The sequence below is a fragment of the Pleurodeles waltl genome, chromosome 10, assembly GCF_031143425.1.
Source record: "Pleurodeles waltl isolate 20211129_DDA chromosome 10, aPleWal1.hap1.20221129, whole genome shotgun sequence".
Taxonomy (NCBI): Eukaryota; Metazoa; Chordata; class Amphibia; order Caudata; family Salamandridae; genus Pleurodeles; species Pleurodeles waltl.
This window is the reverse complement of record NC_090449.1, coordinates 581,223,020-581,295,108: the sequence shown is the minus strand read 5'-3', so window position 1 is coordinate 581,295,108 and position 72,089 is coordinate 581,223,020.

Here is a 72,089-nt window from a genome sequence, read left to right as displayed (position 1 = left end):
GGTGGGGGTTGGGGGGGCAAATTTATTTTAGGGCATTTCTGCCCCCCCCCCCCTGGGGCCGGCTGAGCTACAGGCCAAACACCACAGGTAGGCACCTTGCAAAAAACACCTCTGTTTTCTGTGAAAAAATATGTTGTGTCCACGTTGTGTTTTGGGCCATTTCCTTTTGTGGGCGCTAGGCCTACCCACAGAAGTGATGTACCATTTTTATCGAGAGACTTAGGGGAACGCTGGGTGGAAGGAAATTTGTGGCTCCTCTCAGATTCCAGAACTTTCTGTCACCAAAATGAGAGGAAAAAGTGTTTTTTGGGCCAAATTTTGATGTTTGCAAAGGATTCTGGGTAACATAACCTGGTCAGAGCCCCGCAAGTCACCCCATCTTGGATTCCCCTGGGTTTCTAGTTTTCAAAAATGCACAGGTTTGCTAGGTTTCCTCAGGTGTCGGCTGAGCTACAGGCCAAAATCCACAGGTAGGCACTGCTTTTTATAAAAAAATGTGATGTGTCCACGTTGTGTTTTGGGCCCTTTCCTTTCGTGGGCGCTAGTCCTACCCACACAAGTGAGGTATCATTTTTATCGGGAGACTTGGGGGAACGCTGGGTAGAAGGAAATTTGTGGCTCCTCTCAGATTCCAGAACTTTCTGCCACAGAAATGTGAGTAACATGTGTATTTTTAGCCAAATTTTGAGGTTTGCAAAGGATTCTGGGTAACAGAACCTGGTCCGAGCCCCGCAAGTCACCCCTCCTTGGATTCCCCTAGGTCTCTAGTTTTCAGAAATGCACAGGTTTGGTAGGTTTCCCTAGGTGCCGGCTGAGCTAGAGGCCAAAATCTACAGGTAGGCACTTCGCAAAAAACACCTCTGTTTTTTTCCAAAATTTAGGATGTGTCCACGTTGCGCTTTGGGGTGTTTCCTGTCGCCGGCGCTAGGCCTACCCACGCAAGTGAGGTATCATTTTTATCGGGAGACTTGGGGAACGCTGGGTAGAAGGAAATTTGTGGCTCCTCTCAGATTCCAGAACTTTCTGCCACAGAAATGTGAGTAACATGTGTATTTTTAGCCAAATTTTGAGGTTTGCAAAGGATTCTGGGTAACAGAACCTGGTCCGAGCCCCGCAAGTCACCCCTCCTTGGATTCCCCTAGGTCTCTAGTTTTCAGAAATGCACAGGTTTGGTAGGTTTCCCTAGGTGCCGGCTGAGCTAGAGGCCAAAATCTACAGGTAGGCACTTCGCAAAAAAACACCTCTGTTTTTTTCCAAAATTTAGGATGTGTCCACGTTGCGCTTTGGGGTGTTTCCTGTCGCCGGCGCTAGGCCTACCCACGCAAGTGAGGTATCATTTTTATCGGGAGACTTGGGGGAACGCTGGGTGGAAGGAAATTTGTAGCTCCTCTCAGATTCCAGAACTTTCTGCCACAGAAATGTGAGGGACATGTGTTTTTTTAGCCAAATTTTGAGGTTTGCAAAGGATTCTGGGTAACAGAACCTGGTCCGAGCCACACAAGTCACCCCTCCTTGGATTCCCCTAGGTCTCTAGTTTTCAGAAATGTACAGGTTTGGTAGGTTTCCCTAGGAGGCGGCTGAGCTAGAGGCCAAAATCTCCAGGTAGTCACTTTGCTAAAAACAGCTCTGTTTTCTGTGATGTGTCCACGTTGTGTTTTGGGCATATCCTGTCGCGGGCGCTAGGCCTACCCACACAAGTGAGGTATCATTTTTATCGGGAGACGTGGGGGAACGCTGGGTGGAAGGAAATTTGTGGCTCCTCTCAGATTCCAGAACTTTCTGCCACAGAAATGTGAGGAACATGTGTTTTTTTAGCCAAATTTTGAGGTTTGCAAAGGATTCTGGGTAACAGAACCTGGTCCGAGCCACACAAGTCACCCCTCCTTGGATTCCCCTAGGTCTCTAGTTTTCAGAAATGCACAGGTTTGGTAGGTTTCCCTAGGTGCCGGCTGAGCTAGAGGCCAAAATCTACAGGTAGTCACTTTGCTAAAAACAGCTCTGTTTTCTGTGATATGTCCATGTTGTGTTTTGGGGCATATCCTGTCGCGGGGCGCTAGGCCTACCCACACAAGTGAGGTATCATTTTTATCGGGAGACGTGGGGGAACGCTGGGTGGAAGGAAATTTGTGGCTCCTCTCAGATTCCAGAACTTTCTGCCACAGAAATGTGAGGAACATCTGTTTTTTTAGCCAAATTTTGAGATTTGCAAAGGATTCTGGGTAACAGAACCTGGTCCGAGCCCCGCAAGTCAGCCCTCCTTGGATTCCCCTAGGTCTCTAGTTTTCAGAAATGCACAGGTTTGGTAGGTTTCCCTAGGTGGCGGCTGAGCTAGAGGCCAAAATCTACAGGTAGTCACTTTGCTAAAAACAGCTCTGTTTTCTGTGATATGTCCACGTTGTGTTTTGGGGCATATCCTGTCGCGGGCGCTAGGCCTACCCACACAAGTGAGGTATCATTTTTATTGGGAGACATGGGGGAACGCTGGGTGGAAGGAAATTTGTGGCTCCTCTCAGATTCCAGAACTTTCTGCCACAGAAATGTGAGGAACATGTGTTTTTTTAGCCAAATTTTGAGATTTGCAAAGGATTCTGGGTAACAGAACCTGGTCCGAGCCCCGCAAGTCACCCCTCCTTGGATTCCCCTAGGTCTCTAGTTTTCAGAAATGCACAGGTTTGGTAGGTTTCCCTAGGTGGCGGCTGAGCTAGAGGCCAAAATCTACAGGTAGTCACTTTGCTAAAAACAGCTCTGTTTTCTGTGATATGTCCACGTTGTGTTTTGGGGCATATCCTGTTGCGGGCGCTAGGCCTACCCACACAAGTGAGGTATCATTTTTATCGGGAGACGTGGGGGAACGCTGGGTGGAAGGAAATTTGTGGCTCCTCTCAGATTCCAGAACTTTCTGCCACAGAAATGTGAGGAACATGTGTTTTTTTTAGCCAAATTTTGAGGTTTGCAAAGGATTCTGGGTAACAGAACCTGGTCCGAGCCCCGCAAGTCACCCCTCCTTGGATTCCCCTAGGTCTCTAGTTTTCAGAAATGCACAGGTTTGGTAGGTTTCCCTAGGTGGCGGCTGAGCTAGAGGCCAAAATCTACAGGTAGTCACTTTGCTAAAAACAGCTCTGTTTTCTGTGATATGTCCACGTTGTGTTTTGGGGCATATCCTGTCGCGGGCGCTAGGCCTACCCACACAAGTGAGGTATCATTTTTATCGGGAGACGTGGGGGAACGCTGGGTGGAAGGAAGTTTGTGGCTCCTCTCAGATTCCAGAACTTTCTGCCACAGAAATGTGAGGAACATGTGTTTTTTTAGCCAAATTTTGAGATTTGCAAAGGATTCTGGGTAACAGAACCTGGTCCGAGCCCCGCAAGTCACCCCTCCTTGGATTCCCCTAGGTCTCTAGTTTTCAGAAATGCACAGGTTTGGTAGGTTTCCCTAGGTGGCGGCTGAGCTAGAGGCCAAAATCTACAGGTAGTCACTTTGCTAAAAACAGCTCTGTTTTCTGTGATATGTCCACGTTGTGTTTTGGGGCATATCCTGTCGCGGGCGCTAGGCCTACCCACACAAGTGAGGTATCATTTTTATCGGGAGACGTGGGGGAACGCTGGGTGGAAGGAAATTTGTGGCTCCTCTCAGATTCCAGAACTTTCTGCCACAGAAATGTGAGGAACATGTGTTTTTTTAGCCAAATTTTGAGGTTTGCAAAGGATTCTGGGTAACAGAACCTGGTCCGAGCCCCGCAAGTCACCCCTCCTTGGATTCCCCTAGGTCTCTAGTTTTCAGAAATGCACAGGTTTGGTAGGTTTCCCTAGGTGGCGGCTGAGCTAGAGGCCAAAATCTACAGGTAGTCACTTTGCTAAAAACAGCTCTGTTTTCTGTGATATGTCCACGTTGTGTTTTGGGGCATATCCTGTCGCGGGCGCTAGGCCTACCCACACAAGTGAGGTATCATTTTTATCGGGAGACGTGGGGGAACGCTGGGTGGAAGGAAATTTGTGGCTCCTCTCAGATTCCAGAACTTTCTGCCACAGAAATGTGAGGAACATGTGTTTTTTTAGCCAAATTTTGAGGTTTGCAAAGGATTCTGGGTAACAGAACCTGGTCCGAGCCACACAAGTCACCCCTCCTTGGATTCCCCTAGGTCTCTAGTTTTCAGAAATGCACAGGTTTGGTAGGTTTCCCTAGGTGGTGGCTGAGCTAGAGGCCAAAATCTACAGGTAGTCACTTTGCTAAAAACAGCTCTGTTTTCTGTGATGTGTCCACGTTGTGTTTTGGGGCATATCCTGTCGCGGGTGCTAGGCCTACCCACACAAGTGAGGTATCATTTTTATCGGGAGACGTGGGGGAACGCTGGGTGGAAGGAAATTTGTGGCTCCTCTCAGATTCCAGAACTTTCTGCCACAGAAATGTGAGGAACATGTGTTTTTTTAGCCAAATTTTGAGGTTTGCAAAGGATTCTGGGTAACAGAACCTGGTCCGAGCCACACAAGTCACCCCTCCTTGGATTCCCCTAGGTCTCTAGTTTTCAGAAATGCACAGGTTTGGTAGGTTTCCCTAGGTGGCGGCTGAGCTAGAGGCCAAAATCTACAGGTAATCACTTTGCTAAAAACAGCTCTGTTTTCTGTGATGTGTCCACGTTGTGTTTTGGGGCATATCCTGTCGCGGGTGCTAGGCCTACCCACACAAGTGAGGTACCATTTTTATCGGGAGACTTGGGGGAACATAGATTAGCAAAACAAGTACTATTGCCCCTTGTCTTTCTCTACATTTTTTCCTTCCAAATATAGGAGTGTGTGTAAAAAAGACATCTATTTGAGAAATTCCCTGTAATTCACGTGCTACTATGGTCACCCCGGAATTCAGAGATGTGCAAATAACCACTGCTCCTCAACACCTTATCTTGTGCCCTTTTTGGAAATGCAAAGGTTTTCTTGATAGCAATTTTTTACTCCTTATATTTCAGCAAATGAATTGCTGTATACCCGGTATAGAATGAAAACGCACTGCAGGGTGCAGCTCATTTATTGGCTCTGGGTTCCTCGGGTTCTTGATGAACCTACAAACCCTATATATCCCCGCAACCAGAGGAGTCCAGCAGACGTAACGGTATATTGCTTTTGATAATCTGACATTGCAGGGAAAAGTTACAGAGTAAAACGTAGAGAAAAATTTATGGTTTTTTCACCTCAATTTCAATATTTTTCTTTTTCAGCTGTTATTTTCTGTAGGAAACCCTTGTAGGATCTACACAAATGACCCCTTTCTGAATTCAGAATTTTGTCTACTTTTCAGAAATGTTTAGGTGTCTGGGATCCAGCATTGGTTTCATGACCATTCCTGTCACTGACTGGAAGGAGGCTGAAAGCACAAAAAATTGCACAAATGGGGTATGCCCCAGTAAAATGCCAAAATTGTGTTGAAAAATTGGGTTTTCTGATTCAAGTCTGCCTGTTCCTGAAAGCTGGGAAGCTGCTGAGTTTAGCAACGCAAACCCTTTGTTGATGCCATTTTCAGGGGAAAAACCACAAGCCTTCTTCTGCAGCCACTTTTTCCAATTTTTTTGAAAAAAACGAAATTTTCATTGTATTTTGGCCAATTTCTTGGCCTCCTTCAGGGGAACCCACAAAGTCTGGGTACCTCTAGAATCCCTAGGATGTTGGAAAAAAAGGACGCAAATTTGGCTTGGTTAGCTTATGTGGACAAAAAGTTATGAGGGCCTAAGCGCGAACTGCCCCAAATAGGCAAAAAAAGGCCCGGCACAGGAGGGGGAAAAGGCCTGGCAGCGAAGGGGTTAAATGAATTTAAAATTAAGTGCTAAATGTATGTTTTTTTCTATATTTTTAAGATCCATATTAAATATAAAATATTTTTTGGACATTGTAAAACTGTTAAAAATGAACAAAAGAAAAATATAATTTCCAGTTTTATTTAAGAAAAATATTTTTAAAGCAATTAGTTATTATATGAAGCAATGATCTGCAAAACAATTTATAAAATAGGAAGTCAAATTTACTACATTAATTAAAGAAAATAAGTCTCAATTAAATTTCCCAACATCATGTAAATTTATTGGACTAGCGAAAATAAACTTTTTGCCTATTTTTTTAACCAACTTTAGGTTAGAAATAAATCAACCACAAACATTTTTAATTCATTTATCATTTATTTTAAATTCCTTAGATGAAAAACATTTGAATTGCTTAAATTATATATTAAGTACTCATTTCTTACAAAATCATGAATCATCAAAATAAAAAAGTATTTACCCAATACCCAAGAAGCACAACATGTAAGACATTGAATAATCCATCATCAATGAATAATTGATCATATTTACAAATATTAAATGATTAGGTAATTAAACACAAAAGACATGTAAAACATATATATTTTTAATAAAACACTACTCCTGAATCCTCCAATAGAGGATGATTAAAGGATACAATTGTAAAAAATATAAAATGAAATATCAACAATTTACTGAAAATGAACCAAAAAGCACAATATATAAAAATTATAATATATGCAAAGTATTGTGGCAGAAGTCATTTAATCATCTTTATTATTCACTAGAATAAAAAGCAAAATACTCATCTTTGATATTCTGTCCCACAAAATTCTTATCTTGCAATTTTTTTACCACAATATTTTGGTTGAACAATATTTGGAAGTAAATATTCAGGCACCAAATCAGGTTAGCTGGGTCCGTGCCAGACTTATATGTAGCAATTCAACATGGGAGTAACTTACAGAGCAGCTGCTTCTCCTGTAAATCTGACATGCATGTAATCCTCCAGAAACTATACTGAACAAACCCTGCATAATGGAAATAGATTAAGCAAGCTATGCTGAAACACATTTACATGTGTAACCTATTATATTACACAGTCAAAGGGTGGTTGTATAGAGGACCCTCTATGAAATGAGACATGACTCCCTTTCAAAACAATAAATGTTAGCCCACTATGTGGTGAGGGATGTATCCTCTGGGTGAGCTAAGTAATTTGTACCAGGAAACATTCTACATTTTGATTTTTATGCATTTTAGCATCATCTGTGTTTGAGGAGTTGGTAGTGTCCTACTATGGGCATAGATCATTGATTACATCTATTATATATACAACAGTTCCCTGTGAAAGAGTGAAAAGCAAACCAGAGACTGAAGATGAGCAAAAGTTAAATGAGTGATGTGAAGCATTGGCATTTTTGTAGAGATAGGGGTAATCCCAGAAAAAGCATTTCCTCTGGAGAGTCCTATTAAAAGGGACTGTTTTATTGATAGAAGTCTACATAATAGGATGTTGTGCTCCACTTGGGTGAGAGGTAAGAAATATTTAAAGTAGTTATTAAGAAGTGTTAGACTTGGCATTATTGTCATGGTCTCCCCTAACTTTTTGCCTCTGCTTCCCAGGTTGTTGATGTGTGCTGGACTCTGCTTTGGCTGTTTTTGTTACTCTAGGCACTTTAACACTGCTATCCAGTGGCAAAGTGCAAGTGCTCCTATGTAAAATATATGTGTAATTGGCTTTCCATGATTGGCATATTTGATTTACTAGTAAGTCCCTAGTAAAGTGCCCAGGAGGTGCCTGAGTCTGTAAGTCAAATGTTGCTACTGGGACTGCAGCACTGGTTGTGCCACCCACATGAGTAGCCCTGTAAACATGGCTCAGACCTGCCACTGCAGCGTCTGTGTGTGCAGCTTTAAATGGCCAATTCGACTTGTCAAGTGTACCCACTTGTCAGGCAGATTTTCTGTTCTAACTTCATTCTCCCAAATATTGGGGAAATCGTCAATATTTATGATTTTTTGTGGCGTATCTACAAGTATAAATCAAAACCTGCAGAAATTGGGAGAGGTACATGTACATGTGCGAGTAGGGTTTGATTTACTATTCTAACTGAAGTTAGAATCCTACCAATGAGGAAAGTTTATGTTTTTAGAGTATGAGGTGAGTTTTACTATTCTGACTCCAATCTGACTAACAGTGGGAAATGTAAATATATTGGTGGGTCGAGGTTACTATTTAGACTCCAGTGTCAACAATCACTGGGAAATTTGCATATTTTTTAAGCAAAGGATGAATATTTATTCTAACTGTTGCCCTATAAATATTGGGAAATTATATATATTTGGGTTGTGAGATTGACTTTTCAAAATAGAACACAACTGTAAATAAGGGACCACAAATATTAGAGAAAGTTCATGTACTTGTGTGATTATATAAACTATTCTAACTCCGGTCCCACAAATTTTGGGGAAAGGAGATATATGTTTGGGGGGATTAGAATTACTTTTCTAACATCAGTGCCACAAACATTGAAGAAAGTACGTATGCTTGAGTGGGTAGATTTACTATTTTTCTCCATTCCTACTGACATTGTTGAAAAGTCAATTTTTTGCATGAGTCAAATTTACTAATCTAATTCCAATCCCATAAATATTGGTGAAAGGACATATATTGAGGAGGCAGGTGGGATATTTGGTATTCTAAATCCAGCTCAACATACATTGGGGAAAAGGCATACATTTGGGAGGGGGTGGTTATATTTACTATTCTACTGTATCCCTCAAGCATTAGGTAAAGTAAATATATAGTTGGTGGGGGGCATGCTCCCTATTTGTGCTCCATTATCACAAATATTGAGAAATTGCATATTTTTGTGAGGAATGGGTCAGAGTTTGCAAACTTTAGTTCCACAGAAACTGGAAAAAGTATAGATTTGTTTTTTGGGCGGGGGGGTGAAATACTATTTACATCCTGGCTTCCCAGCACTAAGGAAATTGCAAATACTGTCGGAGGTGGGGTTTGATTCACTGTCATAGCTCAAAATAAGGAATGTTTTTACATTTTTAAATCATTAATATGTTAACTAAATACATTAAATTTTTAACATTTCAACTATTAAATGAATTTAAAATTAAGTGCTAAATGTATGAGTTTTTATATATTTGTTTAAGATCCATATTAAATATAAAATATTTTTTGGACATTGTAAAACTGTTAAAAATGAACAAAAGAAAAATATAATTTCCAGTTTTATTTAAGAAAAATATTTTTAAAGCAATTAGTTATTATATGAAGCAATGATCTGCAAAACAATTTATAAAATAGGAAGTCAAATTTACTACATTAATTAAAGAAAATAAGTCTCAATTAAATTTCCCAACATCATGTAAATTTATTGGACTAGCGAAAATAAACTTTTTGCCTATTTTTTTAACCAACTTTAGGTTAGAAATAAATCAACCACAAACATTTTTAATTCATTTATCATTTATTTTATATTCCTTAGATGAAAAACATTTGAATTGCTTAAATTATATATTAAGTACTCATTTCTTACAAAATCATGAATCATCAAAATAAAAAAGTATTTACCCAATACCCAAGAAGCACAACATGTAAGACATTGAATAATCCATCATCAATGAATAATTGATCATATTTACAAATATTAAATGATTAGGTAATTAAACACAAAAGACATGTAAAACATATATATTTTTAATAAAACACTACTCCTGAATCCTCCAATAGAGGATGATTAAAGGATACAATTGTAAAAAATATAAAATGAAATATCAACAATTTACTGAAAATGAACCAAAAAGCACAATATATAAAAATTATAATATATGCAAAGTATTGTGGCAGAAGTCATTTAATCATCTTTATTATTCACTAGAATAAAAAGCAAAATACTCATCTTTGATATTCTGTCCCACAAAATTCTTATCTTGCAATTTTTTTACCACAATATTTTGGTTGAACAATATTTGGAAGTAAATATTCAGGCACCAAATCAGGTTAGCTGGGTCCGTGCCAGACTTATATGTAGCAATTCAACATGGGAGTAACTTACAGAGCAGCTGCTTCTCCTGTAAATCTGACATGCATGTAATCCTCCAGAAACTATACTGAACAAACCCTGCATAATGGAAATAGATTAAGCAAGCTATGCTGAAACACATTTACATGTGTAACCTATTATATTACACAGTCAAAGGGTGGTTGTATAGAGGACCCTCTATGAAATGAGACATGACTCCCTTTCAAAACAATAAATGTTAGCCCACTATGTGGTGAGGGATGTATCCTCTGGGTGAGCTAAGTAATTTGTACCAGGAAACATTCTACATTTTGATTTTTATGCATTTTAGCATCATCTGTGTTTGAGGAGTTGGTAGTGTCCTACTATGGGCATAGATCATTGATTACATCTATTATATATACAACAGTTCCCTGTGAAAGAGTGAAAAGCAAACCAGAGACTGAAGATGAGCAAAAGTTAAATGAGTGATGTGAAGCATTGGCATTTTTGTAGAGATAGGGGTAATCCCAGAAAAAGCATTTCCTCTGGAGAGTCCTATTAAAAGGGACTGTTTTATTGATAGAAGTCTACATAATAGGATGTTGTGCTCCACTTGGGTGAGAGGTAAGAAATATTTAAAGTAGTTATTAAGAAGTGTTAGACTTGGCATTATTGTCATGGTCTCCCCTAACTTTTTGCCTCTGCTTCCCAGGTTGTTGATGTGTGCTGGACTCTGCTTTGGCTGTTTTTGTTACTCTAGGCACTTTAACACTGCTATCCAGTGGCAAAGTGCAAGTGCTCCTATGTAAAATATATGTGTAATTGGCTTTCCATGATTGGCATATTTGATTTACTAGTAAGTCCCTAGTAAAGTGCCCAGGAGGTGCCTGAGTCTGTAAGTCAAATGTTGCTACTGGGACTGCAGCACTGGTTGTGCCACCCACATGAGTAGCCCTGTAAACATGGCTCAGACCTGCCACTGCAGCGTCTGTGTGTGCAGCTTTAAATGGCCAATTCGACTTGTCAAGTGTACCCACTTGTCAGGCAGATTTTCTGTTCTAACTTCATTCTCCCAAATATTGGGGAAATCGTCAATATTTATGATTTTTTGTGGCGTATCTACAAGTATAAATCAAAACCTGCAGAAATTGGGAGAGGTACATGTACATGTGCGAGTAGGGTTTGATTTACTATTCTAACTGAAGTTAGAATCCTACCAATGAGGAAAGTTTATGTTTTTAGAGTATGAGGTGAGTTTTACTATTCTGACTCCAATCTGACTAACAGTGGGAAATGTAAATATATTGGTGGGTCGAGGTTACTATTTAGACTCCAGTGTCAACAATCACTGGGAAATTTGCATATTTTTTAAGCAAAGGATGAATATTTATTCTAACTGTTGCCCTATAAATATTGGGAAATTATATATATTTGGGTTGTGAGATTGACTTTTCAAAATAGAACACAACTGTAAATAAGGGACCTCAAATATTAGAGAAAGTTCATGTACTTGTGTGATTATATAAACTATTCTAACTCCGGTCCCACAAATTTTGGGGAAAGGAGATATATGTTTGGGGGGATTAGAATTACTTTTCTAACATCAGTGCCACAAACATTGAAGAAAGTACGTATGCTTGAGTGGGTAGATTTACTATTTTTCTCCATTCCTACTGACATTGTTGAAAAGTCAATTTTTTGCATGAGTCAAATTTACTAATCTAATTCCAATCCCATAAATATTGGTGAAAGGACATATATTGAGGAGGCAGGTGGGATATTTGGTATTCTAAATCCAGCTCAACATACATTGGGGAAAAGGCATACATTTGGGAGGGGGTGGTTATATTTACTATTCTACTGTATCCCTCAAGCATTAGGTAAAGTAAATATATAGTTGGTGGGGGGCATGCTCCCTATTTGTGCTCCATTATCACAAATATTGAGAAATTGCATATTTTTGTGAGGAATGGGTCAGAGTTTGCAAACTTTAGTTCCACAGAAACTGGAAAAAGTATAGATTTGTTTTTTGGGCGGGGGGGTGAAATACTATTTACATCCTGGCTTCCCAGCACTAAGGAAATTGCAAATACTGTCGGAGGTGGGGTTTGATTCACTGTCATAGCTCAAAATAAGGAATGTTTTTACATTTTTAAATCATTAATATGTTAACTAAATACATTAAATTAGTAACATTTCAACTATTAAATGAATTTAAAATTAAGTGCTAAATGTATGAGTTTTTATATATTTGTTTAAGATCCATATTAAATATAAAATATTTTTTGGACATTGTAAAACTGTTAAAAATTAACAAAACAAAACTATCATTTCCAGTTTTATTTAAGAAAAATATTTTTAAAGCAATTAGTTATTATATGAAGCAATGATCTGCAAAACAATTTATAAAATAAGAAGTCAAATTTACTACATTAATTAAAGAAAATAAGTCTCAATTAAATTTGCCAACATCATGTACATTTTTTGGACTAGCGAAAATAAACTTTTTTCCTATTGTTTGAACCAACTTTAGGTTAGAAATAAATGAACCACAAACATTTTTAATTAATTTATCATTTATTTTAAATTCCTTAGATGAAAAACATTTGAATTGCTTAAATTATTTATTAAGTATTACTTTCTTACAAAATCATGAATCATCAAAATAAAAGAGTGTTCACCCAATACCGAAGAAGCACAACATGTAAGACATTGAATAATCCATCATCAATGAATAATTGATCATATTTACAAATATTAAATGATTAGGTAATTAAACACAAAAGACATGTAAAACATATATATTTTTAATACAACACTACTCCTGAATCCTCCAATAGAGGATGAATAAAGGATACAATTGTAAAAAATATAAAATGAAATATCAACAATTTACTGAAAATGAACCAAAAAGCACAATATATAAAAATTATAATATATGCAAAGTATTGTAGCAGAAGTCATTTAATCATCTTTATTATTCACTAGAATAAAAAGCAATATACTCATCTTTGATATTCTGTCCCACAATATTCTTATTTTGCAATTTTTTGACCACAATATTTTGGTCGAACAATATTTGGAAGTAAATATTCAGGCACCAAATCAGGTTAGCTGGGTCCATGCCAGACTTATATGTAGCAATTCAACATGGGAGTAATTTACAGAGCAGCTGCTTCTCCTGTAAATCTGACATCCATGTAATCCTCCAGAAACTATACTGAACAAACCCTGCATAATGGAAATAGATTAAGCAAGCTATGCTGAAACACATTTACATGTGTAACCTATTATATTACACGGTCAAAGGGTGGTTGCATAGAGGACCCTCTATGAAATGAGACATGACTCCCTTTCAAAACAATAAGTGTTAGCCCACTATGTGGTGAGGGATGTAGCCTCTGGGTAAGCTAAGTAATTTGTACCAGGAAACATTCAACATTTTGATTTTTATGCATTTTAGCATCACCTGTGTTTGAGGAGTTGGTAGTGTCCTACTATGGGCATAGATCAGTGATTACATCTATTATATATACAACAGTTCCCTGTGAAAGAGTGAAAAGCAAACCAGAGACTGAAGATGAGCAAAAGTTAAATGAGTGATGTGAAGCATTGGCATTTTTGTAGAGATAGGCGTAATCCCAGAAAAAGCATTTCCTCTGGAGAGTCCTATTAAAAGGGCCTGTTTTATTGATAGAAGTCTACATAATAGGATGTTGTGCTCTACTTGGGTGAGAGGTAAGAAATATTTAAAGTAGTTATTAAGAAGTGTTAGACTTGGCATTATTGTCATGGTCTCCCCTAACCTTTTGCCTCTGCTTCCCAAGTTGTTGATGTGTGCTGGACTCTGCTTTTGCTGTTTTTGTTACTCTAGGCACTTTAACACTGCTATCCAGTGCCAAAGTGCAAGTGCTCCTATGTAAAATATATGTGTAATTGGCTTTCCATGATTGGCATATTTGATTTACTAGTAAGTCCCTAGTAAAGTGCACAAGAGGTGCCTGGGTCTGTAAGTCAAATGTTGCTACTGGGCTTGCAGCACTGGTTGTGCCACCCACATGAGTAGCCCTGTAAACATGGTTCAGACCTGCCACTGTAGTGTCTTTGTGTGCAGCTTTAAACTGCCAATTCGACTTGGCAACTGTACCCACTTATCAGGCCCTTTTCATACATGTAAGGCACCCCTAAGGTAGGCCCTAGGTAGCTCCATGGGCAAGGTGCAATGTATGTTAAAGGGGGGAGATGTATTTATGTGTTTTACATGTCCTGACAGTGAAATACTGCCAAATTCGGTTTTCACTGTTGCAAGGCCTATCTCTCTCATAGGTTAACATGGGGGCTGCCTTTAAATAATATTAAAGTGCAGATTCCCTTTGGGAGCAGATAGAAATAGGGAGTTTACGTTCTCTGATCTCACAATTTAAAAATACATATTTTAGTGAAGTTGTTTTTTAGATTGTGTGTTTTAAGATGCCACTTTTCTAAAGTAGGCATTTTCTAACTTAAACAATTCTGTGAATCTGCCTGGTTGTGGGTTCCCTGTCTGGGTCAGTTTGACAGTTGTGCTGTTTGCACCTCTCTTTAGACAGTGGCAATAAGGGAGCTGGGGTGTAGCCTGCATATCCTGATGATCCATCAGTGCATGGAGGGAGTGGAGGAGTTGTCACTTACACCTGTATGTGTCTCTGCCTGCCCTCACACAATGCAGTTTCCAACCCCCTGGTATGTGCCTGGGGCCTGGCCTGGGCAAGGCAGGAATTTGAAAACAACAAAGACTTCTCTTTGAAGTGAGCCTACTTCAAAGGAAGAAAGGGGTATAAGAAGAGCCCCCAAAATCCCTGAAAATTAGATCACTTCTGGAACCAAGAGGGACCTCTGCCAAGGAGAAGAGATGAAGAGCTGAATTTAAGTGTTGCCCCTGCCTGTGACTGTGCTTTGTTGGGCTATCCTGCATTTGCTGCTTCTGGCTGTGAAAGGGGACAAAGACAGGGTTTTGCTATGCATTCCTGCTTGAGAAGAATCTCCAAGGGCTTGAACTGGACTGGACTCCTGTTGTTGAAGTCTCAGGACCATCAAAGACTTTCCCGGTCAGCACCGGGACTCTCTGCTGAGACACCTGCCCTGCCAAGTGGTGCCCTATCCAGTTCCTGGGGCCCTGAAAGGTGAAGCTGGCAGACAAGGAATGAAAATCCATGCAAAGACCGCTGTGCGAGGAAACTTTCAAAGCACCGCCTGCCTCCCGGCTGATAAAGGACTCGCCGCCGACCTCGTGGCTGAAATCAACACTCCACCTGTAATGCAGCTGGAAGATCAATGTACTGCGGCTAGAGAAACGACATGCAACACCCACAGCAGCTGCTGTTAATGACGCAAGCCCCCCGCAGCGCGGTTCCTTGCCACCGTGCGACCGGATTTCAGCGCAACATCACTGGGCATGGAAATCAACGCAAAGCCTGTCCGGACACGAGGTGCTCGCCCAGATCGGCGCATTCGCTCTTTTGCAGGAGAGAAGAAATGATGCATGCCGACCTGACTGGAGGAGGAACGATGCAAATTTTTGCTTGTGGGTGAGAAACCAATGTATTGCTGGCCTTTTTCGACACACACTCGCCCATGCAGCTTTATTTTGATGCTACCTAGGTAAGTTTGGGAAATAACAGACTTCTCACTGTTTTCTAAGAAGTAAGACTCTTATTCTTTTTTATATTCATAACTTAACTTCTGTATATTGGATTTTTGTTGTTTTGTTCTTGTTTTGTTTAGATAAATATTGCCTATTTATCTAAACCTGTGTTGTGTCATTTTGTGGTGTTTTCACTGAGTTACTGTGTGTGTTGGTACAAATACTTTACACATTGCTTCTGAAGTTAAGCCTGAATGTTCGTGCCAAGCTACTGAGGGGGTGAGTGGGGTTAACTACGGCTGATTCTCCTTTACCCTGACTAGAGTGAGGGTCCTTGCTTGGACACGGGGTAACCTGACCACCAACCAAGTACCCCATTTCAAACAAGAGTTTATGTTAGACATTATAGTAGGTTTGAGGGATGTACATTTGGATATTCAAGAACAGAAGGATGGTGTAAGGAAAAGATGAAGGAAAGGTAGTATCAAGATGCATATGTACAGGAATGTAAATTAGAGCTAGAATATGACTAATACAAATGACAAAGGTCTATCATGGCCAAAATATAAGTGTGTGGAGCAAAAAGAGATTGCAAACAAAATCGCACTAGCAAGCCATGAGGTTTACATCTCTTAATGTGGGTGACAAGCATTGCAGAACATCACATCAATTTGGGAGGAGTGTTTACTTATGTGGAGTAATGAGAAAAGAGAATATCATGGTATTGGGAAAACAATATGCATTGATTGCATATTGGTAAAGTGGTTTGCACAGTTCAAGTATCTATGGAAAAAACTGCTTGAAATGGAAGCAAACAGAGGTATGCAGATGTCTCATGAGAAGAAAGGCCATGTGCAATATTGAGCAACTAATCCTTCTTGAGGTAAAATGACTATTGACATAGAAGACACAAAGGAATCCATGGCACCCACAAGAGTAGGATTTTTTTTTTTATTTGCTTCACAATAAGCAAACGTGGATTACAGTACAAATCCATAATATTTTTCCTCATCCACTTCTGCCTATAATGGATAAGAACAGAAGGAGGTAGCAAACACACTGCCCATGAAAATTGAACTACCAATTCTACAAGATTCAGTAGTTCATACAGAGAAATGCTGTTTGAGAGATATTTCATGAACCACATTTTGCTGCCCATTAGAACAGCATGAATCACACTAGAATAAAAAATATGTTTTCTCTAATTGCAGAGTGTTGGACCTGGACCTTTTTGCAGGGTCTCCCTGGATTTTGCAACTTCTTTGCTTAACCCATTTTTGTGTACATTAGGACTCTGCACTTTTACTATGCTAACCAGTGGTAAAGTGCTTGTGCTGTCTCCCTAAAACATGGAACAACTGGTATCTACCTGATTAGTGCATTTAATTGACCTGTAACTATCTAGTAAATGATCCTAGATGTATCCAGGGCCTGAAAATTAAATGCTACTGGTGGTCTTGCAGCACTCAGTGTGCCACCCACTAAAGTAGCACTTTAAAACATATCTCAAGCCTGTCACCACATTCTGTACTGCAGATTTAAGCTGACAAAATAAACCTTTGTGAGGCCTAAACCATCCTCTTTAATACCTAGTAAGTCACTCCTAAGTCAGAACCTAAGGGCAGGGTGCATTGTATTTAAAAGTTAGGATGTGTGCTTAAGTATTGAGGGGCATATTTATACTTGTTTAGCGCTGAATTTGCATCATTTTCTTGACGAAAATTCGATGCAAAACGAACTCCATATGTATACTTTGGTGCTAGACCCGTCTAGCACCACAGTTATGGAGTTGAAATCATTTTTTGGACGTGGAAACCTACCTTGCGTCAATGAGATGCAAGGTAGGTGCTCCTGTGCAAAAAATGACTCTATGGCCTTAGCGCCATATTTATTCCCCTGTACTAAAATAACGGACGGGTAGGGGGGTCTTTGCACCATTATTCAACGCCTGGGTCAGGGCAGGTATTAGGGGACCTGTGGGCCTTTTCCATGGTGGAGCACCATGGAATAAGCCCACAGGTGCCCTCCCCAGACCCCTAGGACGTCCCCACCCACACCAGAGGGACAGCGGAGGATGGAGGACCCCATCCCAGATAAGTATAGGTAAGTACAGGTAAGTATTTTCTTTTTAAGGTGGCATTGGGGGCCCTGAAATGCCCCCCCTACATGGCACTGGGTGCAATGGCCATGCCCAGGGGACTCTGGTCCCCTGTGCTGGCCATTGGGGTGGTGGGCATGACTCCTGTCTTTGCTAAGACAGGAGTCATGTGGTATGGATGGATTTGCATCAGAAAATGATGCTCGGCTGGTTAGAGTCATTGTTTTCACTCTAACCTGCATTTTTTTGGTGCAAAATCCCCTTCTCCCATACCACTCCCTCCACCCTGATAACGTAATTTTTTTTTTTTACGCTAGCCTACCCTTTGCGCCAGCTTGCACCATTCCATAAATATGGTGCCCGGCTGATGCTCAAGAATGGTGCAAGCCGGTGCGAAACTTTTTGGTGCAAAACTGCGTTAGTGCAGTTTTGCACCAAAAAGTCTAAATATGCCCCTAAATTCCCTAGCAGTGAAAAAACCCTGAAGTTGTTTTTAGTGTTGAAAGGCCTAACTCTCCTATTGACTAACACTGGGTTACCTATTACATTTAATAAGTGCTAACTTTCGTTTGGGAGCTGATAGAGACATGGGGCCTTGTTACAAGTTTGGCAGTCTGACCGCCAGACCACCATAGCGGCAGCCGACAAAAGATCGCATGTTGGTGGTCTCACGGACAGCCGTATTACAAGTTGAACAGCCAGGAACTCAGAAACACAGAAAAAATCTGACACCTCTAGGAATCTGGAGGGCGGGAAATAGGAGGTCCAGTCACTAGCACGCCCAGCCCATCAACCAAAAACCAAACCTATTACGACTCAAAAATCACAATGGCAGTTCTTCCATGGCAGTTATTCAATGATGACGTGAACCACAGCAGTTAGCAGTTGCCACAGTAATACAAAACATCACATTGGATGGATCCCAAATCCACATAGCTGACACACATCCACACAACCAACACATCTGCACTATAAAACATACTCCATCACACACCACAAAACTTTGAATCTACAATGCCACAGATGGAAGCCAAAGCCCAAAATCAGAGACACAGTGCCATAGATTAGGCCTCCTTCCAACTTTCACATGGTAACTGTCCCACACCGCACAACTCACCCACCACATGAAATAGCACCTCTAAACATCATTTACAAACCGTCACCCTCTCACCACACAGCACCTACACCTTATCATCCTTTTTTAGTGTTGTCCACCACCACCATGTCACCACAAAAACATCCCTGTTTCACAGACGACGAGTTAAGAGTCATGGTAGAATAAATTATCAGACTAGAGGCACACTTATTTGGAGCTCAAGTCCAGCAGACCACAATTGCAAGGAAAATGGAAATGTGGCAAAGAGTAGTCAACAGGGTGAATTCCATAGGCAGCTACCCGTGTACAAGGGAAAACATCTGGACAAGGTGGAGCAACCCCAGGGGAAAGGTACACTCCATGTCAGCCAGGAACCAGTTGGCAGTCCACAAGACTGGCGGTGGTCCCCCACCTGCACCCCTACAGTTCTCATCATGTGAGGAGAAGGCCTTCGCTTCTGTTCCTTGAGGGCTTGACAGGAATACCTGGGGGAGTGGAGATGGGTAAGTCACTACCCCAATAAAACCATCAAAATGTATTGTAATGCAGGCTCACTCCTCACCTTTTGCCACCTTAACAATCAACCCACTCACCACCGCTGTGTCCAACTGTCTGAATACCCATGTCTTGCATCTCACATTTAAGGTGACAGCCTGTAACTCCCAGCAGGCATTGTTCTACCATGAAGAAAACCAGAACAGTGCACCATATTGAAAAAAGCCTTGCATGTAAACTGAACAACAGCGTATACTCACCTGAATGCCACTTAGTGTACTGTACTTACCCGGGGGATAACAATAGTATAGTTTGTTGCAATAGGACAGCTATTGGCAGGAATGCCAAGGACAGGTGCCACTGACATACTCAGCACATACAGCTACAGCTGTGTCCTCTGCTACTCTGTCCCCCCTACCTCCACCACCTATATGACTCTACTCATCTGGGGGGATCTCACATATATGCAGTGTGCTGTACTTGGTGTAACCCGTTACATATGGCCAAGTAGAATGGTTACTCCAAATCTGTTGGCCTGGTCAGTGTCCACATGATATTGTGCAGCTGTCTGTTAACTCAGCAATGAAGTATTGCTAAATGGGAGGTACCATGAAACATATAATGATACACAGTTGTCAAGAAATGAGTCATTAAACAGACATCCAAGTGCCAAGATACTCTGACATCCTGTAGCAAGGTGACTTAAAACAGAATTGTCTGTTCCCCAAATTTCATGTCTTCCTAATTGAAAGCAGGTCTCACTGTCATAAAAAGTAAGCAAGCAAAGTCAATCTGTACATGGCACAAAGCATATCTCCCTGTCAAATTTGGTGCTACATGTCATATACCAACCTAAAACTGTTTGTATCACATCTTTAACAGGCCTACCTGCCACTGGAACCATGGAAAGCACTCCTGGGACAGCCACTTCCCACCTGGATCACTCCTGGTTGTGTAGACATTGAGGACAGCTCTGGCCCAACTGAGGAACCTGGTCAGACAACAACTGTAAGCCTCACCCTGCCCACTTCAACTCCTCCCAGCTCCATTGCAACTAGTCACCCCCAACCCTCTGCCACAAGGACAGTGACAACCATCATGTGCCCCCCAATCCAGGTACCGGAGGCACAACTCAAAATCCCAGACAATGATGGACCCGGCACCACTGACAGTGGCCAAACTGCCAAGAGTGCAGGCAAGTAGGGGTATGGTGCATGGGAGGGATGGTGTGGGCCAGCAGCATGAGGCTACTAGGGATACGTCTGCCCAGGACACCATCTCCCTAGTCTTTGGAGCCTACCAACAATCCCAAGGTGTGATGGGCCAGGTACTTGCCATGATGGAGGAGTTCAAGCAGCTGCATGGGAACCACAAGGAAGTCATGCAACAGTGGGAGGCTCTCAAAGCCCACATGCACTCCCTAAAAGGGGTGCTGAGAGACATCTACACCATCCTGAGCAGGGAACTTCCACAACACCAGAACCCTTCAATTGACCAAGTTATATCAGCCCCTTCCACATCTGTGGCAGCCAGTGGAATAGAGGCCCTGCCAGGGAAAGGACATGCCTCAGACACCGCTGCCTCTGTACCTGAAGAACCCCCCGCAAGTGTGAACGTCCACCAAAACAACCAGGAGGACCAGATGACAAGGTAAGAACCACTACCAGGTGGTAACCCCCAACTGACAGAATCCCTTTTTTATACCTCTCATGCACCCTGTGACTCAGCTACTCAAATGATAACACCCACCATGACTTATCTCTTCGTTGTTTGAATGTTATTTCTTTGCTAACATACATCCTATTCTCCCGTGCACAAGACAATAAAAACAACTAATACACCATCTATGTTTGATAGCCATTTTGTTATCTATTTGAGTAGTTTAATCAGAAATAAATTTCATGCTCATGTTTAACTCTAAGGAAATGTGAGGAGGGACATGTCACAGGTATTGTCATGCAACGGTTCACTACTAACATGACACAAGTAGACAATCACCCATCTCTGTATTATTACCCTGTGCAGCACGTAGGCTGACCAAATGTCAGGACTGTCATAGTCAAGTAGGTCTGAACATGTGTAGCTTCCTCCTATGTGTCACTAAGTACCATCCCACTGACCATTGAAGTAAGGGACATCTCAGACTGTGTTCTTCCAAATGGCCTAACAGATTGGTGGAAATTGTCACCAGCTTAACCCTTATCACATACCTATAACATGCCTACCAAATCAACATACCCCATAATACAGACAGAGGACAGTACAACAGTCCCTAGTCAGAGAAACTTCCACTTACAATGGCCAGGCATCTGTAAGCATGCTCATCACCTATGTCAGTGTTGACACACATGCATAGTGGCCTGCAATGAGGGAACACAATGATAAATATATACAAGTCAAACAAGATAATTGTCAATGCAATGTGAAGGTTGGGTGAATGGATTGTACAGGATGACATGTATCAAAGAGTAGAGCACACACATGACACCATTGGACCCACATGTCATGTCAACCGGTCCAATGTGTTGCACAGATCTCTGCCATCCCACTGTCCTGACAGTCAGGACATGGAACTCATATACCACAAAATTATGTAACACACTACCAGGATCAATCCATGTCCTCCTCACATGGCAGACCAGCTAAAGCCACCTGCCATTGACACAACTCAGAAATGTCCACATGAGGATGGCATTGTGAAGAGACCTGAGAGGAAAAATTGGTAAACAAGGAGTTTAGGCAGGCAAAGGCTTATGTGAGCCACAAAAGTCTGTTCCAAATATTGTTGTTTCTTAGATTGTGAATGTTGACTTCCCCAAACAAAGGAGATCCTCATGAGAGTCACAACTCCAAGTCGAAACTTGCCTGAAAACCTGTGCTGTATACTGCAAAGCATCAAATGACCTGTCTGATCGTCACACAGAGACCCTTCTCAACCAAATCCTGACCCCCCACATTACCAAATGGAGTCAGTGAAATTAAAGACCATCAAATACCTACACGCAGGTGAGTCGTTGATTGATGAGATCTGCCCGCATGTCTCCACCTTTATCCTCATCACTGTCATCCTCACCTGGCATTTCTGCATTCTCACCGGTGGAACTGCTAGCTCCCCCTCATCTGGAATGTATGGGATCTGTCCCCTCATGGCAAGGTTGTGGAGCATGCAGCAGGCCACAATGATCTAACACACTTTAGCGTGTGAGTAGAAGAGGGCTCCACCAGACTTAGCAATTCTATGGAATCTTGTCCTCAGAAACCCAAAAGCCTGCTCCACGACATGCCGTGTCCTTCTATGGGTGTAGTTGAAGTGGACTTTACCTGAGCGTGGTTGGATTCCTCACTGGTGTCAACAACCAGGGTCATTTTGTGTAGGCAGAGTCCCCTGTAAGGAATCAGGACATGTGTGCAACTTCAGATTTGGCAGCAGACATAGAATACAAACACATGGCATATGTATGTGGATTGCTCATGTCACACAAAACACTCTGCTGTAGCACCTGTTCAATGCAGGGGCTGGGCTGGTGATTGTGATGGGTACCCTTTTGGGGAGTGTTGCAGTAATGTCCCCTTATCCAATGTCTGCTATGTGCCATAGGTGGACAGGGTGGTCAAGACAGGTTGTCATTAGTTTGTTGGACTGACTTGTGGTTGACTGCCTGTTTTTGTGTGGGACTTGTGGACATGATTTTCTTTCTTGTCTTTGGCATCCATGCCGGTCAGCACCCATCAGAAGAAGGGGATTTGGCGTGCCAACGGCAAGATGGTACGAATCCTGGGGGTCCACAGGTGGCAGAGTGCTCACTATCGGAAAAGATGGGAGGACCTGAGATACTGACCCCGGAAGATCGCAGAGGCCCAGCTGGGGCAGTCCTCCCAATGAGGACAGGGTGCCCATCGGACCATGACCCCCCTAATGGCCCACATTTGGCGGTGGCAGACACTGAGTTGGATGGGCGTTTGAGGGCAGCCCAGCAGCCACTAGGGGGGTAAGTACAGACCTAACTAATGTTTGGCCCCTTACCAGGTGATTGAGTGAGGGTCAGAATGCTAGCTCAGACAATTTGGGAAGTGTCTTGTGTCACAGAACCTCTGTGCTCCCATTCCTGTACATAGGTCATGTATTGGCAACTGGTGTACATATTCATTTTGTTTTGAGACATGGTATTCAACTATGGGGACACCTCAGTCCTATAGCACAGAATTGGGCACAGATAACTGTGTTTTGTGTTCCAGGAACCTGTTTTTACTACCCTGCTGGGTGTTAGTTCCCACCAACAGATCACTCTGTCCTAATGTCAAAGTGGAAAGGTGGGTAGGTTCTTGTCCTCTGTTCTCTGCTATGTATCGGGGTATGTCTTTGTGTGATTTTATATCAGGCACGGGTAAGTCATCTCCAGTGTTTGTTGTTTTCTGATGTGTCACAGCAGTGTGCGGTGCAGTAGTGTCCATCGAACATGTCCATGACATACATAACTAACATCTTCACACCGGTTGCAAGGCAATTCTCTTTGGTAAGTGAGGCATGTACATTGACATGTGTGATGTCCCATCAGAGTTGGCAATATGCATGTTGGATACCAGTGTGCATATGCTACATTTCCACTGAGACACATATGCTGGTATCAGACGTAACAATGTGATTGCCATGCTGATGTCCTGATAGCATAAACTTGTCACATATTTTGCCCATGGTATACTTTTGTCGGTATAATACATAAGGTTATCCACTCAGACTATGGCACAGACAGTACTGTCTCAACAACATGTGTATTCATAAAACAAAATTCATGCCTCACTGTTTATCACGTGTACCTGCAGTAGCTATGAAAGATATGACTGACACATGAGGCTGTGGTGTTAGGGAACTTCATGTTTGACGTTAGACTTATTTGGTGCAGTTGTGGTAGTTCATAAACCCATGTGTGGAGGTTGGTAAGTGTGACCTGATTGTTGACTTGTATCGTGGTTGGTGTACCAGTTATGTTAGCATCAATTATGCTATGCCTCAGAGAATCCTCCACAGACAGATGCCATGCATGTCATGTCTGATGTATGGGTATGGCTTCACATTTTGTGGCAAATGAGTTTACTCATGTTAACATTTGCAATGTCTGTTTCCCTCCTTCCTGCAAAGTAAAGTAGTCTATGTGATACATACAAAATAGTAAACTTCTAAATGTGTGAGGGACATTGGTGTAGGCTTACTTGGTCCTTACATGTCTAATATTGTTTGTCCTCTGGAGATATTTATCCTATATATTTTGAACTTGAGTCCATGGTCACTCATTGCTACATCACAATTGGTGCATGTGTGTGTGACATCTGTACTACCTCCTTGACTAACATTTGGCAGGTGTGACATGTTGATATGCCATATGATAGTATGTGTCCATAGTGATATTGTTGAATCTATTTCACTTGATGAAGGTGTGGCTTGTTTGTACCAAGGTTGCCTGCCTTTACTTGGCAACATATGTTATTGCCTGGTACATGACATCATGATAAGGTATTTGTGTGATAAGGATTGGCTCTGTGTATTTGGTAAGCTACCTTACAATAGGAATTGACTACTTGTCAACTGCTTGACTATGTTGTTCTAATTATGGCACCTGTATTGGATGGAATAGTCACCTAGTCATGGTATGGTCAGTGTGATTGGTCAACGTCATTCCTGGTATTGCAGTTTTCTGTGCGCTTGCTTTCCTGGTGTATTACATTTGCAGAATTGAGGGACATGCATTGTATTGTGTTGTTACATCATGTTGGCACTTTGCTGGCACTTCCTGCAGAGCGGGTCAGTTGACATGATGGTATGAGATTTCTTTCTGAAATGTGATGAAAGTGTTATCATGTGTATGTTATGACTCTACTTCACTATCTATTTTTAGCATCAGCACCGGCAGGCGAAGGAGACGGGGCACAGCCGAGTGGGGAAGTTTCTGGCCACTGGACCTCCAGTTATGAAACCACAGACACAAGGGACCCAATGACCCAGAGGGCAAGGGGAATGCCATGGGGGGACTAGATCTGCAACATCTTTTTCTGAATCCTCCTTCAGTGGGCAGTCCCAAGTGGTGGTCGACCCACCAGGGACCACTCCAGTACCATCTCTGTCTGCCACGACATTTCTATCACTGCCTTACCTGTAGCTCCCCACCCAGTTGGCCGGGCCCACTCATCGAAGAGGGTGGGGGTCTCCTTTACCACAGGCACCTCTGCCCAAGCTCTTGTTCCCCCTGCTGCCCTGAGGAGGCTACTGACCTCATGAGAAACATCTTTGCGGGTCAGCCCACCATCAAGAATGCCATCCAGGGACTGGTAACGCAGGTCCAACAAAGCAATGTGTTTCTGGAGGGCATTCACAGTGCAATGGCTGGCCTACAGAGATCTTTTCAGGTTCTGACCTCCACACTGATGACAGACAGTCACCCCCGGTCTACTGTCCCCCTCAAACTTCCTCCTCTTAGACAAAAGCACAGAAACAGACTAGCATGCATCCACCTCAACACCCCACTGGCAAACACACAAACAACATCCAACTGCAGACACAGCAGCAGTCACAACTTGCCCTGACACCCTCATCACCCCAGCATCACAGACACAACACATGACACACCTGCAGACACCACACCAAAATTCACTGATCCAGCCAGCACACCTATCCTGCCCGCAGACACCTCCCTAGCAGACCCTCAGACATCCACTCCTTTCACCACACCCGCAGGCACCACAAACACTGACATGCCTACATACAGCACATTTACCATACCTGCAGTCACCACCCCAACAAACAGTCACCCACCCATCACGGCATCCACCAGCATCTCCAATCTCCTTGGCCCAAGACATATAAACGCCCCCACTCACCCACCCAACACACACCCACCATACACAAGAACACCTTCCACAAACATGTACCCAAGACATCTGCACCTGAATGTCAGATAGCCACTCCCTCACCCTCCACACCCAAATCCCCTTTTGATGAGCATCCCTGTGTGTCTAAAAAATGTTTTCCTTTCTAACCATGACCTTTGTTGCTACCCATCCCTCTCACACCCCCAAAAGAGCTGTTTCTCTCTCCAAGGCCATCTCTTCCGCCTCCAAGGCCTCCCCTACCACCCTGCCACCACACATGACTCTCCCCCTGCCAAGAAGAGGTCCACCCCTATCAAGAAAGTTACCTCCTCCCAAACCAAAGCCAAAACCCACCCCTCCCAAGCCCACACCCAAACACTCCACAATACTTTGTGATACCTGCCTGCCCCCTTGTTGCCCCTACTTGTAGAGGTTATATGGCAGCCAGGAGTCAATTAGGGGCTCCATGTTATGCCTTTGGTGCAAACATTGAGACTTATTGACTGGTTAATGGCTTGGGACTTTTATATATTTTGTACTATCAACGTATTAAAGCCAACCATTTGTTGATTTTTTTGGTTACATCTTTGTCCTACATTTCCTTTCCTAGATTTGAGTTTTTCCTGGCTGACATTGGTTGTGTGCCAGTATTTTGTTGTATGTGCTGCTTGATGCATCATGTATTCTTTTCGCTGTGTGAGAGAACAGGGCTGATTGCAGAGGCCCCCTAACGTTTTGCCACCATTTTTCACTTTTTGCTGGCGTTTTCCTGATTCTGATGGTTCCCTGGGTACTGCTAACTAGTCTCAGGGGCAGTGCTCTGTGTAAAGTGGATATGTAAATTAGGCTAATTATAATTGGCAAAATTAACCTACCTAGGTTTAGGGACCCCAGCATAGGCAGTGGCCCCATATGTGCACTGCCGAGGGGCCCAGTGTCATTTTAAAGGCAGGTCTGCCTTGCGGGCTGCTTTTAAATTGAAGTAACATGCAAATTCGACTTTGGAATTAAAAGTAGTTCCAAAGTCTTAAACTTCCTTATTTTGACATATAGGTCACCCCTAAAGTGTGCCCTATGTACCCCTAGGGTTGGGTGCCATGTAACTATAAGCAGGGACCTTATAAAAATAGTTTTATGAGCCCTGGTGAGGTAAAAAAGCCAAATTAGTGTTTCCCTCATTGTAGCGAATTGCTTCTATAGGCTAGAATGGGGAGACTTTATTTTAATTTTAAAAGTCCCTTTAAGTAACAGATACCACATGTTTGGTATCAAATTAATTGTTATAATAAATCCCGAAATTTCCAGTTGTTGGATTTAATATAACTTGTTCAGGTAAAGGGTTTTAAACTTTACTTGAAAAGTTGCCAACTTCAGCCCTGCAATATTTTTGTTGCTTTGTCTGATTGGCCAGCCTCTGGCAGCCTGGCCAGGCTGCCTTAATGAGGTGTGAAGTGGCCTGGCTCAACACAAAGAGATGTGCCTGGGGGAGGAGACCTCTTCTCAGCAGATGGGGAAGCAGTAAGGGGGGCTGCCAAACTGGTCTTCTAATTCAAAGGCAGGAAGGACATTTGGAGCAACCCAGCAACACCCTCACATCCTGCAAACCAAGACAATTAGGTGCCCCCTTGATTAGTTTAGGAGAGGGCAGGCGAGGGGTGTGTTTAGGATTTTTAGCCACAACAGTGGTTGGACTCAGCCAGAAGTAACCTCCAAAAATCACTTTCAGCCATGATGGATTTTTGAGGAATGTTGCTCCGTGGGACTGATTTTTGCCACACTCCCCAGGAACAGGGGGAAGGACCCTGCCCCAGATTGGAGAACCAGGACACCCCTGTTTTTCACACAGGAGCAAGGATAAAACTGGCAGACCTGCACCCACACCTGAGGTCCCTATTAGATTCCAACAAGGAAGAACTACAGAAAACGGACTGCCCTGCTGGACCCCTGGCCTGCACCTGGAAGCTGCACTCTGGAGGACTGCACCAGCTGCACACTTGGGCTTCACCACAACAAGGACTTTGCCTGGCTTCAACTGGTTCAAGGAGGGACTCCCTGTTTGCTACAGATGAAAACTTGCTAACCAGAGTCCTCTGCACAAACTCCTGAAGAAACCAACCAACTGACCACTGTCCAGTGGCCAAAAAGGAGTTTGCACCAGGTGCATTCTGGGAGTTGTAGTCTGCACCCTCAAGGAGCATCTCAGAGCTTCTGGAACCTTGGGGTGAACTGTGGACCTCAAAAGAACCTTAAAAGAACATCTGGAAGAAGATCCAGAAGTTTGGAGAAGTTTGGAGAACTTTTGGAAAAAAGCTCCATAGGGCGACCAACCCGCCGCAGCAACTCTAGCCAGCTTGCCTCAACCACGACCAAGCCTGACTTGCAGGTTTGTCCCGGTGAAGAAAATCTCCCAAAAAGTGATTACATCTGAACGTAGGAAGTTGACCCTGTACTCCCAGGCAGTGTATCCAAAGAGGGTTCCAAGGACGTCGGATCAAGATTCAGGTTTGCCCCAGTCAAAGGATTTTCACCCCGAAAAAATGATTAAGTCCAAAGGTAAAAATCTCCACCAAGGGCTCCTGCGACGCGTACCCAATGAAGAGTTCCAGGAGGTCGGATTGAACTGGCAGGTCTGTCCCGCTGAAGAAAATCTCCAGAAAAACGACTAAGTCCTAAGGTAAACTTTTGACCGAGGCCTCCCGCAGGCTGTAGCCGAGCTGTGCTCCATCGCGGTCGGCCTTAAACTTTGACTTTGCCCCGGTCGAGGTGCGACCAGGTGAATAGATTGGTGCTTTTTGTTTCTATGTGCTAAAAAGCATTCATTCTTTAAAAATTCTAATCTCCGGTTCCCCTTATCCGATTTTATTAATGTTGGTGTCATTGTAAAGTTAAAAAATATTTTCTATTTTTATCAATTGATTTTGGATTTTTAAACTGTTTCCTGTGTTTTATTTAATTACTGTTTTGTGATATTTGAATTCTTTACACTTTGTCTCCTAAGTTAAACCTTGTTGCTCATTGCCAAGCTACCAAGGGTTGAGCTAGGTTTAATTTACTGAAACCTCACTGGACCTAAGTGGAGGTTAGTGGCCTATTGCTAAGTGTAGGTACTTACCTGCCCTTACCAATAACCCATTTTCCTACAAGCAATATGTGAGGTTGTACACAGTGCTGTTGTCCCCCAAGAGCAGGGTGTGTGTTGTCTGATAGGTATGCGTATAAGGCTGAAATATTGGTGTCATGATATTGTGTTATGCTGGTAGTGATATGTGTTTGTTGTAGTGATGTGCGATGTGGTCCTGAATGGTGTATGCCTTGTCCCCTGATGTGGCTTGTGTACATGTGGTATGTGTTGTGGAGTTTTTCAGTGCACACCTGGAGTGTGTTGAGTTGTGCAAGTATGCTTTGCTTTTGTGTGTATGTGATTATTTAGGTGTGTTTCCCTAAGAGCTGGCTAGTGTCTAATGTGGGGTTTGGAGTAGTGGGTGGTTTGTAGTCTTGCCCTTCACCCATAGTTGTGACTGTGCATTACATTTGTTGTTGGGATTGCTTATCCATGCGATCCGAATGGGGCCGGTTCATGTGGGCATGTTTTTATGGGCCTTGTTCAACATGAGATGTGTCCCAGTACGGCCTCCTTCCATGCATGGTTTTGCTGCTCCCATCGAGCTGGTTTTGTGATGTGTCGCTTTGTGTGTTTTGACTGTTTGTGTCTGCATGTATTGTGCATGGCATAATAGATTTGATGTGCTGTGTGTGATGCATGTATTGATTGCTGGGTTGTATGATGGTGTTGTTGTGTGTGTTCCATTTCACATGGATGTACATGTGTGTGGTATGTGTGTCTAGTCCTTGGCCAGTGTTGGATGTGAGTGTGTGACATGCATTTGTATTTGTGCAGTTGTTGTGTTGTTGGTACAAGTTTTTGTGTAGTATGGGAATCTGTGACCGGGGGCCAATGTTGTGTTGCAGTACATAAATGTGAGGTATTGACATGTGGTGCGTGTGTGTGTGCTGGCTGAAGTGTGTATGATGTGTAGGTGTGGGTGTCCTTGATGGAGTATGTGAGTGTGTGTGTCACTATGCTGTTAAGTGTGAGTGTAGCCCTTCGCACCACCCTCCCGATGGTATGTTATACAAATGTACAAATTTGTACATTTTACATATGTAACAAATGAGTGTGTGTACTTTTGTTGTCGTCCCCAACGGTGATGATTACATTGTGTTTCGGTGAGCAGGAGCGGCAGGGTGACATCTACTTCTGACTCCATGGTGGCTCCGAACATGTATGGCGTCCAGGAGGTGAGTGTCTCCTTTTATACTGTTTGTTTCCGTCTGGTGCTCCGCGGGATCACATTGGTGGTGTGCCGCCTTATTATAGGTCTGGCGGAAACATGACCTCTACCCGACTGTTTGTGCCTTTCGATGACCACTACAGTCTGTACTGCCTTGCAGTGCCGGCAGACAGCTGGCAGTCTTCTGTGTGAACCACCGCCAGACTCATAAAGAGGCTAATGGTGTTTAGACTGATCAGTTGAGCTCCTCTTAAGAAGAAAGGTGAAATCCTGAAGGTTCAGTCTCTTCATGGCTCTGAACAAGCCTGTTTGCACCAATACTCTGCAGCCCATGACATCCGCCAAAAGGAAGGTCTGGTGAACTCAACTCTTTATGCTCCAGTGACCGCCAGAGATGATCTGAAATGTGATTGCTGCACTTTGCACTACAGCAAGGACACCCCTTTGTGACTGCTAATGCTAAACCCAAGCAGTGACCATCTGCATAGGCCCATCAGCTCTTCTCTCTAGAGGGATTACAGCTTGTACCAGCTTGCCTGCTCTTTGTACTACATTGACAACAATACGCTATGCTTTCCCTACTCTTCGCGGCCTCCTTCACTGCAAACAGAACTCTTCACTCTGTACTTCCAAAAGCTCATTTTTTTTCAACAGGACTAACCTGGTGTCAGTAAACGGCCAAAGCTTCATCAATGTTGGCCTGAACTTGTGACTTTCCTCTGGTCTACATGATCGTGAGTGGTACTTTTTGCTTTTAGGTGCTCTATCTACAGACAACTTTAAAGCTGCATAGCTCCGGTTTTACTGGTTGGATGTTTGTTATACTGATTTCATTTTCTTACTAAAGTTTACTCTATTTTTCAAAATTGTTTGATGATTTTCTTGTGTTTTGTTCTCACCTAATTACTGTTTGTGTGCTCCATAAATAGCTTATATTTTGCCTATAAGTTAAGCCTGGCTGCTTTGTGCCAAGCTGCCAGAGGATTAAGCATAGGTTAATTTCATAACTTTTGTGGTCCAGCTTGACAAGGATTTTGGTTGTTGCCTGTGTAGCATTCCACGCCCCTCTACCAATAACCAAATATCTTACACTCACATATTACATTACTTTTTATTACATTACATGTTAAATGACATAATTGATTACATCATCAAGCTACAGCACTTCCACACACTCCTACATAATTGTTTAACAAACAGTTTAGTAGTGGAGACGAGATATATGGGGCACAGTTTAACTACTAGTAAACGTTTAAGTACACACTACTTGATTTGAACTGCTAGTGTTAGTTGCAGACAAACATTACAATTAGGTTGTGGCTTAAATTAAAGCCTTCTTGTCAAAATATGTGAGAAAAACCTTACAAAACAGTATACACCTGTGGACTGCAGTGCACATGCTGACGTTAAAGAGTCATCATGTAGTGTAATCGACATTTTCTACCTAAAGTGGAGATTTAGAAGGTATAGCTATGTTTTCCAGATGTTCAGTGAAAGCACTGATACATTCAGCATTTGTGAAGAATATATAATGTATTGGTGACTCACAAACGGTTCATGTTGCAGTATAATTGTAAGAAGTCTCCTAGTGATGTATGCCAGTGGTTTTTAACTTGTGGTCCGAGGACCCCTGGGGATCTGCGACTACTTAGAAAACTAAATGAAATTAATAGATTTATAAAGTGTACACAAATAAAGAAGCAATGTGTACAGTGGAAGGTATGAAAACATTCTGTAAATGTGAAGGAACTTCAAACTGTAAGCTAAAAATAAAGTTAGTATCCTCAGTTGATTTGTGAGAGCAGTACATCAAAGAGAGTACAGTATGAATAATGAGCTGCATCAATAACATTTAGAAAAACTCCAACCTTCCTATTAAATGTAAGTTTTTTATATTTTTTTGTGAATTAAATACAATATTTTATCATTTTTGTATTGGTTTGATGAATGCATGTTACTGTATTTTGTGCATACTGTTTTCCTGTTCAAATCATCAAAAGTGCTGAGACCGGGGTCCTCGACTTCCAGTAATGACTCAGTTGGGGGTTTATGGGCTCCAGTAGTGATTAGGTGAGGGTCCAAAGCAGTCAAAAGGTTAAGAACCACTAGTGAATGCCAATCTGCTCATTTCTGGAATTTGTAAAAGGTATTTTGCACACTACAGAGGGGTGCTCTTCGGATCTGCTTGTGCATGCTTTACTAGTGGCTAATGTAAAGCACTTGACTGAAAATTATATGTCAGATGAGGAATTTGACAGTTACATCTTATTAAAACAAATAATCATCAAACACTCTTTTAAAAGTTATTCAAGGTTTTATAACTTGCTGATAACACAGACTGAGACATTGTTGGGGGCGATTTACAAAGGTACCTAACACTTTTTATTCTTCCACAAATTGTTGCTAGCATCATTTACAGAGAGACATAACATTTTTGTGCACCTGGGTGCCAGTAAAAAATAGCATAATATCTATTAAATGTGGGTAATTTCACAGATAAAATTCATGTTCTCCATGTTGTGAAATTTTACATCAATTAGCAGCAGGGAGTTGACGGAAATTTGAGTCTAGATGTACTTTGTTAAATAGTTTTCAGTATGAGAACTTTATAGCAAAGTGTCACATTCATTGGATAGTATCATCAGTGATGCCATCAATTATGTAATTTCAAATGCAATCAGTGATGCAAACAATGATATAATTTAACATGTCATGAATGATGTAACATGTGAGGTTCTAAGCAGTGCATTGAGGCGGCACATCCTATTTTTATTTCACTGAACTATAACTGGTGAATTTCATTTTTTTTGGTTTATATATATTAGTTTTAAGTCATTCAAATACCTAATTATAACACATTTTAATCTTAGTTTTGTAGTGAAATTCAGTTTTTTTGTAATGAAAGGGGAAACCAAATTACCAATCCTAAATATGACTTATCTTTAACTTTTGATTTTCAGTGAATGTCTAGGGGTTTTTGATCATACACAGTCAATCGGCCACTTCCTCATGGCCTTTGGCCATGCGTAGTGGTAGTTGGCCCAGACTCACCCCTACATGTGGCCAACTAGAACATACTGGCCTTTGTTGTTAGCTTACTGCACCTGTCTCTGCCCTCCCTCCTTCCTTTTCTCTGTTGACCATCTGCATGGCTCTGCCCCCTTATGCCCTCTATGGTCAGTTTGCTGCCCCTACCTGTGCTCATGTATCCTGAAAAGTCAGCTTGGTGTCATGCCAAAGCCCCAGCCATCTGTTACCTGTCTGTGTGCCCCTGCCCCATCTCTCCTGCTATTGCCCTTGCCCATGCTGGTCTGCCCTCTCTTGTCTGCTGCCTGTGGTTACCGTGCTGCTTCTGCCCATGCCAACAATCCTGTTGTGGTCATCTTTCTGACACTTCTTCCCTCCATCTGCCCTCTGTTCTTCATATGAGTTCCCTTGCCGCTACCTGCCCTCGGTCCATGGTCTTTTGTGCTTCTTCAGTACATGTTTGCCATCCCCGAATGGTCAACGTGCTGCCCCTACCCCTGCTGCCTCCCTTCTGCCCTGTTTGGTCAACTTGTTGCTTCTGCCTCCGTCCGGCCTGCCCTTTTTGATTAGACTGATGACATGTATCAACCCCTTTCATCAGCTCTTCACTTTCTGAATACATGCTCATGACCACTCCAATCTGTCTTGTGTGGTCAGCTTGCGGCCCTGATGGTTTGCCTCTACTTTTGTCCCATCTTCCATGCCCTCTATTTTCCAAGTGGATGCCCCTGCCCCTTCTCATTCCTCCAGGCCTCCTTGGTTATTGTGTTGACCCTGCCAATGCTGGCCTGCCCTCAATGTTCAGCTTGCTGTCACTTCAAACTGCTCTGTCAACTTTTCTCTGTGTGCATACCTCTGCTCCCTCCCTCTTGCCCTCCTGTGTTTGTCAGATTTTTCCTGCTCATGCTAGCCTGTCCTCAGTTGCCAGCTACTGCACCTTCCCACCTCTCACTTGCCCTCTCTACACTGTCTGCGTGCCACTGCCTCCTCCCACCTGCCTTTCGTGGTCAGCCAGCGACCCCTGTCTATGTCAGCCTGCTCACACTGGTCAGCTTGCTTCTCTTCATCCCCATGTTTCAGCCTTTCATTATCTGTGTGTATGACCCTGCTCCTCCCCTCAAACTTCTGTAGTCCACTGTACCACCGCTGAATGTGGAGGTCTGGGCTATATGGTCATCTTTCTGATGCAGCCACCATCTCACCTGTCCTCTGGTCTCATCTACATTCATCTGCCCCTTCCACCTGCCCTCCATGTTCTGCTTGCTGCTCCTTTCAATGCTGGATGGCCCTCCATGGTTAGCTTGATTTCCCTCCACTTTACCCCTGCCCCCAATTCTCCATCTGTCCTACTTGGTAGGCTTGCAGTCCCTGCCCTGCTCCTACCTGCCTCACATTGTCTGTGTAGGTGCCCCTGTCTTCTCCCTCCAGCCATCCACTGTGTCTTGTGCTGTCACTGCTTTGTCACCTGCCGTGTCCATTATCCGTATGTGTCCCCCTACCTCTCCTTCCTGTCCTCATTTGTCCTTTGTGCTGCTACTAGTCAACTTGTTGCCACTGCCCATGCCTAGCCTGCCCTGTGTGGTCAGAATGCTGTCCCTATCTCTATCCCCTTCATCAGCTCTCTATTCTCAGACTGCGTGCCCATGACCACTTCAGTCTGTCTTCTGTGGTCAGCTTGCTGCCCCTGATGGTTTGCCCCTACACCTGCCCCATCATCTAGCTCCCCATTCTCCATGTGTATGCCCCTACCCCTTCACCTTCCTCCAGCCATCCATGGTTCATTGTGTTGCCCTGCCTATGCTGGCCTGCCTCATTGGTCAGTTTGGTAAACCTACCACATACTCTGCCTGTTGTTCTCTATGTGGATGCCCCCGCCCCTTCCCTCTTTCCTCCTACAAGTGTCATGCTTCACCCTGCCCATTCGGGCCTGCCCTCAGTGGTCAGCATTCTGCACCTTCCTGCCTCTTGTCTGCCCTCTCTACACTGTTAGTATGCTACTGCCTCCTCCCACCTACCTTTCATGGTCAGCCAGGGGCCCCTGTCCTTGCCAGCCTGCCCACCTTGATCAGCTTGCTGCCCCACCCAACCATGTTTCTGCCTTCCAATCTCTGTGTTCATGCTCCTGCTCCCTCCCGCCAACTCTTTGTGCCCCATTGTACCTCAGCTGTGCATGTGGGTCTGTACTACATGGTCCGCTTGCTGACCCAGCCACCATCTTCCCTGTGTGCTGTTCTCCATTTGCTTTAATCTACCCCTTCTACCTGCCATCCATGTTTTGTTTGTTGCCTCTGTCAATGCTGGACTGCACTCAATGGTCAGCATGCTTTCCCTGCCCTTCACCCTGTCTCCTCCATTCTCCACCTGTCCTACTTGGTAGGGTTGCATTCCCTGTCCTACACCACTCTGCCTTGCATTGTCAGTGTAGGTGCCCCTGCCTCCTCCGTCCTGCTATCCACTGTCTGTTGTGCTGCCATTGCCCCACCACCTGCACTGTTTGTTATCTGTCTGCGTACCCCTACTTCTCCCTTCCTTACCTCAACTTATTGGTCGAATTGTGCTGCTACTGCAATGTCTCCTGCCATGTCTGGTAAGCTGGCTGTCTCTACTCCTTCCCCATGCCCTCTGTTGTAGATGTGCATGCCCCTGTTCCCTCCCTCCTGCCCTTAATGGCCTGTTATGCTGCCTCTATCCCTGTTGCTTGCCCTGCCTGATTAGCTTGGTGCCTCTGTCCCATCCCCTTACCCTCATTTGTCCTTGATCATGACACTGCCCCTTTGCTCCTACCCTCCTCAGTCCATTGTATTTCCACCTGCCCGGTCAGATTGTTAAAATGCCCTCCCCCGTGCTTATTGTCCATGTGTGTGTTCCCCCTCCCCCTCTTTCCTGCCCTGCATGGTCCATTGAGCTACCACTGACACTGCCCCTGCCCAGTCAGCTTGCTATCTCTGCCCCTGCCCACCTCCACGTGCCCTCCATTTTCCATGTACAGTCACATGGCCCTCCCTCCTTCCTTTCACAATCCATTGTGCTGCCTCTGCCCCTGCCACTCCCTGGTCAACATGCTGCCGCAACCCCTGCCCTTCATTTTCTGTATATATGCCCCTGCTCCCTCCCTCCTTTCCTTTATGGTCCAATATTTTGCCACTGCCACCAGCTTGTCCCCAGTTTAGCTTTCTAGAGCACTAATCATAATTTCTATGACAGAAAAAAAATACAAATCGTATTCATTTCTAAATGAAATCCTAAAGGTTTTAAAGCTTTCTGTTCATCAAGATTGCTTCATCTGTTCCACACTGTTAGAAATGGGGTCTTTGGTTGGCAGTCAGGTTACCCACTGTCCAAGCAACGGCCCTCACTCTAGTCAGGGTAAGTCAAGCCAAATTCTCCTGTGCCCACCCTCTGGTAGCTTGGCAATGAGCAGTCAGGCTTGACTTAGAAGGCAATGTGTAAAGTATTTGTGCAATAAATCATACAATAACACCATTTTGCACCACAAAAATACACCACACAGTGTTTAAAAAAATAATAATATTTATCTCAATAAATGCAGGTCAAAACAATCAAAGATGCAATAAGTAAATGTAGAGATATCAAGCAAACAAAGTCTCTTTCAAGCACAAAGTACCTGGTTCGTGTGAAAAATCTCAGTAAAGGGCCGCAGTGGAGGAGAAGCGTGGAAACAAAGGGGTGTGTGTTGATTTCTCAGGCCACACACAGCGATGCGTCATTTACTTTCCACGCAGGGATTACTGTGCGTCAATTTCCGGCACTCGGTCGTGGATCCCATTCGGGTTACGGGGTTTTTGGATGCCCCGGTGGCGGTGCATGGATTTCCTGTGCTGGCAGGACGAAGTCACAGGACCTGCGTCGATCCGGTGGGCGTTGCATCGAATTTTCTTCTGCACGGCAGGTGCTGCGTCGATTCCTCTCTGGAAGTTGGGCTGTGTCTTTCCGGCTCGGCTATGCGTCGATCCAGTGGGCCGTGCGGCGAATTTCTGGTCGCTACGCTGGTGCTGCATTGACCTTTTCGTTGTGAAGTCGGGCTGAGTTGTTCCGGTTCGGCGTGCAGTGAAATTTTCACTGAGGTGCAGGCTGTGTGTCGTTTCTGGCAGGCTGCACGTCGAATTTCGCCACACAAGGAGTCCTTCTTGAAGAGATTAAGGGGGTGATTCTGACCGCGGAGGTCGGCGGTCGCCGCCCGCCAAGCGGTTCCCGCCGAAAGACCGCTCCGCGGTCAAAAGACCGCAGCGGTCATTCTGGCTTTCCGACCGCCGAAAGTCCGCCCGCCAGCCCAGCGGGAAACACCCTTCCCACGAGGAAGCCGGCTCAGAATGGAGCCGGCGGAGTGGGAAGGTGCGACGGGTGCAGTTGCACCCGTCGCGAATTTCAGTGTCTGCAAAGCAGACACTGAAATTCTTTGTGGGGCCCTCTTACGGGGGCCCCTGCAGTGCCCATGCCATTGGCATGGGCACTGCAGGGGCCCCCAGGGGCCCCACGACACCCCATACCGCCATCCTGTTCCTGGCGGGCGAACCGCCAGGAACAGGATGGCGGTATGGGGTGTCAGAATCCCCATGGCGGCGCAGCAAGCTGCGCCGCCATGGCGGATTCCCATGGGCAGGGGAAAGTCGGCGGTACACCGCCGGCTTTCAGCTTCTGGCCGCGGCTGCACCGCCGCGGTCAGAATGCCCGGCGGAGCACCGCCAGCCTGTTGGCGGTGCTACCGCCAACCTCCGCCATGGCGGTAATTACCGCCAGGGTCAGAATGATCCCCTAAGTCTTTTTGGTCCTGAGACTTCAGGGAACAGGAGGCAAGCTCGATCAAAGCCCTTAGAGAGCACTTATTCACCTCAGCCAGAGAGCAGCAAAGTCAGCAGGGAAACAGCAAGGCAGCAGTCCTTCACAGAAAGCAGTTAGGTGAGTCCTTTGGGCAGCCAGGCTGTTCTTGTTGGCAGGATGCAGGTTCTGGTTACAAGTTTCTTCTCCAGGAAGTGTCTAAGTTGGTAGGGGCAGAGGCCCTGTTTATATACCCAAATGTGCCTTGGAAGAAGGGGAGACTTCAAAGAGTTGCTTAGAAATGCACCAGGTCCCCTTTCAGTTCAATCCTGTCTGCTAGGGTCCCAGTAGGGGGTGTGGCAGTCCTTTGTGTGATAGCAGGCCCTCCACCCTCCTAGCCCAGGAAGACCCATTCAAAATGCATATGTATGCAAGTGAAACTGAGTATCATGTGTTTGGGGTGTGTCTGAGTGAATACACAAGGAGCTGTCAGCTAAACCCAGCCAGATGTGGATTGTAAGGCACAGAAAGATTTAAGTGCAGAGAAATGTTCACTTTCTAAAAGTGACATTTCTAAAATAGTAATATTAAATTCAAATTCACCACTCAAACAATGAATGAGGGCAGCCCCAATGTTAGTCTATGAAGGGAGCAGGCCTCACAGCAGTGTAAAAAATAATTTAGGAGTTTTACACTACCAGGACATGTAAACTACATAGGTACATGTCCTGCCTTTTGCCTACACAGCACACTGCCCTTTGGGTTACATAGGGCATACCTTAGGGGTGACTTATATGTAGAAAAAGGGGAGTTTTAGGCTTGGCAAGTACTTTTAAATGCCAAGTCAAACTGGCAGTGAAACTGTACACACAGGCCTTGCAATGGCAGGCCTGAGACAAGGTTAATGAGCTACTTAAGTGGACAGCACAAACAGTGCTGCAGGCCCACTAGGAGCATTTAATCTACAGGCCCTGGGCACATATAGTGCACTTTACTAGGGACTTCTAAGTAAATTAAATGATCCAATTGGGTATGATCCAATGTTACCATGTTTAAAGGGAGAGAGCATATGCACCTTAGCACTGGTTAACCCCTTCTTTTGTTAATTTCTAATGGGAATTCCTTCAGTGTGATGGCTTCAACTCCATCAAGAAGAATTTAGTTGTGCAACACATTTGTCATAAATAGCATTGTAGTTGTTTATTAGATAACCCCGGGAAGTTGTAATAGCACACTGGGGTGCTCACTGATAGACTGCTGCTTGTGTTGAAAGTACAGGTTTTGCTCTGCATGTAGGAATGTTTTAGCAACACTGGTGAGAAATACATTTGAGAAGTCCACATTTTTCTTCATTTCTAAAGGAAATGCATTATGTTTTACAGATTTTATTCCATCAGAACGTCATAAATGCAAATGTTAGGGTTCTACATGTTTATTAGAGAACTATGGGAATCAGCAATGGAGAACAAATTGACAGGCTGCTGCTTCTGTTGGAAGTACATGCTTTACTCAAGATATCCAACTTTATTTTCACATGGCTAAGGACGATGGTGTGAACCTATAACGTGCTCTTATTCTGCCTTCTAGAGCACCTTCCATTATCTCAAAGAGGAAAATCATGAGAAAACAGTTTTCTTTCAACATGGTTCATCAAAGCCTAGCAGAGGATCAACAATTTTTACTGGGTAAAATCATAGTTCATAAATGTATTATGGAACCACCAAAAAATATTTATATTGTGACTAAAATCTGTCATCACCAGTTATATGTGCTCCCTTTTGTGACCAACAAAATTCATTTCAATGAGCACCATGTAATGGCAGGCAGAACATGCTGTCCATGTTGCAGCTCCGAAATGAAGGGGGTCACTTTGGGAACCCTCACTAAGACTTGGGTCAGGATATGCCAATCCTGCCCTTGTCTTTTTCAATAATTCACTTTGTCCATGATGCGGAAACCATGTCCATAAGTCCTGTAATGGCTGCCACAATATATTGTTCAGGTTGTAGCCATCCAATCAGGATTGACAAGTCCTGTTTGAAGTGGTCAATCAGAGCATATCTGTAAATCATCAGTCATGCTAAACCTATTTCTTTAACCCTGTCATGACTACCCCAAGCACCTTCTTAAACTAGAGGTGTATAACTCATGAGGGTGCGAGTTATATTTACCCTAGGCCTTGAGTTTGAGTTATAGTTACCTGAAATAACTCTAACTATAGCTGTTGAATTTCTCTAGTTTTGTGTGAGTAAATAGAGAGCCTAACTATCACATCCCTGTAACCTTTGTTTTTTAAGTGAATTTCTATTTTTTAAACGTAAAGTAATTTTCATTACTTTTACGTTAATCCTACCACCGCCACACACAGCCTTTGTCTGTGCACAGTGGAGGTTGCAGCCAGTCCCAGCAGCCAACCTCCTAACCAACCAACCCCACGCTGTGCATGGCCTTTGGTCATGCAACGTGGGAGTTGGCCACAAGGCTGGTCTCTCTGGGTGTAGGAATAGGTGTGAGAGGGTGACTCTGGGTGTGAGAGTGGCTGTGAGAGTGACTGTGTGTGTGAGAGAGTGGTTGTGAGAGTTGGTGTGAGAGTATCTGATCTGATTGTGTTCCAATAGATGAATGATGCACTCACCTCCACAAAGGATTTCAGATCATTTTTTAATATGGAAATGCTGAGTAAGCACATTTGCATTGCCTTCGCCAAGCCCAGGAGTTAGGATAATTTGTCTTTTCTGGAAGTAGAACTTCAACTGGGACATCTGCTTCCTTTATATTTTTAAGTGCTTCCTGTTGAGGTAAAATTTCTGGGAAATGAGCATCATGGCAAGAACTGAAGGTCACCTGCTCATTTATTCAAGACGACTCCATAGTTTTGTACAAAATGTCCATCCAAGTGGAGCACTTTCTACTGGTTATGTGATAAGTCCTTCCTCGTTGGGTAAATGTCTATTCTAGGGGGTGAGGGCATGCAGCCTCCCCTGGCTGATTTTGGCCCTGGGGACCCCATCCCCTTGGGCCCACTATATGTCTATGGGGGCATGACCCCTTCTCCTGGTTGATTTCAGTCCTGGGGACACCATTGCCTGGGGCTCAGCCTAACCATCTACTATTGTTTTAGGGGAAGGGGGTCCAGGCACCCCTCGGCTGATTTCAGCCCTGGGAATCCCAACCCCAGGGTATGGCCATCAGTCCTGGGTGCCCTGCAGGGCACCCAGTGTGCACTGGGGACCATGGGGGAAGCCTCAAAGCCCCCGAGGTCCCAGCCAGCTCCCCACCTCCAGCAGGAACCAGCATTGCTGTCACTGACAGGGAGCTGCTAAACATCATCCTCCCTCTCTGTGAGAGCAACTGTTTCCTGTATTTTCTTGCCCACAGGCAGGGAAACAGAGGAAGCCTCTGCTCCCAGCAAGCAAGAGATGTTTGACAGCTCTCACTGGAACCAGAGTGTTTGCTCTGGCTTGGTGGGAGCTGTCAAAGCTCACACCAAGTCAGAGAAAACAGCTATGAGCGGGGGAGGGGTGCCGCAAGACATATCAGGTACCAGAAGCCGGCGCTGTGGGTGGCGGTTTCCAGGGCCATTTTTGGCTCCTTGAGAGGTCACCGTGACTCCCATCTAAAATTAAAGTTAGGTCCAGGAGGTTGTGGTCCCCAGAGCTGGGGGTCCGCAACAGACCCCCTTCATTCTATTAGTTTAGCCCCAGAGAGGTGGTGGTCCCCAGGACTGTAGGGGCCTTGTGGCCACCACATATGTCATCATATGCCCTGCAGAGGTGGGGTACTCAGGCTGAAGAGGGCCTTGTGGCCCCGTGTAAATTTAATCTTTAGCCCCATTGAGGTGGCGGTCCCCAGGTCCTCCCCCATATCATATTATACTTCTGCTACATGAAGGTGGTGCTCCCTGGGCGTATGGGGCTACACGGCCCTGCTGGATATTACTCTCTCATTGATTGGGGAGGTGCCGGTCCATGGAGCAAATACAAGCCTATGAGTGGGTCCTTTTTAAAGACCCCCAATGCCCCCAGGACCAGTGCACTCCTCTGGCACTTCACACAAGATTAAAAACAAACATAGGAGGCAGGCCAAAATCATTAATTATAGGACCGAGGAGCCCACCCCAGAGCAATATTCAATAAGGGGAGGGGAGTGTTTGACCCCCCTTCCCAAGCTATCAAAGGCCCAGGGAAGCCCACCCTTGGGCTCAAATGTGCATATAATGGTAGAAGGGCCAAGCCCCCCTCCCGAGCTGCCAGAGGCCCCAGGTACTCCATTCTCTGAAGTCAATTTCAATAATAAAGGGGAGGGGAGGGCCTCAGCCCCCTTTTCCAAGCCATCACAGGCTCCAAGGAGTTCACCTCTGGTTCCAAAATTTCTTGAAATAGGGAGGAGGGCCATGTGGCCCCCTCCATGAGCCGCTGAATGCCCCGAGACCCCATCTCCTATTGCCGCTAAGCTAATTCAAAGGGATAGCTGCCACCCAAAAAAGGCCCTTGGGGATTGGGAATGAGGCCTGGGTTGAGGGAGGCCCTCTCCTCTTTAAAAAACATAAGGCCCTGGGGTTCCCTGGGCTTAATGAGACTTGGGTAGGGGAGTAATCTTTGTTTTTTTCAGTGAATAGATAGATAGATAGATAGATAGATAGATAGATAGATAGATAGATAGATAGATAGATAGATAGATAGATAGATAGATAGATCATAAAGTTATATGTTGTGAAATCATGAGGGTGTGTTCTAAGATCATTGCTGTAATAAGAAAAACTAATGCAACTGTTTAACTAATAGATGGATAATTGACCTACTGACTTTCGCAAGAACAGGTTAGAGAGTTCAAATTTTATTAATTCATTAGCGACATAGATGTTAGCATATGGTGACTAATTAGCCTTTATTTAGAAGTCTAATAGAGAAATTAATGTGGAAAGGTAAAATGTGCACATTGTATTCATGGTGGACATTGTGGCCTAAACATGAATGATATCACTGATGCTACTAGTAGCTCTCGAGCTACCCATAAGAAGCTCTCCTGTGTACAGTCCACCCTACAAAAATGTCAAAGTTTATATTCAAAACTAATATTCAAACTTGTCTGATGTGGTCAGTAATAAAATTCTAATAATATTTGTAGCTCTGGATGATTTTCATCAACCTAAATAGCTTTTACTACAAAAAAGGGTGGAAACCCCTGATTTAGTGCATCGTGAGTGAGGATCCTGATGTTGGAAATAACCGGAGAATGTAATATTTTGGCAGCAATGTATGAAATCATTGACATGACAATGCACTTTTGTTGTGAAAATCCAGAGTAGTTGCAGACTTGGTGATGCCATCGTCAACCACTGGGCACTGAATCTGACGCCTGAAGTGAGCCCACCTGAAGGAACAATCAAGAGGATCGTGGATATTTCTAAATTGTGAGGAACTTTGGAAATCTAGAATTAGTTAGTTTTTCCACCCAGAACTCTGCCAGTCATTCTACTTCCGTCTTACGTCTGCTGTCACCCTCTGTTCTCTTCAAATCCCATGATGAGTTTCTCATCTTAGTCTTAATTTCCCCATTTGTTTATGGTGTTTAGTACTAATATGCCCAGGTAATTCTGAAGTATTGACTACGTCCTATGTGTAGCTCGTGTTCTGCACTGTCCTGAGGCTACTGTCGATGGACGTCAGAAGAAGTTGACTATTCTTTCCGACGAAACATTGCTGTCTGCTGTGCCATGAGGAGAGGTATAATTAAGTGTGGGGGGGGGGGGGTTCCATCTGTTTTACAGTTTAGGCACTTGCACCAATTTTTTTAGTGAGTTACTTTAGTTAGATGATTTTATCAAATTATTTTTGTCCTTATTTTGCTTTTGTCCGCATGAGTTAGCCCACTCCCACACAAGTCCTAATTTGTGTTAGAGATTATGATGGCCCAGCTCTGAAATTTATTATTTAATTAGCATTTTGATGATTTACTGATGTCACCATCATATGCTTTGAAATCTGAAATTAATGTGCATGTTGTAGTTTTGCTGACCTGTGTTATTCTTTTTGAGTTTTTAACAGTACTGATGTTTAGTTGGTTAAATCTTTTTAGACGTTTTGATAAGCCAATGATTTTCATTCATGTTTATAACTTAGTTTTGCACACCATATATGTAACATTAATTTTGGGATTACAATAAAGCTTTGAAACTTACTCAGTTTGGAGTTTGATTTAGAATCAAATTGTTTATGGTGTTTGGAATTGTTTATTGTTTGTGTTATTGATTTGTGATTGAATGATTCTGACTGCTACACTCTTCGACAAGTCCAAATATTTAGTCACCCTCGTCTGAGGAGAATAGTGATGGTGTCTTACCAGAACGTTTTTAGTTTTTGAGCCTGAGTTGGAAAGAAGACTTCTGCAAGTGCACCAGCAGTTTTTGGTAGCAGAGTTGTGGTTTTGTCTTGTGAGGAGGAAAGTCAGAATCTTGCCACATTGTGAGTTGACTTGATGTAGTGTAGGGGTTGATGAAATTCCATTGTTGTGTTACAAGTGTACAGTATGCGTTTCGTGTAGGGTTTGCTCTTGCAGTGCTTTGGCTAAATTGTGGTGGTGAAGTGTGATGTACGAAGTGAGTAGGGAGTTTGTGTATTTCAGGTAATTGAATAGGGAGTTTGTGTACTCCAGGTAAGAGAATGGAGAGTTGGCGTACTCCAAGTGAATGCTGCAATTTGTGCTAAACAATTGCCCATGTGGTTGTTGTGGTTGACAGGTCTTGTGAGGCCTAAGACTCCAGAGTATTGTACAGGTATGTGGAGACACTTGGATTACAGTGAATTGTTGGCCAGTTGAGCGCTATTGACAATGCCAGTATATTCCTTGAGTGTGTGTGTTGTTGATTGGTATAAAGTGAATCCTGAGTGCATAAGGAGAATCCATGTCAACCGGAGTGAGGTTTGTGGGTCAAATCTTACTTGCACATGTGAGAAAGCCATAGCCAGAACAATAGCTGTTTGTGCCAAAGGCCACAGTTGAAAGTTCCATACAGCTTTCAAAGCTTTTGAGTGCTACCCAAATTGAGCAGGAAGGTTTTGGTTTTGTGTTTTCAATATTTGCATTTAGGTTTTGTGTGAGAGGTGCATGAAATGTCTTCGAAGTGCATCGCAGCTGCTGAGCGAAGGGAGTGTGACATCAATTGGTGTGTGCTGGGATGGGTCTGTTGGTTAGAAAGAGCTGAACACGGATTGGTGAACAAAACAATGCTACTATAGGTTGAGAACAGCTTGTGAAAATGATAGGTGGATTTAAAATGACTTCCTGGATTCATAGATTTGTGTTTGTGAATTAGATTTCTGTAAAAATTCAAATTTAAGGAGCATGTTGAGAGGAGATGTTTTAATTCCAGTTAGAGAGGGTGAACCTACTCCACCTGAAGGCACACCAGCATTCAAGGTAAGGGAGGAGAGAGAAGATTAAGCATGTCTTTGGATAAATCAATGGTGCAAATTAACTGGGAAGGAAGGTGCTTTACCTTTTGCCTGTCATGGATCTTTTAATTTATGAACTTTAGAGAATTTCAGGAGGGTGTTGTGTGAATCAAAACCCCATCCTAGACCTCCACAGTTTGAAACACTTGCCTTTCAGGAACTGTTTGCAAGGCAGAAAGAGGCTTAGGAATTTGAAAGGAAAATGAGGAAAGCAGAAAAGACGTTAACGGAAGCTAGATGGGATGAGGAGCAGAGAATGTGAAGGTTGTAGACATTAATGCAGTGAAGTTATTTCCAGCAATTACACAGGAAGGTGATGGATGTGTTAAATATAGACCTAAAAAGAAATCTGAAGAAGATGCAGAACAGAAATTCTGTGAAAATAAAAAGGTAGGAAATCCTGAAAGTGATTCAGAGGATGTATTTATAATGCAGTTGCTGCAAAATCATTCCCCAGCACATAATGCAGTTGCATCAGTGAGCCCCAATGTAGTCCTGAATATGGCCATAGCCCCAGTTTAACAGAGACAGTTACAGATAACTTTAAATGTGCTTACTGCTAATGTTGCACAGGTGTCAGTAGTTTATTCGTCAGGTCCAATTGTTATCACAGTTCAGGATGTCACAGTTCCAACAATGTCATAGTCAATTCAAAATGCAAGAATGACTCAATTTAAGTCCACACCTAGTGTACAGACACCTACAGAAACTGTGAACCAGAGATAGACAATGTCTATGTATTCGCCAGTAACAACAATGCAGAATGTTGCCCCAAATCAGTCAGATCAGGCTTTTGGGTCAGTATTAACTGACCAAGGTAAAGGATTAATGTTCACACCAAGTCAAACAAATTTGTCAGGACCAAATTCATTGACAGCTCCGGTGACAATGAGTCACATAGTCCCATTGTATGCCCAGAATAATAATGAGAGTCCCAGATTACAAATCGGGTATCAGCAATGAATTCACTTTTTGGGACTGATACAGAAATGAAGAGAATGAGCACTACAGTGCCAGCCATGACCTTATAAATTCGGGTGGATCAAACCTGACGTATAATAGAGCAGGTCCACTGATTGATGTGACATGTCCCCATGATCAATGGGATCATCTGTGATAGCTCAAGAGCAGGCTATGAGAGCCCCATGCAATATTTCACAGTTTCTGCCCTGGGATAATGGAAATAATATCAGTCTACAAGGATTGACAGCCCAACAACTGACTAAATGGCTAGATAATTTGAGTGGAACAGCAGTTTCAGAGAATATGCCAGAGGGAGAAAAGATGTTGAACATGGCCAGATTAAATTTGGAATTAAATGAAATGATTGAAGGAGCCCTTGAATGAGACAGATTAGATTCTTACAATGATAATGAATTGTGCTTCATGTACAAGGACGTTACTCTTTGAGCAGGACATGTTTATGAGAATTTATCTAATTTAGCTGAGAAATATGAAATTTAGATGAATAAATCTAAACAATCGAAAAAGAGTTATAGATTAGAATTTGATTTGAAAGATATTGCAAACATGAGATCACCTGGAATGAAAATTCACATTAAGGAATTTATTCAGAATATTTCAACTTGGGGAGCATTGGACAAACAGGAAGGCAGATGGGCAAAGAAAAGAGATCAGAAGAAGAAGCCGACTCCATTTTCAAATGATGTACAACAAGCTCAGGGACATGTCAAAATGATGCCAATGAGAGAAATTCCAGGATGGAACTTTGTTCATGTTCCTTGGAGCAGAAATAACATACTTCCATTTACAAATGATTACCCAAAATTGAGGGGGACACCAGTAGAATGGTATCAGCAACAGTAGAAGTTTGTCAAGCTTGCTAAGTGTTTGTGGGAAGATCTGAACACTTAATTTGAGATCTTGTTCCAGCAGACTTGTGGGTTGAGTGTACGAGGAGTGTTGATTGGCCAACACATGCGCCGCCAAGGGATGAGGTAACAGGTGTACCATCTAAAGAGGTGATGAAAAGCTATTAAAAGGTGATTGAGTTTTTGAAAAACAGCGTTTCCCCTAAAGATATTGATTGGTAAAGAACTGACAGGACATCTCAGGAAGTGAAGGAGTCTGTTCATGCTTATCATGAGAGCTTGTTGCAAACATTCAAGAAATACAGTGGTACAGAGATTATTGAGCCGAGAAACATGATTCATTTTGTGTTCAGATGTGTTCAGGGATTGAAGCATAATGTTAGCAATATGATTCAGAATCATTTGATTTGCTGGCAGGGAAAACTGATTGATGAAGTGCTGCAATACACAAAATAGTGTAGTGATAAAATTGAATTGAAGCAGAAAAGATTAAAAGAGAATGCAATGGTAATACAAATTAAAACTGCTGAGGAAGCAGGTATGCTGGGATCACAAGGAATGGTGAATGCAGCAGGGATGCAGGGAGCACAACAGCAGGGCAAAATGGTGCATCAGTTTAGCGGTAGAGGTCTTGGAATTCAAGTAGATCCGAAAGTGCCTGATGTTCAAAATATGAAGAGAATGCTTCCGTGTCATGCGTGCAACAATAATGGACACTGGAAATGGGAGTGTCCATATAATAGCATAAATAATTTGGTGCAAGGTGGTGGTGTTTTGCACAGATTGTTGACAACAGTCAATTTCAAAATCAAAGAGTTCAAAGGCATTGAAACCAATGTATGAATGTCCCTAATGGAGCAGTCCAAATGCAAGTTCCCCAGAAACAAGTACAATTACCCGTGCAGCAATTTCATGCCCCACATCAAATGCAGATTCAACAAGCTCCGATGTCACAGCAGCAGATCATGGTTCCTCAGCAGAACGCGAACCAAAGAACAAATGAAAATGTAAATCAGTTAATCACACAATACCCATTGATTGATTTCAGTGACGATGAAGTGAGTGAAGAATAAATGATTGAGAGTTCAGAAGAGGAAGAATGTGTGTTGGCTTTCTCACTGGAGGTAGGTTAGCGTGGTCCTTATGTGAATGCAGGTGTTATGGGTCATGAGGTTTTATTGATGGTTGACACTGGAGCAACTCGTTCCACTGTCAAATCTGAAGAAGTCCCTAATATGCCACTTTCTGGAAGGACAGTTTAGGTTGTAGGAGTAGCAAACCCGCATTTGGTAAACCCCATTACAGACCTCACTCAAGTTAAGATAGGAACCTTTGAGGTTTTGCATTGATTTGTGGTTTGTGATTTAAGTCCTGTGAGTCTGTTTGGAAAAGAGACTTTCTGTGCAAATAAAAATGTTCCATCACATGTACACTTGAAGAGATAGCAATTCAGATCAATAGTGATGTTTAGACCTCCAGTCAAACTGATAAGATGTATCCTCTCCTTCCACTGTTTCCTGCCATGGCAGTTAGAGACCTGCCAGATGAGTTGCAACATACAGTAACACTGAAAGATTGGGAACTCTCTGGAAACGATATTGGACTTATTTGAGGTGTTGAAACCGTCAAACTGACAATAAAGCCAAATGCAGTTTTTTTCCAGAATGTCACAGTATAACATGACCCCAGATGTAATTGAATGTATTACCCCAGAAATTACAGATTTGTTGAGCAGGGAGTTCTGAAAGAATTGACGGGAAGCCCATGTAATTCTCCAATTGTGGGACTGCGAAAGCCAAGTGGGAAATATTGCAAGATTTGAGAAAGGTGAATGAAACAGTGGCATCCTGTGTCCCATACTGCCACATACAGCAGTGATTTTAATCTAGACTCCCTGTGAAGTAGAATGATTTTCAGTTATTGATTTGTCACAGGTCTTTTACTCAGCGCCCTTACATAAGGATAATCAATTACTTCTTCATTCAGATGCAGCAATTGGGTGTATTTGTGGTGTTGCAGTCCACAGGGGTTTTCAGAATCACCTTCCATTTTAATCAGATCTTGAAGAAGAATTTAGAGTCTTTGAACATGTCATTTCAGTCTGCTTTAGTGCAGGACATTGATGACCAGATGGTTGCATCCAGCACACATGAAGCTTGCAGACAACATACCATAGCGTCATTGAATCATGTGGATGAATACTGACACAAGGTTTCCCCTACCAAGTTACAGAATTGTCAGAAGGAAGTGAAGTATTTGGGTCACCAAACTGAGGAAGAAACAAGGAATGTGTCTAAGAAAGAGTTGCAACAATCATGCAAATGAATCCCTTAGTTACAAAGAGAGACGTCAGAATGTTTTTGCGTATTGTGAGCTACTATTGCTAATGGATTCTGAATTTGTCTGTAATATCTAAACCTTTGCAGAAGCTGGCACACAAAGAAGTTACAGACCCAGTCCCCTTCAAGGAAGAGTGCATGAAAGTTTTCACTGATTTGAGAGAGAGTTTGTGCAGAGCTCCTGCTTTGGGAGTGCCAGATTACTTGAAAAGCTTTTTATTGTTTTGTTATTAACGTGATGGTTGTGCTCCATCTCTTTTGGCACAGTTACATGGAGGAACGAACAGACCTGTGCATATTTTTACACCACATTAGATCCTGTAGCTGATGCTTTGCCGGGCTGTTGGCAAGCCACGGCCACCACTGGAGTGAGTATAGGTCAATGCAAAGGCATTGTGATAGGACATCTTTAACCGTTTATGTCCCACATTCAGCTGAGGTTCTTTTAACCAGGAAAAAAAAACAAAATCTAGTTGCATAGCTATTTTAGCCATGTTTTAGACATGTTGTTTTAGCTTATTAGGCCTGCCGCTGTGCACTTTAATCCAGTTACATTTTGTTGAGAATTGCTTTATTATTGTAGCAATAGCCATATTTGCGGTGCTGTTTTATTTTCTTTATCTCATCATGCTTATTACGCTGTGTTTAAACATAGTGTAGGTAGGAGAAATATATATACATCACTCCTATGACCATATGGTAGGACTATTCTTGTGTTTTACTCTGTTAGTCGCCTGTTTGTTTTTATTGTGTTTTATCATCCTAGTGGTTGCAATGCATGCCTTTTTATCTAAGATGCAGTTATTTCAATAAATCCTTATTGAACTATATTCTGCTTCTGTTCTCTTTGCTTGTATGAGAACCTTTGGTAACTGAGAGAAAGGGATGGGATCTGATCGACCACGATTCCCCTGAGGAGTCTTCTTGTCACAATCTACCACAATCTTCTTGGCTAGAGATGAGGCGCTGTTGTTAGCCGGAGAACCTGGACTGGGCCGACAGGAGTCATATGATGTGAATCATACTTAGTACCCACCATCCATTTGGTCCTGTCTCCCAAATCCAGTAGCCTCATTACTATAATGAGAACCTACGCGACATGGCGCCACAGATGTTTGGTCAGGCACTAATATTCGGAGCCTCCTAAGTATCTGTCTCATCTAAGGCTAAAGACACCTCCATGCTATATACAAAGACATCTGTGGTATTGAGGATTTCTTCCTCAGCTAAATAGGTAGTACCTATCTTGAGCAGTAGGTTGTTCACGCTTGAACCTCAAAAGGACCAATCCTCACTTGGTGTCCTTATCTCTGAACATACATGTACCATTAAAAATGACAAACCCCAAATGGGTATCAATTGCAGTAAACATGCAACCACTCCTTAGTGCACATTTATTGGCTAATGGCCTAACAGCTCAGGGCGGCCCAGTCACTTTTGTATTAAGGCTCATCCAGCCTACAGAAAAGAAATTTTTTATTCTTGGGCCACCTTTCCAGCAGTAGATGGAAACACAAATACATTTCAACACTATACAACTGCAAACATACCTGTGCAATAATATACATATTTAGAAATACCTTTATCCTATCAATACCATAATAACTGGCTTAATGGCGCCCTACCACATACAATATTACATGTTAGATTAGGTCCTCTGAGAACTGATGGCCCAACCTGGCCTTTGTTGGCCACATATACAGCACACCCTGATGCCCTGATGCAGCAACCTTAGTGGTAGCTGAGGTTCGCCTATATATACATATATCTCACGACAATAAACAGACTATTGGTACAGTTTGGCATGCAAACATTAAATGCTAACCCAGCACGTGCTGCCCCAGTGCAACAACATGCAGTTATGCCAGGCATTAACCCTGCGACTGGACATTAGATCTTGGGTAAGTTAAGCACCAAGCGAGAGGAAATTCAATTTTTCCTCATACCGGACCTCAGGATAAACAGAATTCTCACTATGTGCTTGTCATTCAGGATGGTGCCCACAATTGAAAAATGCAATACATGGGGAACAGTATTCGCCACGCTCTATGCTACTGCACACAGTACAGCAACACTTGCCAATCTTCTGGACGTTTTAAAACAAATTCAAGATGAATAAGGGGCTGCCTCTGCCCTAGATTTAGGGATGTCTTTAATGGGCAATTTTGCCACTATATCCTCAATCATATTAAGTAACCTTAAAGGGGAAGCTGTTGCACTAGCAGTGCGCATGCAGCTCCATGATGTTCCTCCACAGGATCAAGAACGTGAGCTATCAAAGATTTTTGCAGAGACTTATTCTAGTATTGTTTGAGATAGTCTGAGGCCAGACTGATTAAACCACAATTTAAGGCACATCTAAAAAAGATACCACCAAGCAAACACCTGAAGGTTCCAAAAATGCTGGGATAAAAAACAACAAACACTTAAAAAACAGAGAGGGGAGAATCTCCGCACATGGAGACCTCACAAAATAGGTATAACCTTAGAAATAGGGATAATATAAAAACACCTGACAGATATCAATATATGCCAATCTCATTACTTTCAGGACTCGCCGGAAAAATGCAGTGAGAAAGGTGGACGGTTAGAGCAGCAAACTGAGTACGTGAAACCGAGAAAGGACTCACAACGCCCCAAGAGGTTTCAGTTAAAAAAGAAGAGAGACTTCCCCAACCAAAGCCCCAATTTAAAAAGAAAAAAGTGGCAGCGCTTACAATTTGACATGCCACTCGAGAAGAGGGCTTTACTGAAGAACAGGAAGTGGGCACTGGCACTGCTCGACAGTGCAGCAGAGTTCACAATAGTTTGCCAAGATCTTCAACAGCATCTGGAGGTGAAAGCAACTGATGACTTCTTACAAGTTGAGACTGCGGGAATGAGTGTCTCCACGCCTGATAGGGTGTAAAGAGTAACTATTCAGTTAGAAGGAAACATTGAACATAGGATAGACGCCATCTTTTGGGACCGCGTCGTCACTGTTTATGATATTTTTGTGGCTGAAAAAGATTGACCACCAGAATTCATCTGCAATCTCCATCGGATGTGATTTGAAAAATCCTTCTCGCCCCTTGTTCCTGAAAGCTCATTGAAATGCATGCCATTGATTGGGCAGTGAAAACTGGCACCTGTGTTTTATCGCAATCACGTAGGAAGGGACAAAAATTTCCCCTACAATTAAAAAGCAATAAAATCTCAACCCCTACTACAACCTCAATACCCTATAAAATATGATGCAAAAGCCCCTGTGAGGGAAATCCTCAATCAATTGGAGTACCAGGGTGTCATTGAACTTTCAGACTCATCCATGAATAATCAATTATTTCCAGTTGATAAACTGACCATTCATATAGAGTAGTTTTAGACTACAGACATTTAAATAGTCACATAAAAACATTTGCTATACAAAATGCACACAGTCCATTACTTATGAACAATATATTGCGCAAACAAATACAAGATTAACCTGGATATATCCAATGGGTTTTTCTGTCAAAACAAAGCGCCTGAAAGTAGGGACTTAAGAAGCTTTAGAGCCCTTGGCTCACTGAAACAATTCTGCAGGCTCCCACAGGGGTACAAGAACATCCCAGGACTGTTCCCAGCTCATGTAACAACCATACTACACAACATTGACCCTGAGGCATTGTCAGATATGGATGAGATTTATCTCACAGACAATGAGTTAAAAGAAATGCTACTTAATGTTCATGTTGTGCATACACTAAGACATCAGTGTGTTGGAATACACGTTGAAGGCAATACTCTGGCCAATGAAGCAGCCAAATCAGCAGTATCCCTGGCTTCTGTGGCTGCAGTAACTCATTCTAAACTAAAAGTGGATGCTGGAACACTAGCAGCTGTGAAAGCTTGAGCAGACGGCACGCCTTTACCTAAAACGTATCCTGCTAAATATTCCTACCGGATGGTAAGCATGTTTGGTGCACAAGTAACAATACCAGGCATGGGAGTTCAACTAATTCCCAACAACCACCTAAGACCTGAACTAATAAAAGCAGCACATGAGGGAGTTGCCTCTGCCCATGCTGGTGTGGCGGCTACAATTTCAATACTACAATCACGCTATTGGTGGCCTGGTCTCTTCAAACAGATCAAGCAGTGTGTCCTTTGTTGTGACATCCTTCAGCAAATAAAAGGGTCCACCGTGAAACGCCCACCACAGACACACCCTCCTAATTTCTAACAAACAATTACAATGTGTGTACCTGGACCACTGTGGTCCCTTGATACCAGATAACGCATACAAATACATCCTAGTCGCTGTTGACTCATGCTTCAGAGTTCTATGGGTTTGGACACAATGCTTGGCTCATGCTCGAACTCTTATTAAAGATTTGCAAGTCTTTATCAGCACATATGCAGTTGCGGCTTTCCATTCGGACCGGGGTCCTGCTTTTGCCTCAAGGGCTTACAGGGATGCCATGCCTTCATTAGGGGTCCAACTGCATTACTTGCACTATGGAAATGCTGAGTAAGCACATTTGCTTTGCCTTCGCCAAGCCCAGGAGTTAGGATAATTTGTCTTTTCTGGAAGTAGAACTTCAACTGGGACACCTGCTTCCTCTATATTTTTAAGTGCTTCCTGTTGAGGTAAAATTTCTGTAGAATGATCATCATGGCAAGAACTGAAGGTCACCTGCTCATTTATTCAAGACAACTCCATAGTTTTGTACAAAATGTCCATCCAAGTGGAGCACTTTCTACTGGTTATGTGATAAGTCCTTCCTCGTTGGGTAAATGTCTATTCTAGCGGGTGGGGGCATGCAGCCTCCCCTGGCTGATTTTGGCCCTGGGGACCCCATCCCCTTGGGCCCACTATATGTCTATGGGGGCATGACCCCCTCTCCTGGTTGATTTCAGTCCTGGGGACCCCTGTGAGAAACTGGGGCTGATTGCAGAGGCCCCCTAACTTTTTGCCCCCATTTTCCACTTTATGCTGGTGTTTTCCTGACTCTGATGGTGCCCTGGGTACTGCTAACCAGTCCCAGGGCCTGTGCTCTGTGTAAAATGGATATGCAAATTAGGCTAATTATAATTGGCTAAGTTAACCTACCTATAAGTCCCTAGTATATGGTAGGTCATGTAGGTTTAGGGACCACAGCATAGGTGGTGCACACCTAGGTGCATTGCTGAGGTGCCCAGTGTCATTTTAAAAGCAAGCCTGCCTTGCTGGCTGCTTTTAAATTAAAGTTATATGCAAATTCGACTTTGGAATTAAAGGTACTTCCAAAGTCTTAAACTACCTTATTTTTACATATAAGTCACCCCTAAGGTGTGCCCTATGTGCCCCTAGGGCTGGGTGCCATGTAACTATAAGCAGGGACTTTATAAAAATAGATTTATAAGCCCTGGTGAGGTAAAAACAGCCACATTCGTTTTTCCCTCATTGAAGTAAATGGCCTTCATAGGCTAGAATGGGCAGACTTTATTTTAAATTTTAAAGTCTCCTTAAATGTTACATACCAAGAATTTGGTATCAAATTGATTGTTATAATAAATCCCACAACTTCCAGTTGTTGGATTTAATATAACTAGTGCAGGTAAAAAGTTTAGACTTTACCTAAAAAGTTGCCAATTTCAGCTCTGCATTGTTTTTGCTGCTGTGCTCTGATTGGCCAGCCTGCAGCAGCTTCTGCCAGGCTACTTTAATGAGGTGTGAAGTGGCCTGACTTCACACAAAGGAATGTGCTTGGGGAGAGAATCTCCCCTCAGCAGATGGGGAAGCAGGAAGGGGGAGGGCTGCCAAACTGGTCTTCAAAGGCAGAGAAGGACATCTGGAGCACCCAGCAACACCCCCACATCCTGCAACCCCAGACAGCTAGGTGCCCCCTTGATTAGATTAGGAGAGGGCAGGAGAGGGGTGTGTTTATGATTTTTAGCCACACCAGTGGGTGGGCTCAGCCAGATCTCTCCTCTAAAAATCAGATTCATCCATTTTGGATTTTTAGAGACTGTTGCCTTCTGGGATGGATTTTTGCCACACTTCCCAGGAAGTGGTCATCACAGGGGGACGACCCTGTCCCTGATTGGAGGACCAGGGCCCCCCTGCTTTTCACCCAGGAGCAAGGATAAAACTGGCAGACCTGCACCCACGCCTCAGATCCCCACCAAATTTCAAGAAGAAAGAACTACAAGGAGAAGAAGGACTGCCCTGCTGGACCCCTGGCCTGCACCTGGACCCTGCACTCAGAAAGACTGCACCAGCTGCACACTTGGGCTTCACCACAAGAAGGACTTTGCCTGGCTTCCACTGGTTCAAGGAGGGACTCCCTGTTTGCTACAGGTGAAAAATTGCTAACCAGAGTCCCCTGCACCAACTCCTGAAAAAGTGACCAGCTGACCACTGCCCAGTGGCCAAAAAGGAGTTTGCGCCAGGTGCACTCTGGGAGTTGAAGTCCGCACTTCCCAAGGACCATCACAGAACTTCTGGACCCTTGGGGTGAGCTGTGGACCCCAAAAGAACCTTAAAAGAACATCTGGGTGAAGCCCCAGAAGTTTGGAAAAGATTGGAGAAATTTTAGAAAAAAGCTCCATAAAGTGACCGACTCGACGCGGAAATTCTAGCCGGCTTGCCTCAACCGCGACCCGGCCTGACTTCGTGGTTCGTCCCGGTCAAGAAAAACATCCAAAAAAAAGACTAAGTCCGAATGTAAAAAGTTGACCGGGACCTTCCAGCCATCGTATCCGAGAAGGGCTCCACGGACGTCGGATCAAGATCCAGGTTTACCCCGGTCGAAGGATTTTCATCTCGAAAGAACGACTAAGTCCGAAGGTAGAAATCACCACCGAGGAAACCGACTTCGCGTATCCGGACAAGGGCTCCAGGAGGTCGGATCCAACTGGCAGGTTCGTCCCGGTGAAGAAAAACTTCAAAATAAAGACTAAGTCAGAAGGTAACTTTTTAACCGAGGCTTCCCGCGACCTGTATCCGAGCAGGGCTCCATCGCGGTCGGCCTGAAAGTTTGACCTTGTCCCGGTCCTGGTGCAACCAGATGACCCGATTGGCGCTTTTTGTTTCTATGCGCTAGAAAATAATAATACTTTAAAAATTCATATCTCCGGTTCCCCTGAACCGATTTTAATCGTTTTTGTGTCATTTTAAAGATAAAAATATAAGCTATTTTTATAAATTGGTTTTGGATTTTTAAACTGTTTCCTGTGTTTTATTTAATTACTGTTTTGTGATATTTGAATGCTTTACACTTTGTCTCCTAAGTTAAGCCTTGACGCTCGATGCCAAGCTACCAAGGGTAGAGCTGGGATTAATTTACTGAGACCTAACTGTACTTTTGTGGAGGTTTGTGGCTTGTTGCTAGGTGTAGGTACCTACCTGCCCTACCAATAACCCATTTTCCAACATAATTGGAAGCAGCGACGGGATCCTGTACTTGTGTTCAATATCACGTTACAGTTTTAGATAAAACAAATTAAAAATCCTTTAAATTGTCCTAGTGCAAAAATTGTTTTTAATTTTTTTTTTTTTTTTTTGTAATTAATTTGGATTAATTTCAATTATTGAATTTTTGTAATTTTTCTAAATTCTTGTTTCCAATTTTTGCAAAAAGTTTTTGTTGACACAAAACTAGGGAACCATGGAGCTTGATCTGGCTAGCCTACCCACACTGACAGTAGTCCAGCTTAGGGGGTTGTGTATTGAGAGGGGGTTGCCTGCAACCACTAATCTCAGGAAGGAAATCCTGATTAAATCCCTGACAGCATGGGCTGAGGCCCAAGAGGTAGAGACAGAGGAAGCTCCAGAGGAGGAACCAAAAGAGGATGATGCTAACTCTAACCACTCAGGGGAGGAAAGGCATCAGACCCCAAGTGAGGAAGAGGAGGAACGGTCCTCACTGGATACAGTCACTAGGGGCAGACCCAAAGCTAGTGGTAGGAAGAGGGTCCTTTCAGGAGGAGAGAACCCATCCATCAGGGAAAGAGAGCTGGAAGCCCAGCTAGCCTACATAGCTTTGGAAGCAGATAAGCTGGCCCTAGAAAAGCAAAAGTGGGCATACAAAGAAAAAAGAGATGGAAGCAGCGATAAAGAAGCTGAGGTGTCCATGGGTGGGGGAGTTTGCCCCAGATTACCCAAGGGGGTGGTTCCTGCTTATGTAGAGGGGGATGACATAGATAAGTGGCTAGGGGCCTTTGAGAGGGCACTCCAAATGAGAAGGGTTAGGCCTCAATACTGGGGTTCCCTTTTGTGGGAGTTGGTCCCCAACTCAGGGAGGGATAGGCTTCTGACCTTAAGGGGGGAGGAGGCAGATTCATACCCTAGTATGAAAAGGTGCTTAGCCAAGAAGTTTGGTCTGACCCCAGAGCAATATAGAATGAAGTTCAGGGACACCCAGAAGGTCAGTACCCAGTCTTGGGTTGACTTTGTAGACACCTCACTAAAGGCACTGGAGGGCTGGATTATTGGCAACAAAGTTAATACTTATGAGGGGTTATACAATCTGATCATGAGAGAGCACATCTTGACCAATTGTATCCAAGAAAGGTTACGCCAGCATCTAGTGGACTCTAAGCTGACCAACCCTAGAGAGCTAGGGGAGGCAGCTGATGAGTGGTTGAGAACCAGGGTGGTTGTCAAGTCCCAGGGGGGAGACTCCAAGAAGGGGGGGACAGGTCCCCAAAAACCTAAGGAGGGAGGTGGTAAGCCCACCACAGAGACTCCCTCTGTACCCCAGAACCCTAAGAAGGAGGAGAGTAAATCCCACTCCCAATCTGACATGCAGAGACAGGGAGACCCAGGGTTAAAAAAGCTCTTGGACAGTAGGGCTTGCTTTGACTGTCAGCAGACAGGTCACTTCAGAGGAGATGCAGCCTGTCCAAAGAAAGTGGTTAGCACTGGGCTGTCCAGTGTAGCCATAGAGGAGGATTCCTCAGATGATGAAGTCCTCCTAGCATTGTGCTGGGAGACAGGACCAGATGGTAAGCTGGTGATCCCTGAGGGTGGGAGTAGGCACTTCCACCACATTCAAGTGAATGGGATCCCTACCACTGGCCTGAGAGACACCTGTGCCAGTCACACTATAGTGAGTGACCGGTTAGTGACCCCAGACATGTATGTCCCAGGAAAGACAAAGAAAGTCAGGATAGCCACAGGGGAGGTCACCTCTAAACCTGTAGCCATAGTGCCCCTAGAGAGGGAGGGTATCCTTGACTGGATTAGGGTGGTAGTCAGTGCTGACCTTCCCCTAGATTGTATCCTGGGCAATGACCTCCCAGAGGTGAGTCTGGTCCCAGATGGGGCGGTCGCCCAGGGCGCCCCCCCAAACCAAAGTCCTGGGGAGTCAGTCCCTACAGTTAGGAGACAGGGGTCCCCAAGAAAAGGAAAGAAGAAAAGGAAGGGTAGGCCACTCTTAAAGAGAGTTCCAGGGAGCCAAAGGCCTTCTGCCCCAGTAGAGGGGGAGCCCAGAGTTGGCACTGGTGAGGCCTCACCTGACCCCAAGGAAGTCCTGAGTAGTCAGGCAGCTGTCCAGATGCAAGGTGTTGCCCCTGCACTGACAGAAGGGAGAGTGGAAGGAGGGTGTCTGCCACAGGAGGTGGTAGCCCCCCACTCTAGACAGCAAGAGGGGTGCCAGGACCCCAAAGATGCCCATAAAGCAGCTCAGCCACCTGTCAGTGGAGAGCTTAGGGTGTGGTTCTGGGTACTGACAGCTGTCAGTAGCCTCTGCTGGGTGCTAGCCTTCCTGGCAGCACTGTACTTGGCCTGGGAGGCAGACCCCAAGGCCAATAGCAAAGTAGGCCCCCTGACCCTGTTGGTCATGGTGGGGTTGCTCAAGTGTTGGGTGACCTCTTTGGGTAAACTAGGTCTTGCCCTAGCAAAGTTAGGAGTAGGGGAGGTGGGCACCTCACTACCCAAGTTGGCAGAGAGAGAGGAGGAAGACCCCCCTAGAGGGAAGTTTCAGTTTGGGTTGGGTCCTTTTACTGTTGGGATGGCTTCACTACCCAGAGGGAGTGACCCTGACAGGAGGATATAAGGCAGAGTAGGCCCTGCAAAGGGACAGCCAGTTTTCTTCACTGTCTTCCTCGCCTAACAAGCCAGGAAGACTCTCCCAGGGTTGGGCTGAGTCTCCTGGGCGTGTGGGCTGGGGGGGGGGTTGTGTGAGAAACTGGGGCTGATTGCAGAGGCCCCCTAACTTTTTGCCCCCATTTTCCACTTTATGCTGGTGTTTTCCTGACTCTGATGGTGCCCTGGGTACTGCTAACCAGTCCCAGGGCCTGTGCTCTGTGTAAAATGGATATGCAAATTAGGCTAATTATAATTGGCTAAGTTAACCTACCTATAAGTCCCTAGTATATGGTAGGGCATGTAGGTTTAGGGACCACAGCATAGGTGGTGCACACCTAGGTGCATTGCTGAGGTGCCCAGTGTCATTTTAAAAGCAAGCCTGCCTTGCTGGCTGCTTTTAAATTAAAGTTATATGCAAATTCGACTTTGGAATTAAAGGTACTTCCAAAGTCTTAAACTACCTTATTTTTACATATAAGTCACCCCTAAGGTGTGCCCTATGTGCCCCTAGGGCTGGGTGCCATGTAACTATAAGCAGGGACTTTATAAAAATAGATTTATAAGCCCTGGTGAGGTAAAAACAGCCAAATTCGTTTTTCCCTCATTGAAGTAAATGGCCTTCATAGGCTAGAATGGGCAGACTTTATTTTAAATTTTAAAGTCTCCTTAAATGTTACATACCAAGAATTTGGTATCAAATTGATTGTTATAATAAATCCCACAACTTCCAGTTGTTGGATTTAATATAACTAGTGCAGGTAAAAAGTTTAGACTTTACCTAAAAAGTTGCCAATTTCAGCTCTGCATTGTTTTTGCTGCTGTGCTCTGATTGGCCAGCCTGCAGCAGCTTCTGCCAGGCTACTTTAATGAGGTGTGAAGTGGCCTGACTTCACACAAAGGAATGTGCTTGGGGGAGAGAATCTCCCCTCAGCAGATGGGGAAGCAGGAAGGGGGAGGGCTGCCAAACTGGTCTTCAAAGGCAGAGAAGGACATCTGGAGCACCCAGCAACACCCCCACATCCTGCAACCCCAGACAGCTAGGTGCCCCCTTGATTAGATTAGGAGAGGGCAGGAGAGGGGTGTGTTTATGATTTTTAGCCACACCAGTGGGTGGGCTCAGCCAGATCTCTCCTCTAAAAATCAGATTCATCCATTTTGGATTTTTAGAGACTGTTGCCTTCTGGGATGGATTTTTGTCACACTTCCTAGGAAGTGGTCATCACAGGGGGACGACCCTGTCCCTGATTGGAGGACCAGGGCCCCCCTGCTTTTCACCCAGGAGCAAGGATAAAACTGGCAGACCTGCACCCACGCCTCAGATCCCCACCAAATTTCAAGAAGAAAGAACTACAAGGAGAAGAAGGACTGCCCTGCTGGACCCCTGGCCTGCACCTGGACCCTGCACTCAGAAAGACTGCACCAGCTGCACACTTGGGCTTCACCACAAGAAGGACTTTGCCTGGCTTCCACTGGTTCAAGGAGGGACTCCCTGTTTGCTACAGGTGAAAAATTGCTAACCAGAGTCCCCTGCACCAACTCCTGAAAAAGTGACCAGCTGACCACTGCCCAGTGGCCAAAAAGGAGTTTGCGCCAGGTGCACTCTGGGAGTTGAAGTCCGCACTTCCCAAGGACCATCACAGAACTTCTGGACCCTTGGGGTGAGCTGTGGACCCCAAAAGAACCTTAAAAGAACATCTGGGTGAAGCCCCAGAAGTTTGGAAAAGATTGGAGAAATTTTAGAAAAAAGCTCCATAAAGTGACCGACTCGACGCGGAAATTCTAGCCGGCTTGCCTCAACCGCGACCCGGCCTGACTTCGTGGTTCGTCCCGGTCAAGAAAAACATCCGAAAAAAAGACTAAGTCCGAACGTAAAAAGTTGACCGGGACCTTCCAGCCATCGTATCCGAGAAGGGCTCCACGGACGTCGGATCAAGATCCAGGTTTACCCCGGTCGAAGGATTTTCATCTCGAAAAAAACGACTAAGTCCGAAGGTAGAAATCACCACCGAGGAAACCGACTTCGCGTATCCGGACAAGGGCTCCAGGAGGTCGGATCCAACTGGCAGGTTCGTCCCGGTGAAGAAAAACTTCAAAATAAAGACTAAGTCAGAAGGTAACTTTTTAACCGAGGCTTCCCGCGACCTGTATCCGAGCAGGGCTCCATCGCGGTCGGCCTGAAAGTTTGACCTTGTCCCGGTCCTGGTGCAACCAGATGACCCGATTGGCGCTTTTTGTTTCTATGCGCTAGAAAATAATAATACTTTAAAAATTCATATCTCCGGTTCCCCTGAACCGATTTTAATCGTTTTTGTTGCATTTTAAAGATAAAAATATAAGCTATTTTTATAAATTGGTTTTGGATTTTTAAACTGTTTCCTGTGTTTTATTTAATTACTGTTTTGTGATATTTGAATGCTTTACACTTTGTCTCCTAAGTTAAGCCTTGACGCTCGATGCCAAGCTACCAAGGGTAGAGCTGGGATTAATTTACTGAGACCTAACTGTACTTTTGTGGAGGTTTGTGGCTTGTTGCTAGGTGTAGGTACCTACCTGCCCTACCAATAACCCATTTTCCAACAACCCCATTGCCTGGGGCTCAGCCTCACCATCTACTATTGTTTTAGGGGAAGGGGGTCCAGGCACCCCTCGGCTGATTTCAGCCCTGGGAATCCCAACCCCAGGGTATGGCCATCAGTCCTGGGTGCCCTGCAGGGCACCCAGTGTGCACTGGGGACCATGGGGGAAGCCTCAAAGCCCCCGAGGTCCCAGCCAGCTCCCCACCTCCTTCAGGAACCAGCATTGCTGTCACTGACAGGGAGCTGCTAAACATCATCCTCCCTCTCTGTGAGAGCAACTGTTTCCTGTATTTTCTTGCCCACAGGCAGGGAAACAGAGGAAGCCTCTGCTCCCAGCAAGCAAGAGATGTTTGACAGCTCTCACTGGAACCAGAGTGTTTTCTCTGGCTTGGTGGGAGCTGTCAAAGCTCACACCAAGTCAGAGAAAACAGCTATGAGCGGGGGAGGGGTGCCACAAGACATATCAGGTACCAGAAGCCGGCGCTGGGGGTGGCAGTTTCCAGGGCCATTTTTGGCTCCTTGAGAGGTCACTGTGACTCCCATCTAAAATTAAAGTTAGGTCCAGGAGGTTGTGGTCCCCAGGGCTGGGGGTCTGCAACAGACCCCCTTCATTCTATTAGTTTAGCCCCAGAGAGGTGGTGGTCCCCAAGACTGTAGGGGCCTTGTGGCCACCACATATGTCATCATGTGCCCTGCAGAGGTGGCGTACTCAGGCTGAAGAGGGCCTTGTGGCCCCGTGTAAATTTAATCTTTAGCCCCATTGAGGTGGGGCTACACGGCCCTGCTGGATATTACTCTCTCATTGATTGGGGAGGTGCCGGTCCATGGAGCAAATACAAGTCTATGAGTGGGTCCTTTTTAAAGACCCCCAATGCCCCCAGGACCAGTGCACTCCTCTGGGACTTCACACAGGATTAAAAACAAACATAGGAGGCAGGCCAAAATCATTAATTATAGGACCGAGGAGCCCTCCCCAGAGCAATATTCAATAAGGGGAGGGGAGTGTTTGACCCCCCTTCCCAAGCTATCAAAGGCCCAGGGAAGCCCACCCTTGGGCTCAAATGTGCATATAATGGTAGAAGGGCCAAGCCCCCCTCCTGAGCTGCCAGAGGCCCCAGGTACTCCATTCTCTGAAGTCAATTTCAATAATAATGGGGAGGGGAGGGCCTCAGCCCCCTTTTCCAAGCCATCACAGGCTCCAAGGAGTTCACCTCTGGTTCCAAAATTTCTTAAAATAGGGAGGAGGGTCATGTGGCCCCCCTCCATGAGCAGCTGAATGCCCCGAGACCCCATCTCCTATTGCCACTAAGCTAATTCAAAGGGATAGCTGCCACCCAAAAAAGGCCCTTGGGGATTGGGAATGAGGCCTGGGTTGAGGGAGGCCCTCTCCTCTTTAAAAAACATAAGGCCCCGGGGTTCCCTGGGCTTAATGAGACTTGGGTAGGGGAGATGTCATAAGTGATCTCATAAATGATGCCATAAAACATGTCATAAGTTATGTAATATTTTCAGGTCATACACTGTACATGGCAGGGCAAAAGTTATAGTTAACTCTGCGAACTATAACTGGTGAATTTCAGAGCCTTGTTTAGTTCAAAACATTAATGTGGTCACTGACATATTCACCTAGCTATAACGTTATTTTAATCTTTGTTTTTTTCAGTGAATAGATGGATAGATAGATAGATAGATAGATAGATAGATAGATAGATAGATAGATAGATAGATAGATAGATAGATAGATAGATAGATCATAAAGTTATATGTTGTGAAATCATGAGGGTGTGTTCTAAGATCATTGCTGTAATAAGAAAAACTAAGGCAACTTTTTAACTAATAGATGGATAATTGACCTACTGACTTTCGCAAGAACAGGTTAGAGAGTTCAAATTTTATTAATTCATTAGCGACATAGATGTTAGCATATGGTGACTAATTAGCCTTTATTTAGAAGTCTAATAGAGAAATTATTGTGGAAAGGTAAAATGTGCACATTGTATTCATGGTGGACATTGTGGCCTAAACATGAATGATATCACTGATGCTACTAGTAGCTCTCGAGCTACCCATAAGAAGCTCTCCTGTGTACAGTCCACCCTACAAAAATGTCAAAGTTTATATTCAAAACTAATATTCAAACTTGTCTGATGTGGTCAGTAATAAAATTCTAATAATATTTGTAGCTCTGGATGATTTTCATCAACCTAAATAGCTTTTACTACAAAAAAGGGTGGAAACCCAAGATTTAGTGAATCGTGAGTGAGGATCCTGATGTTGGAAATAACCGGAGAATGTAATATTTTGGCAGCAATGTATGAAATCATTGACATGACAATGCACTTTTGTTGTGAATATCCAGAGTAGTTGCAGACTTGGTGATGCCATCGTCAACCACTGGGCACTGAATCTGACGCCTGAAGTGAGCCCACCTGAAGGAACATTCAAGAGGATCGTGGATATTTCTAAATTGTGAGGAACTTTGGAAATCTAGAATTAGTTAGTTTTTCCACCCAGAACTCTGCCAGTCATTCTACTTCCGTCTTATGTCTGCTGTCACCCTCTGTTCTCTTCAAATCCCCTGATGAGTTTCTCATCTTAGTCTTACTTTCCCCATTTGTTTATGGTGTTTAGTACTAATATGCCCAGGTAATTCTGAAGTATTGACTACGTCCTATGTGTAGCTCGTGTTCTGCACTGTCCTGAGGCTACTGTCGATGGACGTCAGAAGAAGTTGACCATTCTTTCTGACGAAACATTGCTGTCTGCTGTGCCATGAGGAGAGGTATAATTAAGTGTGGGGGGGGTTCCATCTGTTTTACAGTTTAGGCACTTGCACCAATTTTTTTAGTGAGTTACTTTAGTTAGATGATTTTATCAAATTATTTTTGTCTTTATTTTGCTTTTGTCCGCATGAGTTAGCCCACTCCCACACAAGTCCTAATTTGTGTTAGAGATTATGATGGCCCAGCTCTGAAATTGATTATTTAATTAGCATTTTGATGATTTACTGATGTCACCATCATATGCTTTGAAATCTGAAATTAATGTGCATGTTGTAGTTTTGCTGACCTGTGTTATTCTTTTGGAGTTTTTAACAGTACTGATGTTTAGTTGGTTAAATCTTTTTAGACGTTTTGATAAGCCAATGATTTTCATTCATGTTTATAACTTAGTTTTGCACACCATATATGTAACATTAATTTTGGGATTACAATAAAGCTTTGAAACTTACTCAGTTTGGAGTTTGATTTAGAATCAAATTGTTTATGGTGTTTGGAATTGTTTATTGTTTGTGTTATTGATTTGTGATTGAATGATTCTGACTGCTACACTCTTCGACAAGTCCAAATATTTAGTCACCCTCGTCTGAGGAGAATAGTGATGGTGTCTTACCAGAACGTTTGTAGTTTTTGAGCCTGAGTTGGAAAGAAGACTTCTGCAAGTGCACCAGCAGTTTTTGGTAGCAGAGTTGTGGTTTTGTCTTGTGAGGAGGAAAGTCAGAATCTTGCCACATTGTGAGTTGACTTGATGTAGTGTAGGGGTTGATGAAATTCCATTGTTGTGTTACAAGTGTACAGTATGTGTTTCGAGTAGGGTTTGCTCTTGCAGTGCTTTGGCTAAATTGTGGTGGTGAAGTGTGATGTACGAAGTGAGTAGGGAGTTTGTGTATTTCAGGTAATTGAATAGGGAGTTTGTGTACATCCAGGTAAGAGAATGGAGAGTTTGCGTACTCCAAGTGAATGCTGCAATTTGTGCTAAACAATTGCCCATGTGGTTGTTGTGGTTGACAGGTCTTGTGAGGCCTAAGACTCCAGAGTATTGTACAGGTATGTGGAGACACTTGGATTACAGTGAAGTGTTGGCCAGTTGAGCGCTATTGACAATGCCAGTATATTCCTTGAGTGTGTGTGTTGTTGATTGGTATTAAGTGAATCCTGAGTGCATAAGGAGAACCCATGTCAACCGGAGTGAGGTTTGTGGGTCAAATCTTACTTGCACATGTGAGAAAGCCATAGCCAGAACAATAGCTGTTTGTGCCAAAGGCCACAGTTGAAAGTTCCATACAGCTTTCAAAGCTTTTGAGTGCTACCCAAATTGAGCAGGAAGGTTTTGGTTTTGTGTTTTCAATATTTGCATTTAGGTTTTGTGTGAGAGGTGCATGAAATGTCTTCGAAGTGCATCGCAGCTGCTGAGCGAAGGGAGTGTGACATCAATTGGTGTGTGCTGGGATGGGTCTGTTGGTTAGAAAGAGCTGAACACGGATTGGTGAACAAAACAATGCTACTATAGGTTGTGAACAGCTTGTGAAAATGATAGGTGGATTTAAAATGACTTCCTGGATTCATAGATTTGTGTTTGTGAATTAGATTTCTGTAAAAATGAAAATTTAAGGAGCATGTTGAGAGGAGATGTTTTAATTCCAGTTAGAGAGGGTGAACCTACTCCACCTGAAGGTACACCAGCATTCAAGGTAAGGGAGGAGAGAGAAGATTAAGCATGTCTTTGGATAAATCAATGGTGCAAATTAACTGGGAAGGAAGGTGCTTTACCTTTTGCCTGTCATGGATCTTTTAATTGATGAACTTTAGAGAATTTCAGGAGGGTGTTGCGTGAATCAAAACCCCATCCTAGACCTCCACAGTTTGAAACACTTGCCTTTCAGGAACTGTTTGCAAGACAGAAAGAGGCTTAGGAATTTGAAAGGAGAATGAGGAAAGCAGAAAAGACGTTAACGGAAGCTAGATGGGATGAGGAGCAGAGAATGTGAAGGTTGTAGACATTAATGCAGTGAAGTTATTTCCAGCAATTACACAGGAAGGTGATGGATGTGTTAAATATAGACCTAAAAAGAAATCTGAAGAAGATGCAGAACAGAAATTCTGTGAAAATAAAAAGGTAGGAAATCCTGAAAGTGATTCAGAGGATGTATTTATAATGCAGTTGCTGCAAAATCATTCCCCAGCACATAATGCAGTTGCATCAGTGAGCCCCAATGTAGTCCTGAATATGGCCATAGCCCCAGTTTAACAGAGACAGTTACAGATAACTTTAAATGTGCTTACTGCTAATGTTGCACAGGTGTCAGTGGTTTATTCGGCAGGTCCAATTGTTATCACAGTTCAGGATGTCACAGTTCCAACAATGTCATAGTCAATTCAAAATGCAAGAATGACTCAATTTAAGTCCACACCTAGTGTACAGACACCTACAGAAACTGTGAACCAGAGATAGACAATGTCTATGTATTCGCCAGTAACAACAATGCAGAATGTTGCCCCAAATCAGTCAGATCAGGCTTTTGGGTCAGTATTAACTGACCAAGGTAAAGGATTAATGTTCACACCAAGTCAAACAAATCTGTCAGGACCAAATTCATTGACAGCTCCGGTGACAATGAGTCACATAGTCCCATTGTATGCCCAGAATAATAATGAGAGTCCCAGATTACAAATCGGGTATCAGCAATGAATTCACTTTTTGGGACTGATACAGAAATGGAGAGAATGAGCACTACAGTGCCAGCCATGACCTTTTAAATTCGTGTGGATCAATCCTGACGTATAATAGAGCAGGTCCACTGATTGATGTGACATGTCCCCATGATCAATGGGATCATATGTGATAGCTCAAGAGCAGGCTATGAGAGCCCCATGCAATATTTCACAGTTTCTGCCCTGGGATAATGGAAATAACATCAGTCTACAAGGATTGACAGCCCAACAACTGACTAAATGGCTAGATAATTTGAGTGGAACAGCAGTTTCAGAGAATATGCCAGAGGGAGAAAAGATGTTGAACATGGCCAGATTAAATTTGGAATTAAATGAAATGATTGAAGGAGCCCTTGAATTAGACAGATTAGATTCTTACAATGATAATGAATTGTGCTTCATGTACAAGGACGTTACTCTTTGAGCAGGACATGTTTATGAGAATTTATCTAATTTAGCTGAGAAATATGAAATTTAGATGAATAAATCTAAACAATCGAAAAAGAGTTATATAGAATTTGATTTGAAAGATATTGCAAACATGAGATCACCTGGAATGAAAATTCACATTAAGGAATTTATTCAGAATATTTAAACTTGGGGAGCATTGGACAAAAAGGAAGGCAGATGGGCAAAGAAAAGAGATCAGAAGAAGAAGCCAACTCCATCTTCGAATGATGTACAACAAGCTCAGGGACATGTCAAAATGATGCCAATGAGAGAGATTCCAGGATGGAACTTTGTTCATGTTCCTTGGAGCAGAAGTAACATACTTCCATTTACAAATGATTACTCAAAATTGAGGGGGACACCAGTACAATGGTATCAGCAACAGTAGAAGTTTGTCAAGCTTGCTAAGTGTTTGTGGGAAGATCTGAACACTTAATTTGAGATCTTGTTCCACCAGACTTGTGGGTTGAGTGTACGAGGAGTGTTGATTGGCCAACACATGCGCCGCCAAGGGATGTAGTAACAGGTGTACCATCTAAAAAGGTGATGAAAAGCTATTAAAAGGTGATTGAGTTTTTGAAAAACAGCGTTTCCCCTAAATATATTGATTGGTAAAGAACTGACAGGACATCTCAGGAAGTGAAGGAGTCTGTTCATGCTTATCATGAGAGCTTGTTGCAAACATTCAAGAAATACAGTGGTACAGAGATTATTGAGCCGAGAAACATGATTCATTTTGTGTTCAGATGTGTTCAGGGATTGAAGCATAAAGTTAGCAATATGATTCAGAATCATTTGATTTGCTGGCAGGGAAAACTGATTGATGAAGTGCTGCAATACACAAAATAGTGTAGTGATAAAATTGAATTGAAGCAGAAAAGATTAAAAGAGAATGCAATTTTAATACAAATTAAAACTGCAGAGGAAGCAGGTATGCTGGGATCACAAGGAATGGTGAATGCAGCAGGAATGCAGGGAGCACAACAGCAGGGCAAAATGGTGCCTCAGTTTAGAGGTAGAGGTCTTGGAATTCAAGTACATCCGAAAGTGCCTGATGTTCAAAATATGAAGAGAATGCTTCCGTGTCATGCGTGCAACAATAATGGACACTGGAAATGGGAGTGTCCATATAATAGCATCAATAATTTGGTGCAGGGTGGTGGTGTTTTGAACAGATTGTTGACAACAGTCAATTTCAAAATCAAAGAGTTCAAAGGCATTGAAACCAATGTATGAATGTCCCTAATGGAGCAGTCCAAATGCAAGTTCCCCAGAAACAAGTACAATTACCCGTGCAGCAATTTCATGCCCCACATCAAATGCAGATTCAACAAGCTCCGATGTCACAGCAGCAGATCATGGTTCCTCAGCAGAACGCGAACCAAAGAACAAATGAAAATGTAAATCAGTTAATCACACAATACCCATTGATTGATTTCAGTTACAATGAAGTGAGTGAAGAATAAATGAGTGAGAGTTCAGAAGAGGAAGAATGTGTGTTGGCTTCCTCGCTGGAGGTAGATTAGCGTGGTCCTTATGTGAATGCAGGTGTTATGGGTCATGAGGTTTTATTGATGGTTGACACTGGAGCAACTCGTTCCACCATCAAATCTGAAGAAGTCCCTAATATGGCACTTTCTGGAAGGACAGTTTAGGTTGTAGGAGTAGCAAACCCGCATTTGGTAAACCCCATTACAGACCTCACTCAAGTTAAGATAGGAACCTTTGAGGTTTTGCATTGATTTGTGGTTTGTGATTTAAGTCCTGTGAGTCTGTTTGGAAAAGAGACTTTCTGTGCAAATAAAAATGTTCCATCACATGTTCACTTGAAGAGATAGCAATTCAGATCAATAGTGATGTTTAGACCTCCAGTCAAACTGATAAGATGTATCCTCTCCTTACACTGTTTCCTGCCATGGCAGTTAGAGACCTGCCAGATGAGTTGCAAGATACAGTAACACTGAAAGATTGGGAACTCTCTGGAAACGATATTGGACTTATTTGAGGTGTTGAAACCGTCAAACTGACAATAAAGCCAAATGCATTTTTTTCCAGAATGCCACAGTATAACATGACCCCAGATGTAATTGAATGTATTACCCCAGAAATTACAGATTTGTTGAGCAGGGAGTTCAGAAAGAATTAACGGGAAGCCCATGTAATTCTCCAATTGTGGGACTGCGAAAGCCAAGTGGGAAATATTGCAAGATTTGAGAAAGGTGAATGAAACAGTGGCATCCTGTGTCCCATACTGCCACATACAGCAGTGATTTTATTCTAGACTCCCTGTGAAGTAGAATGATTTCCAGTTATTGATTTGTCACAGGTCTTTTACTCAGCGCCCTTACATAAGGATAATCAATTACTTCTTCATTCAGATGCAGCAATTGGGTGTATTTGTGGTGTTGCAGTCCACAGGGGTTTTCAGAATCACCTTCCATTTTAATCAGATCTTGAAGAAGAATTTAGAGTCTTTGAACATGTCATTTCAGTCTGCTTTAGTGCAGGACATTGATGACCAGATGGTTGCATGCAGCACACATGAAGCTTGCAGACAACATACCATAGCGTTATTGAATCATGTGGATGAATACTGACACAAGGTTTCCCCTACCAAGTTACAGAATTGTCAGAAGGAAGTGAAGTATTTGGGTCACCAAACTGAGGAAGAAACAAGGAATGTGTCTAAGAAAGAGTTGCCACAATCATGCAAATGAATCCCTTAGTTACAAAGAGAGACGTCAGAATGTTTTTGCGTATTGTGAGCTACTATTGCTAATGGATTCTGAATTTGTCTGTAATATCTAAACCTTTGCAGAAGCTGGCACACAAAGAAGTTACAGACCCAGTCCCCTTCAAGGAAGAGTGCATGAAAGTTTTCACTGATTTGAGAGAGAGTTTGTGCAGAGCTCCTGCTTTGGGAGTGCCAGATTACTTGAAAAGCTTTTTATTGTTTTGTTATTAACGTGATGGTTGTGCTCCATCTCTTGTGGCACAGTTACATGGAGGAACGAACAGACCTGTGCATATTTTTACACCACATTAGATCCTGTAGCTGATGCTTTGCCGGGCTGTTGGCAAGCCACGGTTACCACTGGAGTGAGTATAGGTCAATGCAAAGGCATTGTGATAGGACATCTTTAACCGTTTATGTCCCACATTCAGCTGAGGTTCTTTTAACCAGGAAAGAAAACCAATATCTAGTTGCATAGCTATTTTAGCCATGTTTTAGACATGTTGTTTTAGCTTATTAGGCCTGCCGCTGTGCACTTTAATCCAGTTACATTTTGTTGAGAATTGCTTTATTATTGTAGCAATAGCCACATTTGCGGTGCTGTTTTATTTTCTTTATCTCATCATGCTTATTACGCTGTGTTTAAACATAGTGTAGGTAGGAGAAATATATATACATCACTTCTATGACCATATGGTAGGACTATTCTTGTGTTTTACTCTGTTAGTCGCCTGTTTGTTTTTATTGTGTTTTATCATCATAGTGGTTGCAATGCATGCCTTTTTATCTAAGATGCAGTTATTTCAATAAATCCTTATTGAACTATATTCTGCTTCTGTTCTCTTTGCTTGTATGAGAATCTTTGGTAACTGAGAGAAAGGGATGGGATCTGATCGACCACGATTCCCCTGAGGAGTCTTCTTGTCACAATCTACCACAATCTTCTTGGCCACAGATGAGGCGCTGTTGTTAGCCGGAGAACCTGGACTGGGCCGACAGGAGTCATATGATGTGAATCATACTTAGTACCCACCATCCATTTGGTCCTGTCTCCCAAATCCAGTAGCCTCATTACTATAATGAGAACCTACGCGACAT